The sequence below is a fragment of the Hibiscus syriacus genome, unplaced genomic scaffold, assembly GCF_006381635.1.
Source record: "Hibiscus syriacus cultivar Baekdansim isolate YM2019G1 unplaced genomic scaffold, ASM638163v2 tig00110694_pilon, whole genome shotgun sequence".
Classification (NCBI taxonomy): Eukaryota; Viridiplantae; Streptophyta; class Magnoliopsida; order Malvales; family Malvaceae; genus Hibiscus; species Hibiscus syriacus.
The window spans coordinates 568,611-640,699 of NW_024062828.1; the positions used below are offsets into that span (position 1 = coordinate 568,611).

Genomic DNA, 72,089 nt, shown 5'->3' on the forward strand with positions numbered 1-72,089 from the left:
GGAAGGTAGTATCGATACCAAGGGTACCGATACCATAAGATCAGTATCGGTATATCGGTACCAATTTGAAATAAGGATTTCGAATGTAAAATGGGTATCGATACACAGATTTGGTATCGATACCACAGCTAGGGAAGTATCGATACCCTACAGGGGTAGATACTACTCTAAGTAAAAAAGGAAATTAAGTCTTTCTTTTGGTCTAAGAAATTAAGGATCGAATTATGATAATTGGGATGTTGATATATATATATAATATGTATGATTGTGTAGATATCGATCGATAGCAAAGTCCGGACAAGTCGACAAGTATTAGGCATCGATAAAAAGATAAGAGAATAATATTGACTAGTAAGGTCAGGTGAGTGTTTATTATTAGGTATATTGATATATGGAAAGTAGACTTGTGATAAGTCTATTTTCACGATTTTGAATATAGGAATGCATGAATTAAAGTATGGTTATGACTAGGTAATTATATGAATGTGCATGATATGTATTATATGTTATGTGATATGTATATGTTATATATATGTTATATGATGATGATCTATGTGTCTATATAAATATATGATATAAGTCATGTGATATAATGAATGTGAAACTGTGACAATGAGATATGAAAATATATGAAAAGATTATATGAGCTATGTGAAAATAAGTGATGAGAATGATATGACAAGAAGTTATAAGAGCATATGTCTATGAGAAGACATAAGAACAAGTTATAAGCCATGTGATATATGAATTATATGAAAATGTTCTACGTGTATGTGATCTACGTGTCTATGTGAATATGTGAAATGATATAAAAGATAATGCACATGTTTTTGTGACATGAGAGCTAGAGGTATAGTTACCATGCCAAGAGTCGAGGGTTCTACGTGGTTCTTCGGGACATATATGTAATCTTTTGGAACATATATGCGGTACTTCGGTACACTTATTTGGTCCATTGGAATATGTATATGGTTCTTAAGGAGTGGTCCTTCGGAACATATGTGATATGTAGTCCTTCGGGACAAATCCTACGCGCCCCTAGTGGGAATTATACGAGCTGTGATGACAGCATATGTGCACAACCTCTATGTACTCACATATCTTTAGTTCTCACATGTGTACATGGGCTCATAAAAGATATAACATGGGAAACCTTGTGTAATGCTATTTATTTGGCTTGTGGAATGTATGATATGATATGAATAAGTGTTAAGGATAAGATCATAAGACTAAAAGAATGAATGCAAATGATACTAATAATAATAATAGTGTGAATAATAATAATGATAGTATAAATATATGCATGTTTGCAATGGTCATATGAATTGTTATATGCTTTTACATAATATTAGTGTGTGAATTGTTCGTGCATTGTTAGATAATTAAAGTTTTTCTTATTCATTTTATATGCCTCACTAAGTTATCGACTTAGCGTGTGAGTGTTTCACACATATGTTTCATAGAGATAGAAGAGCAAAGAGGAGCAAGACATATCATATTCTCCTACCGAAAGATCAGATCAGAAAATCATTTTGAATTATATGTATTTTGTTTTATTGAAAGTAGTTGGCATGTAATTAAAGATTTGGATCAAGTGGGATCTAATAGGTTTTGTAAAACCATATGTTTTATATAATAGAAATTATTTTGTTTTATAATAAATGTCAAAATGAAATTTTAGTCACTTTGTAAAAGTAAATGCTTTGAAAAGTCAATGTTACACATCAGAATCAGATCCGGGTCGGATGCGGGTTGGGGGTGTTACATTCATCCCTAAGGGTGTTTGTTGAAAACATTTTGATATTTCGATATAACAAATTAAGTTAAATGAATTTTAAGATTTTCCAAATGATTTTCTAAGTATATTCGATATAACTATTCAATATCAAAACATTACTCCAAATCTTTCAAAAATCATTTTTAATCCTTACTCAAGTGTAAAATTAAGTTTTAATCTTAAAACAATCTCAAAATAATTTTACAAAGTATTTCGAACCATTTAAAAGCCAAAAATTCCAGATTGCTCAGAGGGAACTGATTCCCCCTTGTATAACGGTCGAAATATTTGAATTTTACACTTAAAGAACTGATTCCCCATAGGGGGTACTGATTCCCCCCACGCTCCAAGCTGTTTTATTAATTGTTTTCACACTAAAACGGCTATATGATCTTCACTAATCATCCCCAACGTTCAGAAGTGATTCAAGGTGTATTTAAACAAGTTCTGAAGCCTTTGATCAAGAAGAAATCATAGAGAAACAAGAGAGAAAGCATCAAACACCAAGTTTGTGCAAATCAAGCCAATTTTCCTTTCAATATTCATTTTGCTTTCAAAGAACACCATTTGTGCTCATTTGTAATTATTTGTGAGTGTTCTTTTCTTGTTCTAGAATTGTGCAAACATCTTACCTTGTGAGGTTTTCCTTGTAAGTTTGCAAATTTGTGTATTTCTCTTTGAAAAAGAGTGTGCTCAAGAATTTGGGGTATAATTCTTGAGAGAGCTGTAAGGTTACTCTTTGTCCTCAAAAGAAAGAACAAATTAGTGAATTTTTTGGAAAATCCTTAGTGTGGATAGCTAAGGTAGTGGACGTAGACTTTGGTTGATAAAGTCGAACCACTCTAAATCGCTGTGCAATTACTTTCAATTTTCTGCAAAAGCTTCCACCAAAATTTTAATTGCCAATTCACCCCCCTCTTGGCCGATTCCGTCAATCGATTAACTTAACAATTGGCATCAGAGCCTAACTCATTTGAAGGTTTAATCACCTCTTGAGTCGATTCGGGAAGAGTTATATCGATTATCAAAGTCATCAATGGCCTCCGCTTCAAACTTCGACTCCGGTCTCGATTCGATGCCCGTCAACAAGCCTCCTTTCTTCAATGGGGCTAACTATGCCTATTGGAAGAATAGAATGATGTACTTCATTCAAGCAAGTGACATGGGAGCATGGAATGTCGTAGAAGAATTGATACTTCAAGCCTCTCACTCATCCAAGATTATGGAGTGAAGGAGAGACAAAAATGTTCTAGCTCAACTCTAAAGCCATCCATATAATATTTTGTGCTCTTGGACCAGATGAATACGGAAGAGTTTCATCTTGTACAACTGCCAAAGAAATATGGGACAAAATTCAAGTCACTCATGAAGGTACCGATGAGGTAAAAAATCTAAAATTAGTATTCTAACGCATAGCTATGAAAATTTCAGGATGAAACCAAATGAAGATATCAAAGCTATGACGGATAGATTTTCAACGATTTTCAATGGTCTCAAATCATATGGAGAGATCATTTCAAATGAAAATCTTTTGAGGAAGTTAGTCTACTCCCTCCCAAAATCGTGGCAATCAAAGAAGACGACAATCATCGAGTCTAAGGATCTAACATCCTTAACTCTTGAAGAGCTAATCGGTTCACTCCTCACTCATGAAATGATGCTTGAAGATGAGGTGGACCTTGATAAGATTGAAGAGACACCAAAGGAGAAGGAGAAGAAGAAAAACATTGGAGTTACTCTCAAATCCACAAAAAATGAGAGTGATTCGGATGAAGATGACGATGACGAGGAAATGACATTGTTTGCCAAACGGTTCAGAAAAATGATGAGATCTTACCGAAGAAGAAAATTCAAACGAAATGAAGGCCTAAAAAATGAACCAAAAGAAAAGGACCCGATTATTTGCTATGAATGCAAAAAGCCAGGGCATGTCAAATATGATTGCCCACAATTAAAGAGGAAGGGTCAATCAAAGAATAAGCACAAGGCTCATGTGGCTACATGGAGTGATGAAGAAGGTTTCGATGAAGAGGAACAAGAAGTAACAAACTTGTGCTTGATGGCATTCGCGGAAGATTCTAAGGTAACCTCTAACTCATCTGATTTTGATGATTTATCCTATGATGAGCTATTAGAGGAATATAATGGGTTGGCTTCGGATTATGAGAAATTGTTTTTAAAATATAAAAATGATGTTTCAAAATTGAAAAATGAAAATAAACTCATATCCAAAACCAACAACGATCTTGAAAGTAAAATTAAAGATTTGCAAATCAAACTGGAAGAGTTTGAAAAGAAAAATTTAGATTTGCAAAATTTACTTTCAAAGGTCAATGATGATGATCAAAAGAAAATTGATGATCTTAAAGCTTCTTTTGATAAAGTTGGAACAAAACGTTTTGAAAGTGGAGAAAATTCAAAATCCAATTTTGTTAGAAAAAGTTTTAAAAACTACAATCATAGAGGTCCCCAAAGAACCTATAATGGAAAAATCATTAGAAGTATATGAGTTCCTAAGGAGCTCATTACTACTAAAGATAAGGATATCCTACACAAATGGATACCTAAGGGGACTAGGATTTTGTAAACTAATGAATATGGACCCAAAAGAATTTGGGTACCAAAAATTAGAAATTAATCTATGTTTGTAGGAAAAGGAGCATTGCTACAAGGCACGGGAAACAAATTCAAACTCATGGTACCTTGATAGTGGATGCTCGAGACACATGACCAGAGACAAAAGCCGGTTCATTAAGCTTAACGCCAAAAATGGAGGAGAAGTGACTTTTGGTGATGATTCAAAAGGTCACATTGAAGGTATTGGTACTATTGATAATACCTCTTCCATACAAATTAAGAATGTTTTATATGTGAATGGATTAAAGCATAATCTATTGAGTATTGTCACTTTTGTGATAAAGGATTCAATGTCATGTTTGATATTAACGGTTGTAAAGTTATTGACATTGCATCTAATCAGATTATGCTTGTTGGTCATAGAATAGGAAACATATACATGGTGCATTTAGATTCTATTGATATGACTAATTTGTGCCTAGTGGCTAAGGATGAACATGATAGTTGGTTATGGCATAGGAGACTAGGACATGCTAGTATGAGTGTTTTGCAACGACTAATTCAAGGTGATTTAGTTCGAGGGTTACTAAGCTTAAATTTGATAATGATAAAATCTGTGATGCTTGTGCTAAAGGAAAACAAAAGCGAATTTCTTTTAAATCCGTTAATGACGTATCAACTAGTAGAGTATTACAATTGATCCATATAGATCTTTTTGGGCCAACTAGGACTACTAGCTTGGGTGGAAAACAATATGCATTTGTCTTGGTAGATGACTATTCTAGATATACTTGGGTTCTATTTTTAAGTACTAAAGATGAAGCATTAGAACAATTCATCACGTTTTCAAAAGTAATCCAAAATGAAAAAGGTTACTCTATAACTAGTGTTAGGAGTGATCATGGAACTGAATTTGAAAATCTTGGATTTACTGAATTTTGTAATTCTAACGGTATTAGCCATAATTTTTCAGCACCTAGAACCCCTCAACAAAATGGAGTTGTTGAGAGGAAAAATCGAACTTTAGAAGAAATGGCTAGAACCATGCTTTGTGAAAATAATTTGCCAAAATATTTTTGGGCGGAAGCCACAAATACCGCTTGTTATGTTATAAATCGAGTAATGATTAGGCCAATTTTAAAGAAAACTCCATATGAAATTTTCAAAAATAAAAAGCCTAACATTAGCTATTTTCATCCTTTTGGATGTAAATGTTTTGTTTTAAACAACGGTAAAGAGAACCTTGGAAAATTTGATGCTAAAAGTGATGAAGGAATTTTTCTAGTTTATTCCTTAAATTCTAAAGCTTATCGAGTATTTAATAAAAGAACTTTAGTTGTAGAAGAGTCTATACATGTTGTTTTCGATGATAATCCCCTTCCGAGGAAGGACTCTTGTATGAATGATGATGTAGGTGTTATAAATACAAATGACGTTAGACATGACGTTGGAGAACCATCATCAAAGGAAGAAACAAAAAATAAGGAAACTCATGATCCTTTTGAGAATCCAACCATTGAAGAAAGGGAAGTATCTTATCCAAGAGAGTACAACTATGTCAAGGATGGGTGAAATTATAGGTGATCCATCCAAAGGGGTAACAACTCGATCTTCTCTTAGAAATATTTGTAATTATGTTGCATTTATCTCATGCATAGAGCCTAAGAATATTAAAGAAGCATTAAATGATGAACATTGGATTATGGCTATGCAAGAAGAGTTAAATCAATTTGAGAGAAGTAAAGTATGGACATTAGTTGAAAGGCCTAGTAATAAATCTATTGTAGGTACTAGATGGGTATTTAGGAATAAGCTTGATGAGAGTGGTAATATAGTGAAAAACAAGGCTAGACTTGTTGCTCAAGGGTATACTCAAGAAGAGGGCATAGACTATGATGAAACATACGCTCACGTAGCTAGGATGGAAGCAATTAGAATGTTATTAGCATTTGAATGTTTTCATGAATTTAAATTATATCAAATGGATGTTAAAAGTGCATTTTTAAATGGTTTTATAAAGGAAGAAGTGTATGTGGAACAACCTCCAGGTTTTGATGATTCAAAATTTACGGACCATGTTCTTAAATTGACAAAAGCTCTTTATGGTTTAAAACAAGCTCCTAGAGCTTGGTATGAAAGTTTGTCAAATTTTTTAATTGAAAAAGGTTTTTCAAAAGGGAAGGTTGACACTACATTGTTTTTAAAGCATAAAGGTAAAGATTTATTAGTAGTGTTGATGATATAATATTTGGTTCTACTAATAATGTTTTTTGCCAAGAATTTTCTAAGCTAATGCAAAGTGAGTTTGAGATGAGCATGATGGGGGAGCTCTCATTTTTCTTGGGACTCCAAATCAAGAAAAAAAAAGATGGCATCTTCATCAATCAAGCTAAGTACGTCAAAGATATGCTCAAGAAGTTTGGACTGGAAAATGGCAAACCTCATGACACTCCAATGAGCTCTTCAACAAAGCTTGACTTAGATGAAGGAGGTAAATATGTATATGTTAAATTATATAGGTCAATGATTGGATCTCTACTTTATCTAACTGCAAGTAGACCAGACATTATGTTTAGTATTTTCTTATGTGCTAGATTTCAATCATGCCATAAGGAATCTCATTTACTAGTTGTTAAGAGAATCTTTAGATACCTTAAGGACACTCATAGTTTAGGACTTTGGTATCCTAGAGACTCTAGCTTTAGCTTGCATGCTTTTTCTGATGCGGATTATGGAGGATGCAAATTAGATAGGAAAAGCACCTCCGGTACTTGCCAATTCCTTGGAAATATGTTGATTTCTTGGTTTTCAAAGAAACAAAATTGTGTTGTATTATCTACCACTGAAGCCGAATACATTTCAGCTGGTAGTTGTTGTGCACAAGTTTTATGGATGAAACAACAACTTTTTGATTATGGAATTGAAGTTGGTACCATTCCTATCAAGTGTGACAATACTAGTGCTATTTGTCTCACTAAAAATCCCATCCAACACTCTAGAACTAAGCACATTGAAATAAGACATCACTTCATTAGAGACTATGTCACTAAGAAAGATGTAGTTCTAGAATTTGTTGATACTTTGCACCAATTAGCGGATATCTTCACAAAACTTTTAGACAAGGAAAGATTTTGGACACTTAGGAGAGAATTAGGTTTGACCAACCTATCTTCACTTAGTGTTTAAAATAATTTTAGCACTTTTAAGAATAAATGAAAAATGCTTATAATAGTAATTTTTGATTGCATTCATTGCTATTAGTTAGGGGAGTTTATGATTCTTGATGAAAAATTAATTTTATGTTCAAATATCGTTTAAAGATTAATTTAATTGTTTGAACATGATTAATTTTCAATATATGAGTTGCCAATACCACTAGAGGAAATTAATTTAGCATTTTGAGTGTTTAAAATCAGATTTTAGCATTTTGGTGCAGAGGGAATCAATCCCCCCATGAGGGAACCGATTCCCCCTTTGAAGGGGAACCGATTCCCCCCACAGGGGAATCGATACCCCCCTGGGGTACTGGTTATAACACGGGCAAAACCTCAAAAATCCTCAAAACCCTATTTTTTTCTCTTTGCCGCCTATCACCCTCTACACTCTCAAATCTCCATCTTTGCCTCAAATCAACGTTCTTAATTGGAATTCACTTCAAATATCATCTTCTAAACCTGTTAGAATCATCAAAAACGTGCAAACTTCATCTAATCTCACTCAAATCCGAAATCCTTCAAGGTATTTTCCAAAACTTCTATTTCATCAATTTATGAACATAGAACTAGTTTTAATTAGTTCTAGGATGAACTTTAGATCGGACATTGATTATTTAGTGATTAGAAACTAGATATCACAACTAATTTCATCAAAACACAAGAATTTTCCAAAATTTTTAAATTTTCGAAATAAAAAAAATGTTGATTTTCAAATTATTGTGTTTTGATTGAATTATGTTGTTGTTATGAAAACTATACATATATTGTTTCTCAAAACCATATTTTTCAAAAGTTTTCAAAAACTTTGCCCATTAGGATTGATTTAGAGAGCCTTGAAAATATTGAGGACTCAATTGAGTTTTGGGATTGATTGAATTGCATACATGTGTTTTCTAAATTGCAGGTTATCCATTCTATTCTGATTTCCTAAACCATGTCCAATCCTAAACGTGCTAGGTCATCATCTAGTCGCTCACATCGTCAACCAAATCCACCTCCAAATCCTCAAAATCCAATTCCTAATCCTAATCCCATTGATCCTAATTTGACTATCCAAAATTTGTGCTTCAATCATCCTGGTCCTAGAAATCATCGTTTTTGGTATTATCAACATTTCGACTCTTACAAAATCCGGAAAAACGTATTCCTTCTCGCCAAGCTATGTTAGATATTAATTTTAAATATCTTCCTCTTTTACAAGAGTGGAAATTTGACAAACTTTTTGATCTTGAACCCATTGTCTACCATCAACTTGTTCGTATTTTCTATTATAATGCCGTTTGTGTTAAAAACCAAACTGAAATCGAAACCATAGGAATTCGTTCGTACCTCCTAGGAAAATTCTTATATATTGACTCGGCTTACATAACCAATACATTCGGATTAGATAACGATGGTATTTCAAATGAAAAACAAATCTTAGGATCTCGTTATAAAAGAAGGGATAGTGCAAGTGTCTTAGACCTTCATGAACGTTTTCTTCATCTAATGATTTCTTGGTGGTTTCGACCATCCGGAGGTCGTTATTCTACTCTTAGAGCCTTAGATCTTTGGTCGTTACATTGTTTCGAAAACAATATTAAAATAAACCTACCTCAGATTATTTTTGCTGAAATTGTTGAAACCGTAAATCTTGTTCCTAACAAGAAGCTATGTTCATCTCTAGTTTACGGTTGCATTTTGAGTAATCTGTTTTCCAAAGCTGGGCTTAGAATCGGTCTAAATGTCGTTTTTCCCCTTAAGAAACAAATTAATCTTCTTTCCTTAACGAGAGCGGGATGGATAAAGGATAAGGAAACTGGTGAATGGGTTCGATCCTATGCAAATACTCCGGGAGCTAGTTCTTCACGAGCTCCACCAGAAGCTGATGACGATCTCGAGCTTGAGTAATTAATGCGAGACATCGATGAAGTTGAAGATGAGCCTGAGCAGCCCGAGGAGCAAGCACAACAAACGCATCAAATGCCTCCATATTTTCAATCTTTTATGGAGACATTTGATTTTCGATATGCTACCATGGATTCGCGCTTTACTTCTATAGAGTCTCATTTATCCACAATGGGAGCTCAACAATTAGAAATTCTTCGGGAGATACGTGCAAACAACGAAGCAACCATCGCGCGTATTAATGAACTCACTCACGAAATGGCTGCTATGCGAGCTCGTTTTCCTCCTCCTGATCCGGATATGTGATTCTATGTTTTGCTTTGAACTCCAAACTTATTTTTTTAACATTTTGAATATTTTGGAATGTTTGAATTTGTGGATTGATTGATTTTGAATTTGTTTGGATTTATGGATGATGTGAACTTATATATTTGGTGTGATTTATTCATTATTGCATCATTTACATCAATATAGCAATATGACCAATTTTGCCATGTCACATTAATTATGAATATTGATTATGAAACTAATGGCTATCGTTTCTCTTGCTTGTTATCTTAGCAGCTTATATTATATATAATCAATTGGCTAAATGATTTCAAAACCTTGTTTAAATTCTTTAAAATGTCTTTTTGATTTAACAAAAAGGGGGAGAAGTGTTAAATGTGTTTTAAATTTAAATGATAAATGGGAGAAGTGTTAAAGTAAGGGGAGTAATTTCAAAACTTGATTTCAAAATCTTAAAATTACTAAAATGTTTTGTTATATCAAAAAGGGGGAGATTGTTGAAAACATTTTGATATTTCGATATAACAAATTAAGTTAAATGAATTTTAAGATTTTCCAAATGATTTTCTAAGTATATTCGATATAACTATTCGAATATCAAAACATTACTCCAAATCTTTCAAAAATCATTTTTAATCCTTACTCAAGTGTAAAATTAAGTTTTAATCTTAAAACAATCTCAAAATAATTTTACAAAGTATTTCAAACCATTTCAAAGCCAAAAATTCCAGATTGCTCAGAGGGAACCGATTCCCCCTGAATGGTTTTGCTCTGAGAATTCCAGTATGCTCGGAGGGAACCGATTCCACCGCAGGGGGTACCGATTCCCCCTTGTATAACGGTCGAAATATTTGAATTTTACACTTAGGGAACTGATTCCCCATAGGGGGTACTGATTCCCCCCACGCTCCAAGCTGTTTTATTAATTGTTTTCACACTAAAACGACTATATGATCTTCACTAATCATCCCCGTCGTTCAGAAGTGATTCAAGGTGTATTTAAACAAGTTCTGAAGCCTTTGATCAAGAAGAAATCATAGAGAAACAAGAGAGAAAGCATCAATGTAACCCCTCAGACCCGGTCTGTAAGTTAGACCCAAACCTAAGCGGGCACATGTCCCATTCAGAGATTTCTTTATATTTAAAACAACTTATATTACATTATTTATAATACAAAACAAAATATTAATAATACAAATAAGTCCAAAACGATAGCAAATACATATCACCAAACACAACTGAAAAACATATAGAGATATATGTTCGTACAAATTAAGTAGTTGATCTTCCCTGATGCCAAATCTGCTAGACTACAGCTTGCTGTTATCTGAAAAAGGGTAAAAACTACAGAATGAGCTAAAAAGCCCAGTGTGTTCCATACAGTGTATATAAAAACATACTGATAAAAATATTCCAGTAAAGTCGGTATATACAATCATGTCGTTAAAAAAAATATGAACACTACCCCCAGCCCATCACAACAGAATGTGTAGGTTCCCCAGAACCATACACCCAGCCCACACAACAAATAAGGCCCTGAGCACAAAGCCGAGGAACCTGCGGATATACTTCCTTCAACAAAACCCCCCAATGATGGAGATGTTCATGAATGTATTTGAATGAAAACAATGATTAATTCTTTAAAACATAAAAGTGTTCATGCTTAATAATAATATACAGAAATACGGAAATCAGAAGACAAGTCAGTAGTATACAGAATTTCAGATATCGAATATTCAATATTCAGAAAATCGGTATAAAATACCGTAACCATAAATCATATCAGAAATATACGGCAAATCATATGTCATATACATAATGTTCAGATGTATATTTTAAAACAGAAATAATTAACACTGTCGGGAAACACACCTGTAACAGTCTGAGAAATCAGATAGGGAAGCCTACTACTGGGTTTGTCGATCACACTCTGCTGCAGCGCTAGATCCTACGAATTGGAAAAATCCATATTGGAATCCTAATATAAATAATCTTAATCTTTATAAAAAAAATATACGAAAACCTACGGGTAATTCTTGTAATACGTGGTTCGGACTGATCTAACAAACGGACAACACCAGACCTAACTGATCCTTGCTCAGGTGAAACACGAGTACCTTCATAAAATATTTTATTGAATCAATTCCTTAACCAAAACTCTTAAAAATAATCAAAATATTAAGATACTAAGCCTTTTGGGTTCACAGGCTCGATTCGGGAATTTCGGGTCAAAATTTGGCAAAACGGACTTCAGAATCAAATTTAGGACGTCGAAAAACATTAGGTATGACCTTCCGAAAGTTCGAATTCTTGGTTAAAATCAAAGTCAACGGGTTTGACTGACGATTTGAGACTTTCATGTTCGAATTTGGTGAAAAGGATCCCAAAAACGGATTTGGGACGTCGAAAACTGTCAGGATAGGTATTTTTGGAAAAGATTAACGATCGTTTAATAACCGGTCAAAGTCGGTCAAAGTTCTGGTCAAAGGAGGTCAACAAAATGTCAAACAATTTACACAAATAGCACCCTTTTTTTTAAAATAATTACCAAAATAACACCCTTTTCGAATTAATTCTCAAAATAGCACCAATTTCGAATTAATTCCCATAATATCACTTTTCGAAAAATTACCAAAATAGCACCATTTCGAATTAATTCCCAGAATAATACCAAAACTGAATTAATTCACAGAATAACACCAGTCAACTGTCAACGGTCGGGTCGGGTTAACGGGTCGGGTCAACGGGTCATGACCGGTCAAAACCGGTTTCCAGATTTCACTCGCCCTGCGGCGGCGCGTGTGGGCGCGTGAGGTGTCCTCCGGGGCTCTAAAAATCACGGAAAAATTTCTAAAAATTATTTTGAGCGATTTCGAGATACTTACAAGGATCGGTTCAAATTTTTGAACGGCGGAAAGCTCGATTTCATTAAATCGGAAACTTTGACCGGTTCACCTACCCACGCGCCGCTGTCAACAGAGACCGAGGATGACACCGGCGGACTCGAAACGGCACAAGGAACACGATGGTACGGGAGGTGTCGTAAACGGAGCAACGATCGGCGATGAATTTAGGATTTTCTAGGCGATTGAGCTAAAAAAATGTCGATGCTTTGACTTGAAATTCACGGCGTTTGGCAGCGTTTCGCTTCAATTAAATTGAAGGGTTTGTTCCTCGCTCGATGATGAACACGATGATGGTTTTAAAATGACGATCGAAATTCAGACGGCGTCGGGATCGTCGTCGAAAGTTGAGGTTGGGAGAGGGAATTTGGGAGGAATTGGTTTCTGATTTTAGAAACCAATTCACGTATATAACAACCCTACCTAACATTTTAGGGTAAATTCAGGGCTTGGTCCCTGAATTTTCTTTAACTCTAAAACAAGCTTCAAGTTTTAAAAACTTCCAATTTAGTCCCCAAAAATCCACCAATTTTCATAATAAAAACCTCAATTCCCAATTAAATATTATTTTGAAATTTTCGGGTTGTTACAATTCTCCCCCTCTATAAGAAATTTCATCCTCGAAATTTATCTTATGAAAACAGATGAGGAAATTGAACTTCCATTGACTCCAATGTCTCCCAAGTAGCTTCTGAGGGGCTACGATTACTCCACTGAACTTTGACCATTGGAATACGCCTATTCCGAAGAACTCGCTCATCCCTCTCTAAAACTTGAACATGCTCCTCCTCATATGACAAATCAGGTCTCAGCTCTACCTCATCAACCTGAATGATGTGATCTGGATCTGGACGGTATCGCCTCAACATAGAAACATGAAAAACATCATGAATACGACTGAGCTGGGAAGGCAACTCAAGCTGATAAGCAACAGGTCCAACTTTATTCAGAATACGATACGGCCCAATAAATCGCGGACTCAGTTTACCTTTACGTCCAAATCTCAATACCTTCTTCCATGGAGATACCTTGAGAAAAACCTGATCTCCAACCTCAAACTCGATATCCTTACGTCGCTTATCTGCGTATGACTTCTGCCTATCAAATGCCTCTCTTAAGCGATCACGGATCAGTCTGACAGTATCTTCAGTCTCTCAAACCAAGTCTGGACCCAAAGTTTTTCTATCATGCAACTCTGTCCAACATATAGGAGTACGACATCTACGTCCATACAGAGCCTCGTACGGTGCCATGCGAATACTCGCCTGATAACTATTATTGTAAGCAAACTCAGCTAACGGCAAGAAATCTTCCCAACTACCACGAAAATCAATCACACAACCCCGTAACATATCCTCTAACACCTGAATCACTCAGACTGTCCATCAGTTTGAGGATGAAAAGCTGTACTAAAATTCAAACGAGCACTGTAACATCCGTAATACGGGTTAGTGACCAAATTGTAAAGTTTCAGAATTTGGTGACTAAAGTATAAGAATGAAATAGTTCAATGATTATTGAATATATATGATGAAGGTTATTTAGTAATTATTAAAAGAAGTTAAGGGTTAAATGGTCATTTGACCAGAAAGATTTTTTATCTTTCTTTTAAAGGTGATATAAACGTGGGAAATGAGAAACATCTAGAGTTCTCTTCTCCTTTCTTCTTCTTCATACGTGGGAGAGCCAAGCTATAGGTGAGTTTTCTTGTGAATCCAATTCTTGATGAATTTAAGGTTGCTTAGTGATCCTTAGATAATAACTAAGCTTAAGGAAAGCTTAGATTATCTTAAAACCATAAGATGAGGAGTATATGAAGAATTAAAGAAAGAAGTAGAAAAGTGAAATCTTGAAGTAGAGTTCATTTCTTAAATTGGAAGTTAAATTTGACTTGTCATTGGTTAAATTAAGAGATTTGGAGTGATAGAATTGGATTTAGAACATATAGAAAATTTGGTATGATTCTTGAATCTCATAAGGAAGATAGGATTTTGAGGTTAAAGATGATTTACATGGATATAAGTTGGTTCAAGTAATGGTAGTTGAGTTTAATGTCATAAGAGGGGCTTAAAATAGAAGAATTGAATGAAGAATTGATGAATTTCGGGCTTGAAATACAATTTCTGGACAAGGTGCATCGATGTACATTCATAAGTGCATCGATGCATTCCTTTAAAAGAAGAACATCGAATGCCTTTGATGCATCGATGCATAGCTAATGCATCTATGCATCATTTTAAAATAATAACATCAAATGCAATCAATGCATCGATGCATAAGGAGTGCATCGATGCATCTCATTAATAAGGAAACATCGAATGCATTTTATGCACCGATGCACAAGTAGTGCATCGATGCATACCTTCATTGAAAGAGGAAATTGGCTTTTCTCTTAGCCTAAGAAGTGACAGTTTAGAATATATCAATTGGAATATTGATATGAATCTGTGTATTGTTATGTAGAGATAGAACGTGATCCGTTTCGGGACAATTGAGGAATTAGAATCGAATCAAAGCAAAGCTAAGGTGAGTGCAATTTAAATTGTACTTATGTATCAAATAAACATTGGCTTGCGATGAGCCAGTGATGGAGTCACTATGGTAAGAAGGGACTCCTAAAAATGTTATTTGAATTGTGATTCTTATGTTTGCATGAGTGCATGAAAATGGGTACATATGTTATATGTATTGCATATGTTACATGAATTGAATGAATATATGTTAGTGTGATAAGCTATGTGAACTAGTTTAAATAGTATATGTGATTATATAAGTTTATAATATAAATATGTGATATAAGACATAAGTTAAAGAACTATATGATATTAGATAAGATAAACATATGCTATTATAATTGACTATAGGATCACAAACTATGTAAAAATAGCAAGGACTTATGTGATAGCAAGAGAAAATGATATAAAATAGATGATATAGATATAAATGATAAGTTAAACGACATAGACATATGTGATTATATGAAAAAGAATATAAGTTATGTGATTATGAACATGTGGATATAGGTCTAGTTGAAGATATAATAACAAGATATAAATTACACGAGTTAAATATATGAGAATTAGTATAACCAACTTATGAGATAAAATGAAAAGTGAGACAAGTTAAATAACATTGACATATAGGACAATATGAAAATAATATATAAATTAGGAGACATTGACAGAAGTGATTATATGAACATGTAAGATAAGCTATATGGGAAGAGTTATGGGCTTAAATGAACATATAATATATGAGTCATATAGTAAAGATCTATGAAGCTATAGGAAGATGTTATGGGAGTTATGTGATGATAAGTTATAAGAATATATATAGGTAATAAGTTATGTGAAATTGAATTAAGTAAATATATGAAACTAGGATATAAATAGTGTGGGATAAGTTATAGGGCATTGATATACGAACTATATGAAAGTATGTACATGAATATATGTATAAGTTTATATGTTATTCTATGTGATATATGATGTATATATGAACATATGTGAATAATATATGACATGTGTGTTTACATGAAAAATGAGAAATGATATAATCCATATGAAATGATCTACGTGATTACATGCACTTGAGATAAAGGTTATATGATATGAGATGCATGTTCACACATACATATGGTATGTGACAGAAGAAAAGGAACAAGTTATATGAAACATAAGAATAATGCCCATAGTATATGATATGAGAGCTATAGGTATAGTTGGCATGCCAAGAGTCGAGGGTTCTACGTGGTCCTTTGGGACATGTATGTAATTATGTGGAACCTATATGTAGTACTTCGGTACACTTATTGGAGCCATTGTATTATGTATGTGGTTCTTAAAGAGTAGTCCTTTGGGACATAGTGGTCCTACGGGACATATACAGTGGTCCTACGGGACGAATACTGAACTAAGGTTCGGTTCCCCATGAGGGAATTGATACGAGCTGTGGTGACAGCATTAGTGCACAACCTCAATGTACTCACATACCTCTATTCTCAATAATATACATGGGCAATTGAAATACAAACTTTAAAGTGAAAGTGGTACAAGAAGGTAAGTTGCGTATGTGCATGATATGATTATATATGTTATTGTGTAATAGATACATGCATATTGAAATGTCATGATCAAATGTTTAGAATACATATTCATCGGATGAAATGGGTATTGATTGGAAAAATGTATGATATTATATGATAGATATGTTAATGATAATGATAGTATTTGTACAGGTATGTGTTTTGTTATATTAAATGTTCTATGGTTTTTATTATATGTTTATATGCCTCACTAAGTCAACGACTTAGCGTGTGATTGTTTCACACGTAGGTTTCGAGAAGAGTAAAGAGCAATATGGAGCAAGACAGGTCAGTTCTCCTTACCAAATGTCAGATCAGAAAAGAGGTGAATAATACGTATTTTAATAAATAAAGTTTTAGTTGGCATGTAATCAAAAGAATATATTGTATAAGCTCTGAATAGTTTTGTAAATGTTTTGAATAAGTTCAATGTTATAAAAGTTTTTAAATTACTCACTATTTTATATGAATAAATGTTTGAAAAGACAATGTGACACTTCGGACTCGTATCTGGGTCGGATACGGGTTGGGGGTGTTAAATTTAATGGTATCAGAGCCACGGTTTAGCCGATTCTCGGCATAACCTAAAGTCCAAAGTGTCATAAAAAATGTACATGCCAACACAGAGTGAAAATTTCTGATCTGATAGGGTAAGGAGTATGTTGTCTTGCCAATAGAACAAGATTTGTATAATATAGTAGAAATTGATTATAGAAATTGTCGAAGTGAATCGATAGCTGACAAATCTGATGGTGATAGCAATTCACTTGCCCTGGCCAGGCAGGATGAAGAGTAGAAACCTCAGAAAGTGTCTTATAAGATTAAAGGTTGATAACATTAAGTTGAAATCATATTAGAATAGTGAAAGAAGATCTTTATTATTTTGAATCGGAAAAGCGATATGGATTAGTTTTGTTAGTATGTGGATAAGATAGAATATGGTGAACAAGTGTCACCATAAGAATGTTAAAAAGATCTAATGACGTGGTGAGTACTTATAGAAGAACTCAAGGGTAGGTGCATCAGTGACAAATGTATAAGATGTATAAAGTCAGAGCTTATGAGTTTGACGAAGTGATAGTATTGAGCATAAACAAGAGTATGTTTATGATAAGGGTTTGCAGTTAAGATGGAAAGAGTTAGCGTTGGCTAACCAGAGTATGTGATAAAAATGTACTGGAATTATAAGATTATAAGATATTGTCAGGATATGATAACCAAATCTGAAATGGATCTGGATATAGTTGCATATTTGGATCATAGTAATGTGGTATAGTAAAGGAAAAGGAAGTAAGAATTTGTATATTTGAGTAAAGATGAGGATTGATAAGAAGAGTTTGAGAATGTGTATATCGATGATCAGATTATAGGACACAGGAAGTCAGAATGTTGAGTTTGAGCAAAAGAAATTTCAGGATGTATGAGAATAAAGGTGAAATTGATAAGTTGAGTAAGCGAATTTTGAGATAATTTAGATTGGAAAGGATGTATATGATTGGTATAATAGGGCTTGTGCCCTAGATTGAATAAAAGTTATTATCTAGTTGTCAGGGTAAAGGTGCTAGACTTATAAGATTGGAGGAAAGATAAAGTGGAGTTAATCAAATATGATATGAATCTGGATGTGGTTATGTATCTTGATCATACAGATATGATGTAGGCAAAGAGATAAGCATTGGTATGTTTTAAAAAGTGGCTTTAAAGAAGAAAATACAAATACAAGAGATGATAAAGAATAAAGTTCGGTATAAGAAATAGGGATATCAAAGTTATGAGGATGCAATGAAGATTGTTACACAGAGATGAATATAGGTGATAAGACAAGAGTATGTGAACATGAAAGGAAAAATATGATTTGTGTATAAGGAATAAATAAAGGAAGAATGGAATAAAGAAATGAAAAGGGATTGAGTTAAAGGATCAAATACGATAAAGGTTATATGGAATGTAGATGATAAGTTTGATATAGAAGTAAGAAAAGTGTGTAAGGTTATGCGAATAGATTCTTTAAAAGGGTATGTTGAATCATATTTAAAGAAGATTTAAGGTCGTGTTTTGGTTAAATGATGATGGAAAACGAATTTGGTTAGAGATGGATTTAGTTTGTTGATTGATGAAAATGGATTGAAGTTACTGGTTGCTATTTAAATGATAAGTGACATGATATGAATATATATATATATATATAAAGGAAAAAGGTAATTAAAAAGCTAAAGGATTGAAAAGTAAGTTTCTGATGATGACAATAAAGATTAATTAAATGAAGTAACATGAGAACTTTAGAAGATATGTTTCTATCAAGATGTCCAATGAAAATTCGAGGATGAATTTTCTTAAAAAGGAGGGGAGATTTGTAACATCCACAATACCGGGTTAGTGACCAAATTGTAAAGTTTCAGAATTTGGTGACTAAAGAAAAAGAATGAAATAGTTCAATGATTATTGAATATATATGATGAAGTTATTTAGTAATTATTAAAAGAAGTTAAGGGTTAAATGGTCATTTGACCAGAAAGATTTTTTATCTTTCTTTTAAAGGTGATATAAACGTGGGAAATGAGAAACATCCAGAGTTCTCTTCTCCTTTCTTCTTCTTCATACGTGGGAGAGCCAAGCTAAAGGTGAGTTTTCTTGTGAATCCAATTCTTGATGAATTTAAGGTTGCTTATTGATCCTTAGATAATAACTAAGCTTAAGGAAAGCTTAGATTATCTTAAAACCATAAGATGAGGAGTATATGAAGAATTAAAGAAAGGAAGTAGAAAAGTGAAATCTTGAAGTAGAGTTCATTTCTTAAATTGGAAGTTAAATTTGACTTGTCAATGGTTAAATTAAGAGATTTGGAGTGATAGAATTGGATTTAGAACATATAAAAATTTGGTATGATTCTTGAATCTTATAAGGAAGATAGGATTTTGAGGTTAAAGATGATTTACATGGATATAAGTTGGTTCAAGTAATGGTAGTTGAGTTTAATGTCATAAGGGGGCTTAAAATAGAAGAATTGAATGAAGAATTAATGAATTTCGGGCTTGAAATACAATTTCTGGACAAGGTGCATCGATGCACATTCATAAGTGCATCGATGCATTCCTTTAAAAGAAGAACATCGAATGCCTTTGATGCATCGATGCATAGCTAATGCATCGATGCATCCTTTTAAAATAATAACATCAAATGCAATCAATGCATCGATGCATAAGGAGTGCATCGATGCATCTCATTAATAAGGAAACATCGAATGCATTTTATGCACCGATGCACAAGTAGTGCATCGATGCATACCTTAATTGAAAGAGGAAATTGGCTTTTCTCTTAGCCTAAGAAGTGACAGTTTAGAATATATCAATTGGAATATTGATATGAATATGTGTATTGTTATGTAGAGATAGAACGTGATCCGTTTCGAGACAATTGAGGAATTAGAATCGAATCAAAGCAAAGCTAAGGTGAGTGCAATTTAAATTGTACTTATGTATCAAATAAACATTGGCTTGCGATGAGCCAGTGATGGAGTCACTATGGTAAGAAGGGACTCCTAAAAATGTTATTTGAATTGTGATTCTTATGTTTGCATGAGTGCATGAAAATGGGTACATATGTTATATGTATTGCATATGTTACATGAATTGAATGAATATATGTTATTGTGATAAGCTATGTGAACTGGTTTAAATAGTATATGTGATTATATAAGTTTATAATATAAATATGTGATATAAGAAATAAGTTAAAGAACTATATGATATTAGATAAGATAAACATATGCTATTATAATTGGCTATAGGATCACGAACTATGTAAAAATAGCAAGGACTTATGTGATAGCAAGAGAAAATGATATAAAATAGATGATATAGATATAAATGATAAGTTAAACGACATAGACATATGTGATTATATGAAAAATAATATAAGTTATGTGATTATGAACATGTGGATATAGGTCTAGTTAAAGATATAATAACAAGATATAAATTACACGAGTTAAATATATGAGAATTAGTATAACCAACTTATGAGATAAAATGAAAAGTGAGACAAGTTAAATAACATTGACATATAGGACAATATGAAAATAATATATAAATTAGGAGACATTGACAGAAGTGATTATATAAACATGTAAGATAAGCTATATGGGAAGAGTTATGGGCTTAAATGAACATATAATATATGAGTCATATAGTAAAGATCTATGAAGCCATAGGAAGATGTTATGGGAGTTATGTGATGATAAGTTATAAGAATATATATAGGTAACAAGTTATGTGAAATTGAATTAAGTAAATATATGAAACTAGGATATAAATAATGTGGGATAAGTTATAGGGCATTGATATACGAACTATATGAAAGTATGTACATGAATATATGTATAAGTTTATATGTTATTCTATGTGATATATGATGTATATATGAACATATGTGAATAAGATATGACATGTGTGTTTACATGAAAAATGAGAAATGATATAATCCATATGAAATGATCTACGTGATTACATGTAATACGTGATTACATGCACTTGAGATAAAGGTTATATGATATGAGATGTATGTTCACACATACATATGGTATGTGACAGAAGAAAAGGAACAAGTGATATGAAACATAAGAATAATGCCCATAGTATATGATATGAGAGCTATAGGTATAGTTGGCATGCCAAGAGTCGAGGGTTCTACGTGGTCCTTCGGGACATGTATGTAATTATGTGGAACCTATATGTAGTATTTTCGGTACACTTATTGGAGCCATTGTATTATGTATGTGGTTCTTAAAGAGTAGTCCTTCGGGACATAATGGTCATACGGGACATATACAGTGGTCCTACGGGACGAATACTGAACTAAGGTTCGGTGCCCCATGAGGGAATTGATACGAGCTGTGGTGACAGCATTAGTGCACAACCTCAATGTACTCACATACCTCTATTCTCAATAATATACATGGGCAATTGAAATACAAACTTTAAAGTGAAAGTGGTACAAGAAGGTAAGTTTCGTATGTGCATGATATGATTATATATATGTTATTGTGTAATAGATACATGCATATTGAAATGTCATGATCAAATGTTTAGAATACATATTCATCGGATGAAATGGGTATTGATTGGAAAAATGTATGATACTATATGATAGATATGTTAATGATAATGATAGTATTTGTACAGGTATGTGTTTTGTTATATGAAATGTTCTATGGTTTTTATTATATGTTTATATGCCTCACTAAGTCAACGACTTAGCGTGTGATTGTTTCACACGTAGGTTTCGAGAAGAGTAAAGAGCAATATGGAGCAAGACAGGTCAGTTCTCCTTACCAAATGTCAGATCAGAAAAGAGGTGAATAATACGTATTTTAATAAATAAAGTTTTAGTTGGCATGTAATCAAAAGAATATAGTGTATAAGCTCTGAATAGTTTTGTAAACGTTTTGAATAAGTTCAATGTTATAAAAGTTTTTAAATTACTCACTATTTTATATGAATAAATGTTTGAAAATACAATGTGACACTTCGGACTCGTATCCGGGTCGGATACGGTTGGGGGTGTTACAAGTACCCAGAGCCTCGTGCAAAGCTTTCCAGAACCTGGAAGTGAATCTCGGATCTCGATCAGATATGATAGACAACGGAACACCATGAAGTCTAACGATCTCAGAAATGTACAACTTAACCAGTTTATCCAGAGAATAATTAACCCGAATAGGGATAAAGTGCGCTGACTTGGTGAGTCGATCAACAATCACCCAGATAGAATCCTTTTTGGAAGGAGTTAGAGGAAGACCAGTAACGAAGTCCATCGTAATACGCTCCCATTTCCACTCAGGAATCTTAATTGACTGTAACAATCCAACGGATGCTGGTGCTATGCCTTAACCTGCTGACAAGTCAAACACCTCGCCACAAAATCTGAAATATTTTTCTTCATACCAGTCTAAAAGTAGCGCTCTTTGAGATTATTGTACATTTTGTCCCCACCAGGATGCATAGCATAAGGACTACTATGAGCCTCCTGAAGAATAACCTGTTTCAACTCATCATCTTTAGGAACACAGTAACGACCATGAAAACACAAAATACATCCTGATCCACAGTATACTCCGAACTCGATCCTTGTTTAACTAGTTCAATAATGGAAAGCAACGAGCTATCAAGGAGCTGTTTGGCCTTAATCTCCTCGGCCAAAGTAGGTTTAACCTGCAACTCCGCTAACAGACTGTTATCATCAAATAAGCTCAAGTTGGCAAATAAGGCTCTGAGATCTGATATCGCCTTACGGCTCAAGGCGTCTGCCACTATTAGCCTTCCCTGGATGATATTCTATCTCAAAATCATAGTCCTTTAAAAGCTCCAACCAGCGACGCTGTCTCAAATTCAATTCTTTCTGAGTAAGCAGATACTTCAGACTCTTATGATCAGTATAGATATAACACTTTTCTCCGTAGAGGTAGTGTCTCCAGATCTTTAAAGCAAAAACCACACAGCTAATTCCAGATCGTGAGTAAGATAATTACGCTCATGCGGCCTTAACTGACGTGACGCATAAGCGATAACCTTCCTATCTTGCATCAAGACACTTCCTAATCCATAATGAGAAGCATCACTGTAGACAGAAAAATCCTTCCCAGATTCAGGCTGAATCAATACTGGGGCTTGAGTTAGAACAATCTTCAGTTTCTCAAAGCTAGCTTGTTGGTCCTCAGACCAGACAAATGGAACATCTTTCCTCAATAGTTTTGTCAGAGGAGCTGCAATAAGGGAGAACCCTTCAATGAAACGACGGTAGTAACCAGCTAAGCCCAAGAAACTACGGATCTCAGAGACATTTCTGGGTTGCTTCCAGTTCAGAATAGCCTCCACTTTGCTCGGATCCACCTGAATACCATCAGCAGAGACGATATGTCCAAGAAAAGTCACTTCGCTGAGCCAGAATTCACACTTGCTCAACTTAGCATATAACTTATTCTCCTTTAGAGTCTGAAGAACAATCCTTAAATGCTCCTCATGTTCTGCTTCACTTCTAGAATACACCATTATGTCATCAATTAATACAACTACAAACTGGTCCAAATAAGGTCGAAACACCCTATGCATCAGATCCATAAAAGCAGCAGGGGCATTAGTTAACCCGAATGACATCACTAAAAACTCATAGTGCCCATATCGAGTACGGAAAGTAGTCTTCGGAATATTCGAATCTCTCACTTTGAGTTGATAATAACCAGATCGTAAGTCTATCTTTGAAAAGATAGAAGCCCCTCGAAATTGGTCAAATAGATCGTCGATTCTAGGTAGAGGATATTGGTTTTTCACCGTGAGATTGTTCAGTTTCCTATAATCGATACAGAGTCTCAACGTCTCATCTTTCTTCTTGACAAAGAGAACTGGGGCTCCCCACGGTGATACACTGGGTCGGATAAATCCCCTGTCCAACAACTCCTGGAGTTGGATTTTTAGTTCTTTAAGCTCCTTTGGGGCCATACGATAAGAAGCCATTGAAACCGGGGTGGAACCAGAATAGACTTCAATCACAAACTCGATTTCTCTATCTGGAGGTAATCCAGGCAACTCCTCGGGAAAAACATCGGGAAATTCCTTGACAATTCGGATGCCTTCAATATCGGATTACGATCTCCTAGTGTCCAAAATATAAGCAAGAAACGCCTCAGAACCCTTCCTGATCATCTTCTCCGCTACCAAAGCAGACACAACATTCGTCAGAAATCCACGTCGTTCCCCGATCATTACAATCTTTCGATTATCTGAGGTCTTTAGAACAGCAAGAATCAAATCGAACTCTTCAAAGGGTAACTCCATCAGGTCAGCCAGAAAAATCTCCCCATTGATCTCTATAGGGCACTCTCTAAAAATACGATCCAACACGATGGATTGGCCTAAGGGACTTTGAACTATCACTGAACGCTCAGTATTCTCAACAGGAATATTTAGACCCTCAGAAACGGAATGTGATACATAGGAATTTGTAGAGCCACTATCAAACAATGCAAAGTATGGAACTGAATGAATAGTAACAGTACCTGCAGTCACATTAGGCCCATCACGATCTTGTCGAAGTCTAGCAGTGTAAACCAATGCAGGTTGTCTGGCCTCAGATCTGATTGGACCCCTATTCTGAGATGCTCAGCCTCTATTAGTCGATCCAGGTGCTCTCTCCTGAGTACGACCACCTACAGGAGTCTGAACAGTACTCTGAGTACGAGCGGGAGTACGAGCTGGCGTCTGAACTGTAGTAACTGATAATGGACAATCCCTTATAAAATGGTCACTAGAACCACATTTAAAACAGGTACCAAATTTTCTTCTGCATTCCCCAGGATGAGGTTTCCCACAATAATTACATGGCTGCAAACCAGAATCAACAGGTCTAGAAGACTGAACAGCTGGAGAACCATATGCTACAGGCCTGGCACTTGCACCGCCTCTCTGAAAAGATTCACCCCTGCCCCTCTTGCTAGGATGTGCAGAAGAATTAACAGAACCAGAAGGCCTCCTGAATCGGGTTTGAGCTCGATCATTATCTCTCCGGTGCTCCATACCCAGTCGCTCTATTTCCTCAGCAGTCTTGGCTATCTCAACCAAAGCATCAAAATTCCTCTCTCGGTGGGTAGCGACTCGACTCCTGATCTCATACCTGAGTCCATTCTCGAACCTCAAGCATCGATCTGTCTCAGTGTTAACAAGTCCAGGGGCATAGCGACTCAATCGGATGAACTCAATCTCGTAGTCCATAACAGACATATTACCCTGCTCCAGATTCTGAAACTCTTGGCGTCGTTCCTGCAGATATCTCTCTCCGACGTAGCGACTCCGAAAACGTTCTTTGAAAATATCCCATGTTAACTGATTTCTCGGAATACTACCAGAAATTGATTGCCACCACCTGAAGCTCTCTTTCTTCAACATAGTTAGGGCCCCCTTTAACTTTTGCTCAGGTCTGAGGTCCATCTCATCCATAATCCTCTATGTGTCCTCCAGCCAATACTCAGCGTCTGTCGGAGGTCCACCAGTAATACCCTCGAATGGTACTACACCAGCAGCAACCAGAGAATTTGAAATCTCCACTGCAGTCATGTTACTAGGGGCTCTAGCAGCTCTCTGAAACATGTGAAAGATAGCTCTATTAATGGCGTCTTCATTCATCTCTGTATCCTCATTTTCAGTGACGAGAGGGTCTCTCACAGGAGTAAACTGATCATCATGAGAAATAGTCAGATCTACTTGTGGAACAGGAGGATCAAGTGGTGACAATGGATCGTCTATCGTAACAGAAGGTCGAGCGACTCGCCCTCTACCACGTCCACGTCCTGTCCTACGACTTCTAGCAGCATTCATCGTTGGATCTATAAGGCTCTACAGAAAAATTTGAAACATATGTCAGATTAGCATCAGGGATCTCGAGAAAACTTTAAATGATAAAATATGGTGACACGTTTTTTTTATTTCTTAAAAATTCAAATTTTAAGACCCATATACAGTCCGAGTGTTTAAAACCGAAAGCTCTGATACCACCAAATGTAACCCCCCAGACCCGGTCTGTAAGTTAGACCCAAACCTAAGCGGGCACATGTCCCATTCAGAGATTTCTTTATATTTAAAACAACTTATATTATATTATTTATAATACAAAACAAAATATTAATAATACAAATAAGTCCAAAATGATAGCAAATACATATCACCAAACACAACTGAAAAACATATAGAGATATATGTTCGTACAAATTAAGTAGTTGATCTTCCCTGATGCCAAATCTGCTAGACTACAGCTTGCTGTTATCTGAAAAAGGGTAAAAACTACAGAATGAGCTAAAAAGCCCAGTGTGTTCCATACAGTGTATATAAAAACATACTGATAAAAATATTCCAGTAAAGTCAGTTTATGCAATCATGTCGTTAAAAAAAATATGAACACTACCCCCAGCCCATCACAACAGAATGTGTAGGTTCCCCAGAACCATACACCCAGCCCACACAACAAATAAGCCCTAAGCACAAAGCCGAGGAACCTGCGGATATACTTCCTTCAACAAAACCCCCCAATGATGGAGATGTTCATGAATGTATTTGAATGAAAACAATGATTAATTCTTTAAAACATAAAAGTGTTCATGCTTAACAATAATATACAGAAATACGGAAATCAGAAGACAAGTCAGTAGTATACAGAATTTCAGATATCGAATATTCAATATTCAGAAAATCGGTATAAAATACCGTAACCAGAAATCATATCAGAAATATGCGGCAAATCAGATGTCATATACATAATGTTCAGATGTATATTTTAAAACATAAATAATTAACACTGTCGGGAAACACACCTGTAACAGTCTGAGAAATCAGATAGGGAAGCCTACTACTGGGTTTGTCGATCACGCTCTGTAGCGCTAGATCCTACGAATTGGAAAAATCATATTGGAATCCTAATATAAATAATCTTAATCTTTATAAAAAAAATATACAGAAACCTACGGGTAATTCTTGTAATACGTGGTTCGGACTGATCTGACGAACGGACAACACCGGACCTAACTGATCCTTGCTCAGGTGAAACACGAGTACCTTCATAAAATATTTTATTGAATCAATTCCTTAACCAAAACTCTTAAAAATAATCAAAATATTAAGATACTAAGCCTTTTTGGGTTCACAGGCTCGATTCGGGAATTTCGGGTCAGCATTTGGGAAAACGGACTTCGGAATCAAATTTAGTACCTTCCGAAATTTTGAATTCTTGATCAAAATCAAAGTCAACGGGTTTGACTGACGATTTAGAGACTTTCAGGTTCGAATTTGGTGAAACGGACCCTAAAAACGGATTCGGGACGTCAAAAATTGTCAGGATAGGTATTTTCGGAAAAGATTAACGATTGTTTAATAGCCGATCAAAGTTCTGGTCAAAGGAGGTCAACAAACTGTCAACCATTTTACACAAATAGCACCCTTTTTAAAATAATTACCAAAATAGCACCCTTTTCGAATTAATTCTCAAAATAGCACCAATTTCGAATTAATTCCCAGAATATCATTATTTCGAAAAATTATCAAAATAGCACCCATTTCGAATTAATTCCCAGAATAGCACCAAAACCGAATTAATTCCCAGAATAACACAGGTCAACGGTCGGGTTGGGTTAACTGGTCGGGTCAACGGGTTTTGACCGGTCAAACCGGTTTCCAGATTTCACTCGCCCTGCGGCGGCGCGTGTGGGCGCGTGAGGTGTCCCCCGGGGCTCTAAAAATCACAGAAAAATTTCTAAAATTATTTTGAGCGATTTCGAGATACTTACAAGGATCGGTTCAAATTTTTGAACGGCGGAGAGCACGATTTCATCAAATCGGAAACTTTGACCGGTTCACCTCCCCACGCGCCGCCGTCAACGGAGACCGAGGATGACACCGGCGGACTCGGAACGGTACAAGGAACACGATGGTGCGAGAGGTGTCGTAAACGGAGCAACGATCGGCGATGAATTTAGAATTTTCTAGGCGATTGAGCTAAAAAAATGTCGATGCTTTGACTTGAAATTCACGGCGTTTGGCAGCGTTTCGCTTCAATTAAATTGAAGGGTTTGTTCCTGCTCGATGATGAACACGATGGTGGTTTTAAAATGACGATCGGAATTCAGACAGCGTCGGGATCGTCGTCAGAAGTTGAGGTTGGGAGAGGGAATTTGGGAGGAATTGGTTTCTGATTCACGTATATAACAACCCATACCTAACATTTTAGGGTAAATTCAGGACTTGGTCCCTGAATTTTTTAACTCTAAAATAAGCTTCAAGTTTTAAAAACTTCCAATTTAGTCCCCAAAAATCCACCAATTTTCATAATTAAAACCTCAATTCCCAATTAAATATTATTTTAAAATTTTCGGGTTGTTACAATCAAACACCAAGTTTATGCAAATCAAGCCAATTTTCTTTCAATATTCATTTTGCTTTCAAAGAACACCATTTGTGCTCATTTGTAATTATTTGTGAGTGTTATTTCTTGTTCTAGAATTGTGCAAACATCTTACCTTGTGAGGTTTTCTTTGTAAGTTTGCAAATTTGTGTATTTCTCTTTGAAAAAGAGTGTGCTCAAGAATTTATAGTATAATTCTTGAGGGAGCTGTAAGGTTACTCTTTGTCCTTAAAAAAAAGAACAAATTAGTGAATTTGTTGGAAAATCCTTAGTGTGGATAGCTAAGGTAGTGGACGTAGACTTTGGTTGATAAAGTCGAACCACTCTAAATCGCTGTTCAATTACTTTCAATTTTCTACAAAAGCTTCCACCAAAATTTTAATTGTCAATTTACCCCCTCTTGGCCGATTCCGTCAATCGATTAACTCAACAGTGTTCATTTTTGGTTTTAACCGAATCAACCAATTGAATCGAATTAGTTCGGTTAATCCGGTCGGCCACTAAATTAGTTCGATCGGGGAACGGTTAACAATTTTTTTAGAATTCGGTTAATGATTAATTCAGTTCAAAATCGGTTAATTAATCGAATTAACCGAAATTAAATTTTAAATTTTAAATATATTATATATAACATATAAGCTAATCTCAAACCATTTAAACCCAATTAATAATTTAAAATCCAATAACTTTTAAACCCAAATCAATATTAATTAATTAAAAAAATCCATATAAAATTTTTATTTTATAATTATATATTATTTAAATTAATTGTAAACTGTTTTTTTGAATTAAAAAATATTCAATTTTTTTAACTTTTCTCTATGGAAATCGATTCTGTTTGCTTCAATGAAACTAGAAATGTTTACTTTTCTATTTGTTTTATTTATATTTTTTTGTTGAAGTAAATATGAACTGAAATATTTGTATTTATTTGTTAAAGATTTCGATTCTTTTTGTGTTTGATCGATGGAGATTTCGTTCTCCTTTTCTTTTTTGTTTGTCATGAGGTTTAAGTTTTTACGTCAATTAATAAATCTATGTATAGATTAAAGACTGCAGAGATTTTCTTACTTTTTTACACGGTGTATGAGTATTATTTGTTTATTTATATTTATTTCTTTTACGGGTAATGTCATCTCTTTTGCCTCGTTCTTTCGCCAGTGTAATTGCACTCTCTCGCCATTTTAATTATTTTCCCTTTTGCATTTAGTATCATCTCCAACAATTGTTTGATTTTTGTGAATAGGCTGACTTTTTATCGGATCTACAAGAAGAAGGCAGTGGAGGAGTTTCAGGCAATCCGGTACTTGGTCACGGTTATGAACTGCATCTCTTGGTGTTTCTATGGCCTCCCCTTTGTTAAAAAGGACAACCTTTTAGTGTTGACCATCAACGCCGTCGGTCTTGTCATTGAATTGATGTACCTAACCGTGTACGTCATTTATGCCAATGATCAGAAGAAAAGGGTACGCATATATGAACCATTCTCTCGGTAATTATATCAAACACCTTTTGATGTCCATAAATTTATATAGATTGAACGTAAGCATCGATATTGGTAGAATTTTAGGATGAGAACACATGTTAGATTGAACGTAGGCATCAATATTGGGTAGGGTTTTGGATGATGGGTTTTAAGATTTTGGGTTTTCGTTGTCATTACCATCTTTAACAGCCTATACCTGATGTTATTCTATTTAGTTTACCATTCATGTTGATTTGTTTGTACCAATTTTCAGCTTACTGTTGCCTATGTCCTCCTTGGTGAAGCGGCATTGACAGTAGCCATTGTTCTGGTGGCAATGCTGTCCTTGCACGGCAGCCACAGAACTCTTTTCGTTGGAGTTATATCTGATATTTTCAACATCTTTATGTACGCCGCACCTCTTGCCATCTGGGTAACATCTTCAACTCCATTGTTCCTCCACTCTAAGTTCACTCCTTTTTATTTTTTATATTAACAATTCTTGTTTAAATTAACAGAAAAAGTTATCACAACAAAGAGTGTGGAGTACATGCCCTTCTGGCTCTCATTGGCTGGATTCTCTAATGGTGTCTGCTGGACCATTTATGGCCTCCTTCCATTTGACATCTTCCTCCTGGTATGATATTTAAACAAAAATAATAATATCCATAGAAATGGAAGCAGTGATAATAGCAATAACAATAATGTGAATATTTGCAGATATCGAACGGCTAGGAGCAATCTTTGGGTTTATGCAGCTGGTTTTATATGGATACTATTACTTCAATGGGAAGGACAGTAAGAAAGACAAAAGGCCAGCAGCAGATGTTCAGCTCTCTAATCAGCCTGGTGGAGCACCCTAAATTTTTTTACATTTTGAGTTCCGAAGGGAACATCAACTTTACTCTCAATTTTGCTTTATTCTACAATTAGGACAGAGGTTTCTTAGTTTATGCTTTATGAATTGGTTAGTCTGCCTATTGGCGACGGGTATTGGGTTTAATTCTTTTTTCTTTTTATGCTTTTGTTTGGTATAAAATTCCATAATTTGCAAAGAACTAGGAAGGTCATGATTTTGTGGATAAAAATCATGTTTTGTTCTGTCAAATGTACAGGGCCGTTGGGATCTCTGGTGAAAATTGGACCTATAATAGACTTGACTTGATTTATAAAATATAAGTTGAAGGGTTTAGACCAAGATTTCGAGATGAATGGAATGAGGTATTAGTACCTCTAACACATAATTTAAATGTGAGAATTTTTCCTCTAAAAAAGAAATATTGAATGAATCGATTGGAAATGATGAGATTTTGCGACTTCTTCCCTTGTGAGTAAGATACTAATAGTAAGGAAAATGGAGTCTTCAATGACTGTAAATCTCGCCGATATCATTTGATAATACAAATTATTGTTGTGCCCCCCCCCCCCAAAAAAAAGAAGATTTTGGTTGGAATCATTAGCAGAAATAATTATGAACAGAACTTGAATAATTCAAAACTTTAATAATTAATTGATTAATTTTCATGTTTGAGTTGAATCTCTCGACTCTACATGATATATATATCTATATTAAAAAATATATATATATATATGTATATATCATACATGGTTACAAATATTTATAATTAAATATAAATAAAAATTTGAACAACTTGACTTGAAAAATTTTAAATAAATTTTGAGTTATTAAATAAAACTCGTTTACTTGAAATTTTTAATCCCATCAAAATAGTTCACTCTTAATAAAATCCACTTGCTCACTTACCGAGCATGATTTTCGTTGTTACTTGAAACATACTCAAACTTGGCTTAAATTGCGTAACTCGACCACGAGTGAGTTGATTCCTTTTCCAGTTGAATCTGAGTACTTGGTCAGCATAGATGTTTCGTTTATAGCATTAATATAGTCAGTGGATGAATCGGAGTTGGACCAAATCAGATTCACAGTATTCTGAATCAAAGGAGGAAACATGGCATCTGTACAAAATGCATGTTCGGATAGCACAGATACAACTTTCTACTTTCATCTCTTTTACATCGATATCTTTCCAATTCAATGAAATATGAATAAATTGGACCATTACTTGCCTCTAAAAGCCATGTTAAACTCAACGTGGTATCGATATCAAGGTCCTCGATATCTTCGGAAACACAAACAACCCTGAGGTTGATCGTGCGGGATCATGCCCCCACCTTTTGATGTGTCGATGGCCTCCAACATCGACACCACTTCATCCATCTCCGGTCGTTTGTCAGGGTTCGCATCCCAGCATCGCTTCATTACATTTGCAAGAGAACTCGGACAGCAACGAGGTATCTCCGGCCTCAGATTCTGTAGTTTAAAGTTTATGTTATGACAATATTTACAATCCATATGGAATCGTACATCATCGGAGATAATTCGTTTACCTGGCGGACTACAGCCGATGTCACCTCTGAGAAGCTGAGATCGGGATACGGCATGTCACAGCAATATATCTCCCACAAGCAGATACCGAAACTATACACATCGCACTTCCTATTGTAGGGATTGCCATTAAGGACCTGTACCAAATTTAGGGCCATTTAAACTCATCAAAAGGGAGAGACAGCAAAACTCAAAATAAAAGAATATACTGTATCATACCTCCGGTGCCATATAACCAAGAGTTCCGGTCTCTCCAGTCATGTCATTAGGATTTGAAGCCTCGAGTCGAGCAACCCCGAAATCAGCTATTTTGACCGTACGCGTCTTGTCCAAAAGCATGTTTTCGGTTTTGACGTCTCTATGGACAATCTTTTTGGAGTGAAGATAGCTCAACCTACAAAGTGTCGAAAGCAACGACATCAACACAAATGATTATCGGAACTTCGGTTTAAATTACAATTTATAATTTCACATGTTATATAATCAAAAGAAATTATATAGACAGGGCATAAGAATCCGACCCTCGTGCAAGATCTAGTGCCAGTTGAATAACTACTTTAAAAGCCAACTTTCTTCTCCGATTCTTTATCAGGTAGGATTTCAGAGCACCCCCAGGACAATATTCAACAATAACACAACAAACATTACTCGGCATACTGATGTGACCGTTTTCCGTTTGTATGCTCAGCTCCGACGACCCCATTGTTGCCCCTATAAACTGCATGGAAATATTTGGACACAGATTAAAGACAAATAAGTATAATGTTAAAAAACGCCATTATCATCTTGCATACCAATGTACATACAGACTTTTGTCAACACCCCCAATTACTGAGTTGACATATTTGAACAAGTAAAATAAGAGAAATAAACCGACTAAAAGCTTATGCATTTTCTATACATGCAAGCTTTCTTTTGTAGATGAAACAAATGCAGGTTTTGCAGTTCGGGTCAAGAAGAGTAAAGATACGGGATAAGAATGTGGAAAAGATTGTTACCTTTGTTACATTAGGATGATCAAGCTTATGCCACACTGCAACTTCTTGTGTAAAAGCTGCTCGAAGTGAAGATAGTTCGGCCTCGGATCTGTGGCCCTCTTCTCCCCAGTCAAGAAGTTTAACTAAGCATGACGGAAGAAACAAGAAAAGAAAGTAAACAGTTACTAAACAAATGTAAACCACACGATAGACCATATTTTTCATACATGTTTTAACTGATAGGCAATTGAACATCATACAAACATACCCAAAAATCACCCTTATGATCAATCAAAGCACTATCTAAAGGTCACAAATCTTGTTATGGATTAATGTGGCAGTTAAATACGTGTCGATGACCGGAAATAATCGGGGTCCAGCAAATGATCATTTGGCAGATTTATAGCTTAGCCAGAATATGCAAGTTCACTGTGTGAATGAAGCTTTTTATCTCCAAAAAGGTTGAGATAAAAAGTGCAAAACAACAATAAATTAGGACACATGAAAGCCTAACAAAAAGAAGAATAACATCATTTAGGTCACTGCAGCAGTTCAACTAACTGCCAGCTCGAAAGATCTCGTGAATCACGGATTCGATTTCCAGAAGTTTGATCCACAAGTTTGATCACAAACTGCCTAGTGAAAAATCAACAGATTCACAAGGGAAAAACAAATTTAAGCAATGGGTGGGTTGTTGTTGTTCTAAGAACTCTGGTTTCCTCTCTTTAATTGGATATTCCCAGCAGAAGCAAAACAAATGGAACAGTTGTAATCAGATTTTCAAGAGAGAAGCCCCTCATAAACACTTAGAGCAATCACTGCAAAACTGAGGCAGCAGCTTTGATATAATAATACTACTAATATAGGGAAACTATTCGATACCGGTCCCTAACACATTTTCGGACATAAATACTATGCATATGTGTATATACTCATATTTTACAATTACACAAGAAACATAGAAGAACACTAACAAAATCAAGCCATAGACAGTTCATCAACACTGCTTGAGTGCCTAATTCATAGAAAGTTAATTTACAAAGAAACTAAATGAAAAAAAGGAGAAAAAATGGGTGAAATCTATATCACAAACCAAGTGAACAAAACGGCACTTTCAGTACATGTAGAAAAAAAATGTTATTTAGAAGTGTTTCAACAACAAATGGATACTCAAAAGCAAATCATAAAGAGAGAAATGAGATTGGAAAAAGAAGAAAAGAAAAAGAAAGGTGAATAATATATGTGTATATGCATATACATATACATATACATATATATATATATATATACCAGCAATATCTTGGCCATCATAAACACCACGATGAACAGTGCCAAAAGTGCCACGGCCTATAACACTCTTGATGATAAGCTTAGAAGGATCAATCTCCCACTCTTGTCTTCTTACAGTGTTGCTTGACCTCAGCTGTGCTCCGCCGCCGCCACCAGCAGCAGCTGCTGCACCTCCTTCGTCTCCCTCGTCTTTCCTGTTCTTGTTCTTCTCCATCGTCCATGCTCTACTAAGATGTCTTTGAAGTTGCTCATCTAAGCTCTTCAGATCTATTTGATCTGCTCTTACATACCCTGCTCCACCACTCTCACTTTTCTCCTTCATTTTTTTCAACCCCAAACTGAAAATCCCAGCTTTACTCCTCGAATCCAACAAACAGTCAAAAAAAGAAAGAAAGCAACAATCTTTGAAAGCTATTAGCTTTTCTTCTTCTTCTTCTTGTGTTGAAGTGTTTCTGATTCAGGGTCTCTCTCCAAAATCTACACTAAAAAATAGAACTCAATGATAATCTTAAATAATATATATGTGAGAAAAGAGTAGCGTTGGTGTTTGTTTCAAACTCGCAAGCAGGCATGTGGGCACATGGATTTTGCCTGGAAACGTCCCTCTTATGGTTGTTTCTCCTGCTGCTGACTCTGTGTATAATTTTTGTTTTTTCGTATGGAATTCACGCTCATCTGTACACTTTTTCTTTTCTTTTTAAATGTTTAGTGAAACTTAAAACAATCACTTTCTAGCATAAATAAAAAGAATTTAATAATTAAGAGATTTATTATTATTTTTTAAAATTTTAGATTCAAATATAATATATGCAGAATTATAAATATTTATTATTAAATGATTAAAAAAATTCAAGTTACTTACTACTATGTCATTCTTCACTTCCCATTCATCGTACGAATACTTGTTGGACGAAATTGTAAGAAATTATCAAAATTTGGATTAATATGGGTAAAAGAAATTTTAATTGTAAGAAGTTGTAAAATTCAATGATTAAATATTAGTTCATAACTTTCCTTATTACACAAGACATTCAACACTTTTGTCATGTTCTCTATACTAGTCTTTAAGCACATTTGTTATACAGTTTGTAGTATATTTAATAATAGTCATTTGTTTGAAATTCATATAAATATTACATCACAAATGGTACGAATCAAGCTACCTCAATAGTCAAATGGATGATCGTTATCTATAGAAGCCTCAGGTTCGAACATAGAAACTACAAAAGGTGTTAGAACTTTCATTGTTAAATAGTTGATAATCTTTAAAACAAATACTACGTATAATCACTTAGATTAATAAAAAAAATATTACATCACAAGGTATAAATATGATAATTAAAGTTTAATAGTCATAATGCTTATAGATATAAAACACTTATTATTCAATTAAATATTATTTATTAAAACAAATTTATTTGTAGGAGTGAATAAAACTCAATTCATAATTTCATCTAAATTTTAAAAAAAATTCAAATAAAGTTTGACTTATAAAGTAGGACTCAAAAACTCAAAATTAAAAATTAGTTAAAAATTAATTAAATAATAATTAATTAATGGTTTAAAAATTAAAAATTGTCACTTCAATTGTGCCATTAAGTTTTTAATGGTAGAAAATTAAAATGAACTATACGTCACGATATGTATGATTAAAAAAAATGAAAGTTCATATACTAAATGAAATAAAAGTGATAGTTTATATTCTAATTATATAATTTACCCTCTTTAATTAAATAATAAGAGTAGCAGCTCTCAAGTTTATTTAAAAGAGCCAATCATGTACTGCTACACATTGTTTAAAGTCAATTATTAAATTATTATTGAAGTTTAGAAATGCCAATCAAACACAAGTTCTAAACCAGAGGAAATGGGCGGTGAAGAATTTTCTTTTCTTTTCTCTTGTAATAAACAATGAAAGAAGTGTGTTTGGATTGAAAGAAAAGAAAAAAAAGAGTGAGCAAAACCCTTTGAATGGGGTCAGCAATGCAACGATCTTTTTACTAAAAATAGGAAATTCAGTTATATGATTGATTGCATGCTGCTCGAAACTATTAACTAATCAAATTGTAACAATAAATTCATTAAAAAGCCAAGTGTGATGTTGATTGGTGGGGAAGGGAAGGCATTCTTCAGGGTGAAAGACAAGACTTTGGGTTTGAATATATACTCTTTTAGTTTCAATAATATCAATTTTGTTTTTAGTATATTTTTGTTATTTTAAAAAATTTCCATTCAATCACGGTAGCAAATGATTAAGCTTGAGAAAGTGATGAAACTTATGATAAAAGGGTAAATTACATGTTTAGTATTTCAACTATTATTTTTATTTTGTTTTAATCACTCACTTTTTTAAAAAAATCATATCTAATTTTACATTTTGGTTTCAATTTGTCACTCATCGTTAAAAGATTAACATAACTATTAACATTTTTTTCAATGATGACGTAACATTATCTTATGGTGATACATTAACGTCACTATTAATTTTTTAATCACGGGTGACCAAAATGAAATCAAAACTAAACATCATGTATATTTAAAAAAAGAGTTAGATGACCAAAACGAAACAAAAGTGATAATTGAGGTACTAAACGTATAATTTACCCTATAAAAGTGATGAAAGCCAAACTCATTTACTTAATTAATAAATCTATATGCATGGACTATTGAACTTAAATTAGCTGACCCTTATTCCCATATGTAATGGGTAAGGGAGAGGTAGGATAGTAGCTGCCCCCAACACCAGGTTGAGGCAACTTCCGTAGAGACCTCCGAATTATGAAATGCCTTCCGTGAGACTCAATCCCACGACTCCAAGGTTAAGAACTTTGTGCTCTACCAACTGAGTTGGATGGTCATTTCTAGACTATTGAACTTAAATGATTAAATTTTTTTCTTGAATCAAATTTATTTTTTAAAAATAAAAAATAAAACTCAATAGAACAAATGGAATTGAGATTCTACTTGAACTTGGATTTCACTTCGTATTCAATGTATAGGCATTAATTGGAGAATGGAGCCTAAAGGAGTACCTCCGTGCAATCCAAGGATTGAACCTAAACCCCATCTTTAAGCTTTTAGATGCTTCTATTTGGAACAAGTAATCATAAAAGAAAATAAAGTACGAGGCAAGAATTTATGACTCAAAATATTCCTTTTTTGTTTAGCAAAAATAAAACAGATGCCATTTCTTTAGGGTACACATTCAAGATGCCATTTATCGGGAGTAATAACAATGTGGACTACTCCACGTTCTCCAATCATTCAAGGACGAAATATAAAGTAAAAGTATTATCTATTAAACGACTCCATATAATAGTATACAATTCCAACTCAACTATCACTATTAACATTAGCTTTTTTATATAAAAATTAATAAATTCGTAAATAATATTTTTAATAATATTAAGATGATAATAAGATAATATATTTTTAGAATCTTTATTAACCATTAACAACGCGCAAGCACCCTACAGATACATCTACTTGAACACAATATGTTTAAAAATATATATATTATCTTTAACCAAGAAAACCACATAATAAATTCTTCTTAACTAATTCAACATTCAAACTTATAAATACTATATAACCAAATAACCCTAATATAATATCATAACAATTGGGGGGATTGGAAGACTTAATGTTGACTCATAACATACCATCAAAGAAGTTTAATCCCTTACTCTGAAAGTAACAGTGAAATTGTGATTATTTATTACGTTAAAAAAATTTCACTTCTTATGTTAGGTTTGCAACAACAAAATGCTTCCTCTTTGACAACCATATTAGAATACGTCTGTTGTTTCATTTTTTAAAAATCATATTTAACTTACAAATACAATATTTAATTAATGTAGAAAAAATCACGTTAGAACCAATAACATAAATGTGATAAAAATATAAGAAAATATCAAAATCTACAGTCAACAGTTTTTAATGTATTAACGTTTATATAATTTAATTATCTAAACAGAAAAGAACATTTAATCTCCATTAAATTAAATCAATAATACAATTTTTGACAAATTAAAGCATGTTAATTATATCTTAAATTTCAAGATAGTAAAAGAAACTAAAACTATATTTAATCAATATTACAAATTTCTATCAAATTAAAATATACCTAAATTTTAAGTTTAGATGTAATAGGACTAGAATTATATTTTGATATAAGCATATAGTCAAAATTAGGAAGGAGGGCATTTGGTTAAAGAGGCATTCAGATGAAAGGCTCAAATTATAGAGCTATAGGTTATTTAAATTTGGGTCATAATTCATACATATATTCAATATATATTTTATATGCTAATACTAACAAATTCAAAATATTAGGTTTGGGTTTACCAGATTCAACGTCTTATATATATAGTTTAAGCCCCCCTCCCTAGTATGTAGCACTCGGCCTCAGCGACCGGCCCTTGAATAAGAGCAGCAAGGGGCGGCAGGTCGAGGAGATAAAGCCAAAAGGAAAACAGGAAAGTGATCCCTAAACCCAATATGTTTCCCATGAATTCAAACACTATTCACTGCTTTACCAAACATCATCAACCACGTGAACTTGTGCCTTTATTGACTCGATGCACAAAGCCAAATAAGAGGTTGTTTTATAGAGAGGGGGTCACGGGACCAGGCCACACTAGACCAGTGGCCCCCAATTGTCTCACCGCTTTTTCCTCAAGGGAACTGGGATATAATTGGAGAAGCCAAAAATGCCCCGTGATATTGACCAAGGTTGGCTCAATGTCAAAGACTCTTGGGTCCTATCTCTCTCTCCCTCACTGGACCCAGTACTTGTTTTATTTTATATATATCCAGAACCCAGATGTATATATTACATAGCTATGCAAATATAACACGTCAAGGATCCTCCAAACACATTAATTTTTTTTCAAAAAGTTTAATTATGCGGGTAACATAGCTTATTTTACCAGATTTATGCAAATAAATCGCCCCAAAAGAAGAAAACATGCACACCAAATAAAGGAGAACAAGATAATAACGGTACCAATAGAAAGCCTTACTATATACTCTAGTCAAGCTCCTTGAATGGTAGCTCTCAACCAAAGTGTGTATATGTAGTAAAAGAGAGTGCTCCAATCTGCAGAAACGATACACAAAACATGTTGGAATTCAAAGTATACATTATGCAGAAATTAATGTAGAACCAGACAAGATTCACATTAACAATCGATATTTCTTTTTATCAACACGGTATGCTGTGTATGGCAGAAGAAAGAAACCAACTGACCTTAACTGTACACTGTGGCTTACCCTCTCTCTGCAGCTTGTTTCCTGTAAATTGGATAGTCCATTGATTCTCCTTGATTTGTTTATTACACTTCCTCTCCTGCTGGATGTTGCTTATATTTTATATTTGTTGAGCTCAAGTTCTCAATGGAAAATATAAGGCCACTAAAAAATATGGTGTGAGAACTTCCTTTATAAAGCACAGGTAAAATACACAGTGCGAAAAAACTCATTCCTGAACATAAAACACTCATCATATTAAGCAAACAGTAAGTTCAAATGCCTGGAAACACATTTTTCCCGACTGTAAAAGCAGTGATAAATTGGGTTCAATTGTTCACTTACACTGATAGTTCATACAAAATAGCTAATAATAACAAATGACCAACTATAAAAAATGGCCCATTCAATGTCCAAACGAGTCTTTCTTCAAGCTTGAGGGAATAACCCATGTCATTTACTTAACAACCATCTAGTGTTAACTCCTGAGCAGTATTTACCTTTTGTGGAAAATGAAAATATGCCCTATAATTTTGGGACAGAAGCGAATAACAAGGAGAACCAATCAACAAAATGTGACCTCAGAAACACCTGTCTTCTTCTTCGGTGTAGCATGCACTTGAGCTTTAAGTCCATACATTTTTAGTTGAAAATTTTCAAATGCCTCCGAGACAGCTGCTACCTGTCCATTAGAACATCAAAAGATAAGACATTCTTGAGAAGAATAATGAGAAAAGTGAAAACAAGCAATCAATAATTTCATTGCATTCACAGACCAATTCAGGCTTTTTTGCATACACCCTCACAATCATATCCTGATAAGATGTAGGCAGCAAGTGACTGACGCGATCATCTGGTATGGGGAACTTTTCCTCACTCTCAAAATCCTGGTCAGAAATTAATCCTTGAAGAATTTTCACATCTAAAGGAAATGGCTAAATGGTACAAGGATATTCAGACTGCAGAATATAGGAATATCATGTCTGTTAACCAGCCAATATATGCCACTTATGTTTGCATAGCCAATTGAATATTTGAATGGGTAGAACATTTTAATTGTATATATCCATAACATCTCCTGGGAATATACTAAAACCCCAACCATTGAGATATTATGAAGTAATATAGCTAGCACCTGGTGGTTAAATACCAAAAGTAGGTTTTCTTTTTCTATGTTACTCGGACTCCGGTACAAATGCCTATATGGGTATTATTTTGACAGAGGTAGACAATTTTGTTCTATGTTTTTCCATGTATTTACAGTCATTGGAGGGTCATATGTTCATACTCATGTCAAAAAAATGTGTTGGACATGGTATTTCAAGAAAATATGAAAGGCTCGGAGCAACACAGGTTCGTTTACAATGCAATAAATATTACCCCATGTTCTAATGGAAGATATAAGATAAAACCATGATTGACATAAATCACATAGAAATTTCAAATGTCGATAACCATCCAGCCTAGTGTTTTCTTCTTTTGTTTAGAAGATGAAAGTGAAGGTGAAAGTTTGAGCCTAGGCATTAGTGTAGAGTGCATAAAGGATAAGGCGAAGTGTATGTTACACTCTAAGCGAGAAATGAATAAAACAGGCAACTTGAAAATAGAATCAGGGTGAGCCTAGTGTTTTCTTCTTTTGTTTAGAAGATGAAAGTGAAGGTGAAAGTTTGAGCCTAGGCGTTAGTGTAGAGTGCATAAAGGATAAGGCGAGGTGTATGTTACACTCTAAGCGAGAAATGAATAAAACAGGACAACTTGAAAATAGAATTAGGGTGAGTTTCAGTACCTTGAAAAAGTTTATACTGCAAGTGTAGACATCAAACAAAATGAACAGAAAAAGAAAACAAAGTGTCAAAGACTATCAAAGATGCAACCAAGAAAAATAAGGAAAATATTTGCCTCTTAAAAATCGAGCATAAAGGCCATATGATACCTTTCAAGGGGATTTTGCCTTCCGCGAGTCAAATCAATTCTTACATTACTAACGGCAATATCTTCTTCTTTTAGTATTACTCCACCATTTTTCTATTAAAATGAGAATACCTTATATATATATAAAAAATAGGAGACTTTACTCAACTCTTTTGCTAAGAGGAGATGCATAAGACCATTTCAATAGACAATATCAAAAAAGGACCTGCGAGCAAGCGATATCCTTAGCAGTGACATTTTTGAAATGTTCTAGTTTGTCTTTTGGAACTGAATACTCATTACAGAACTGCAACAGAAGATAAATCATCTATCATAAGCCTCTGATAATGATGAAAGCCAAAGAGAGATCATGAACAGAATAGCATGCTTATTTGCATGCATTCATTGTTAATAACATAAAGGAGTGAATGCAAGCAAAGCTTTTCAACCTGATACAAATTTCTCCTGCGAATGCGCAGGATCAAATCTCTAGAATCTTGGAGGTCTTCGTCTGGAGCTGTCTCAATTGTTTTGATTATTGTGTCATCTAGCTGGATTCAAAGAAAATATCACATTCTGTTATTCATTTCTGCTCTAAATTATTCAAAAGATTGCTAAGCACGTTATACAACCTTCCAGTACTCAGAAGGATCTTGAATGGAAGAAGAAATTTCTAGATAATTGTTTGCTTTCAGCAGTGCATCTACTACCATAAGCTCAATTGCCTGAAATAAGAATGAAACGAGATGTTTTCTTCTTGATGTACAAAGCCAGCCTCCATAAAAAGATGGTAAAATCAAGGTTGTAAAAAACTTGTTTGAAGTTGATGTAGAATCTATAGGATTAATTCTCCAATACCTTAACTTTAGAATGGGTGTAGACAGTTCGATATAGATCAGCTCGAGTAGCAAATAACTTGTGGATGCTAAGATCTAGCAAAAGCAACCATATCCAATATGAAGCAGGAGATTTAACATAGATAAATAATAAAAAAAATAAAAAATCATAGATGCCTTTTGCAAGTAATAAAAAAGATTATACTAACAGTCTTTAGCCCGATAGCAGATCTCGTCACCCACAACACGCATAGTCTCCATCAACCTGCAGGTGGTGTAGTATGTGAAATTGTGATGGAAAAAATTCCTCAACTTTTTTTTAATATAATTTCTTCTTTTTAACCATCTATTGGTAACAGAAACTGTTAGCTAGATTCCTAGAATTAAGAAGAAGAAAAAAACCTGTGGAAATCAAAGCTACATCCCAAGCCACAAGCTCGGCTATCACGGACAATGTAGTCAAACCTACACAAATAGAATTTCCAGTTGCTGTAATATTGTATGTAAATTGGAATTTGAACTTGAAGGCAGATGTGATGGACAAATAATTGAAATGCACTTACTTATCCACATCAATTCCGTTCCGACCATTTGCGACAATATCATATAAGAACTGCTTCTCCTTTACACTCTTCAAAATAAGCACAAAATAATAATTGTACTGATAATAAAGGAAAGAAAGAAACAACATCCACGCTTTTTCCTAATACTAGAGCTAAAAAACTCAGGGATCAACATATGCCTATTAATTGGATCTTAGAAATGAACACTTACTTTCGTAGTGCAAACTCTGAGCTAGCAAGTATCATTTCCTGGAAAATAAAAAGAATATGGATGAGCATCGGTTCTGGAAACAGGAAATCAAAATTGTAGCTCATTTCCATATACAGAGTTCTAAACATTGTTCTGTTTAATTAGACCTCATTTCAAACTTTAATACATAAGAATCAAAGCAAAGTCAGAAACAAAGGAAAAGTTGCAAGCTGAAATTCAAAGGAAATGAGGAAGAAAAAAAACAGATAGACATCCAGAATGTGTCTGATTCCACTCACTGGCCAAAAATATACTTTATATTAGCCTTCTGTCCACAGTTTACAACATTCAACTGTAAATGTTCAAAACCACATGATTTAGCTGCATCTAATTCCCTCATATAATCCAAGCTTATTTGGGTGTATAATCAACACCGAAGCAAATGATTCTACATATAAAACTAATAATTGTATGGATAATAGAAATGCCATAGTAAAGAGAAAATCATACGGAACCAGAAGAGAAAGAAAGACTACTTTAGCAATATATTCCTGAAAAGAGCAGCTTACCTTGACTCTTTTAATCATCTCAGATTCAACATCAATATGGTGCACATCAACAATGTGATCAATCAACTTTGCTGACATTTGCTCATGAGTCCTAGAAAGTACAAATGACATAAAATGGATGAAAAACATAAATTTTACAAACTAACCCTAACATAACCCAAAAGAATATGAGAAGTGATGCACTGATTAAATTTGAAAATATCATTTAAAGCAAAATACATTGGAGTGATACACACGAGATCACTGGTTGATCATTTTTTTTAAGATTAGGACTGGAAACAGTAGAAATAGGAAATAGATGAATCCTATAATATTATTTAATGTATACCATTTGAAGCCATTAAGAACTTTGGGGAGAAACTCAGACTCAAACAAGTGACTAAACGGTCCATGGCCTACATCATGCAAAAGACCTGCAATTGAGGGAACAAAATCCATAAAGGAACCAATTGAAGTAAAAAAATAATTGATAAGGGAGGTCTCATTAAAAACCCCCTTCATATCCGTCGAAATACCAAAAAGGTATCTCAACGAAAATTTGAAGGAGGAAAAGAGTACCTCAAAATTTTATTAAATAAAGCCTTAGTACAGCCTAGATTCAAAATAAAACACCTAATAATTGAGTAAAAATGAATAGAACTTTTGGTAGCACAAATAGTTACCAGCAATTTTCACTGTTTGAACATCAAATGGATCAATATCAAGCTCCAAACCCTACACAAATGGTTAGCTTAGAATAATATATATATAGAGAGAGAGAATGGAGTAGGAACAGAACACATGAAAAAAGGTTCTATACCTGATAGGTTTTGAGCTTTTGGATAGCTTCACCAGCGAGCCAATACACCCCAAGAGAATGCTCAAACCTGGAATGCATAGCCCCTGGATAAACCAGGTGCGTCATTCCTGAAAACAAGTTAAAGGTTAGTCACATAAGCAAGTTGCAGCCTGCCATGTATGCTATGCTACCCAGACTCAAAGGTTAGTATTGGATAGGAGTAATGTGACAGAGACAAGTGTTGGACGTGAATACTTTTGTTAAAAGGAAGAATCTGGGTAACATAGCAGTGACCTAGGTGAATTATTGAAAACTAAATACATTAAAGTTTGGACGTTTCGGTAAAAATCAATACCGAAGCAGTGATTTTGTGTTAATATTGACTCTAATACAAGTAAACAAACCAAAATCCTATGCATAAAGATATAATACTGACCGCTAATCCATTCCATCAGATAAACAACAAACAAAAATGAAGAAAAAACCAACTCATAAATCAATTCTACAGAAAACCAATATTTATTCACCATGAAAAATCGGAACCATCACTTGTTGATTTATCCTTCTATGAAGCATGTGATGTATTCATCATTAAAAAAATAAAAAACCAAATGGAAATTGAAAGCGCAAATTTCATATCGAAATCATATATTCCTACTTTTCCATGTGAGAAAGATAATAATACATTGGCATCTCAAATAAATCCAAAAACATCCGTTCTAACAGAGGGGCGGGAGGGAAAAAAGAACTTTACCGAGTTGTTTCAGCTCGCGAAGCCTTTACCATAAAAACAATAAAAATAGATAAATGAGATTTGAAATGAAAATGAAGCAAAAGTAATAATGAAATAAAACTCGTCATGCCTTTGAAATTGCTCCGTATCAATGAACTTCAACGAAAGCTGCGGCCAAACATAAAATACTCAGATTGAATAAGAAAATTGATTTACCATGCCGAAACAGTGAACAGAATCACACACCAATCAGTTAAATAGTATTATACTAAACATTTCTCCTGAACTTTTTCTACTCGCATTTCATTCAATTCACCAAATCAACATATAAAATGAAAAGAAAAAAGAGGAAATGAAATACAGGATCGAGGTAAATGTTGCCGTGAACGTTGTCATGGACGTGTTTGGAAAGCCTGAGATCGTGCGAAGGAAACGAGTTACAGGCCGAGGAGAAAGAGGGATTTTCATTGCAATAAGCTCCCATTTTCTTGAGGCAGATTTTGGAGAGAGAGAGAGTGAAGAATTTGGAGGGATTTCAGGGAATAGTGGTACTATGGCGGAGAACAGTGTCGTAATGTATGGAATTTTGTGTAACTGAAGCGGGAACAATATAGAATATCCTCTATTATAAAAAAGAGTAAACTACACTTTTAGTATCTAAACTATTACTTTTGTTCAATTTTGATACCCTAACTTTATTTTTTTCAAAATCATACCTAATATTTAGTTTATATTTTATTTTAGTACCCACCAATAGAATTGTCGAAACAATTTTTTTAACCGGTGCGGGGCGAGATTTTGAAAACCGCATCTTTTTTAATTATTCGCTTACGATTAAAGTTTAAACATTGCGATTTTAGAAAACCTCTCGTTTCGAAAATTTGGAAATTCCTTAAAGATAAAAATATGTGGTTCGAGAAGTCGCCACCAATCTTTGATTAGGATGTGATTGGACACCAAAAAATGTTGTCATTTTAAATAAAAATTAATTTTAATTAAAACGACAAATTTACGGTATACATTACCAAAATCCAAGTTCGGGAGTCGATTACGTGTGGGGAAGGATTAGCACCCCCACAGCGCCCTAAATCGGTACCTAGTCGATTAATTAATGTCTTTGCAACGAATTTCACAAGTTTGTCTTTAATTTAATTTATGATCCCTCAAAACAACAAAATGCAAATTTTATAACATTCAAAAGCCACAAAATAGGTTTAATTAAAAATACCAAGCCATTATCTAGATAAAGGATATTCAATTATTTAAAAATATCGAGACCAGATCTTTAGGTGAGTTCTAACGATCTTTTCTCAAATAATTTAAATAGTCGCATATTTCTTTTTCTTTCATTCCTAAATTTTAAAATGACAAAACATTTTTAAAGTGTCAATAACGGGATACAATTTTAATTTAAAATCGTCGAAAACAATTATCTAGTGAGTTAAGAAAAGTCATTCCGATAATTTTAAATTAAAAGGGTATTACCCTTAATCAAATTATGTAATAGGAGTCGAGTTATGCACGTGGGTAAAAATGATGTCCTGCGATTTGCTACTGAAATATCTGCATATCCATACTTATGTAAACATATTACCATGCAAAGTAAATATAAACAATTAATTTAAGAAAACAAATATAACAATGGATTAAATTAAAATAAATTTAAATTTAAAGAATTACTCTAAAATTCTAAATTACGACTAAAATATTTAAAATCCAAATCTATGGGCTAAAATAAAAAACGACATAATTACATACCAAATATAAAAATACAAAAATCTTACTTGACTAAACAAAGGGGGTCAAAATAAAAATTTTAAAGTAATGGGCCAGAAGCACAATCAATGCAAAATTCGATTAAACACACCAAATGGACTAAAATAGAACCTGTGAAACATTCAAAGTCAAATGTCTAAAAAACAGAAACTAAATACATTACCGCTCAGCACTAAAATGCAACATGCAAAAATATGAAGGTCAAATGTTTAAAACAAAATAGATTTAAATACAACAATACTTAGGACTACAATTAAATACGTAAAAAACATGGAGACAAAATCAGAAATACGAAAGCAACGATTTAAGGACTAAAATATATAAACACAAAACTAGAATGGCCTATATAATGAATAACCCTCATGTGAGAGCCACCCTAAACGACGCCGTCTCACTATGCCAATATATATGACATATAGGGTAAAAACTAAACCCTAAATTCATTTGTATCATCCCCTAACCGCAATCCCATCTCTCCCTTGTTATTCTTCTGCTATTTATTTAGAAAAGAAAAAGCACACATCACGCATTTGAAAAACGAAATAAATAAATAAATAAAAACCTCAATGCATTGATATTGTCTTCGAAAAACAATCGGGTATGACACTTGTTACATTGCTTTTGTTTTGAATGTTTGGGCTGTTGATTTCCTTGCTTGAATCGGTTCCTTCCTTCGAATGGTTGTTAGAAATCTTCTCGTTTTTTTTTTAAATCGAGAGTCCCCTGTGTTAATCTTTCCTTGCTTGTATGTTCCCTCTGGTTGTTCACTGCTCTTGATAGCTAGTTTTTGCTTGGTAATCACTGACTGTTCGTGACTTTGTGTATCCCCCTACTGTTCGTTTCTGATTACTGAATCGAGAGCCCCCTGAGCTTTTTTCTCTTTCTGGTTCCTCCCCCTCTCGTTCATTTTTCTTGCTCTTTTTTTACTGTCGAAAAGCCCAGCTATATGTTCTGCTTTTGATAATCGTTGGTCCTCCCCTATCTGTACTGCTCCCAAAAATGGTTTTAATCCCCCCAATGGTTGTTGATGAACATTATTTTTGATGATATCGCTTTTGTTAATTTCTTTCTTTGGTTTTTCATGGTGCCAGTATGGGTCTTCTCTTGGAATCATACTTGCAGGGAACGATAAGCAATGGGGAACTGAGCTGATGCAGTGGGAGGCATGGGTACGGGTGATAGCCCGTGAGAGTTGTTGGTGAGTCGAGCCTTGGTTTGCTCGATGTTGTCGGGCGTGGTGCTCAAGGCTGTTGTTGGGTGCTTGGCACGTTGTGGAGCATGGTCATGAGATGCTTCTCGGTCTGCACAGCTGGTGACCGAGTGGCATGGAGTAGAACAAGGCCTTCACATGGAGCGTTCGGGTGTTGTAGCTTCACATAGGAGCTAGCTGCTAAAACCGGGCCTGGGTTTGTTGAGGTCCGGCCTAATTTTTCAAGCCTAATGTAATACAATATCTTTTGTAATCCGGGCCTGTAAACATAAAAAACTTGGTTTAGTGAATTAAATTCTCTTAACATACACACATATATATATATATACTTACATATATATACATACATGATCATAAGCATAACTACATAGATAATTAAGTAAACAATCGCTACATAATTAAACACAATATATATATATATATATAATGGAGTAAAAATTCGAATGAGAGCCCCGAACAAAACGAGAATCTACAGCTGCCCCTCTTTGTTTATTGTCGTGCAACGAGAATAGAACAAAGACCCAACGATGTCGTGTTTGTCTGGTTATGAGAACCTCAAGAGGTTAAAATGTTCCATTATAACTCCATGATAAGCGAGACTTAAAAAATCTTCGGGAAGCATGTCCTCTCCCTATTCTTTTAGAGAGTATAAGACTCGAATGATCTTCGATCATCGTGTCTGCTCTCTATTCGTTCAGAGAATATAAGACTCGAATAATCTTCAGTAATCGTGTCTGCTCCCTATTTCTTTAGAGAGTATAAGACTCGAACAATCTTCAACAATCATGTCTGCTCTTTATTCGTTCAGAGAGTACAAGACTCGAACAACCTTCTGTAAACAGGTTCGCTCTCTATTCCTTTCAGAGAGTATAGAACTTGAGAAATCTTTTGAAAAAGGGTTCGCTCCGTCTTTCTTTAGGAAGTATAGAACTCGAAAATCTTCTTCTTACAGGTTCGCTCCCTCTTTCTTCAGGAAGTATAAAACTCAAAAAATCTTCTTCTTACGGGTTCGCTCCCTCTTTCTTCAGGAAGTATAGAACTCGAGAATCTTCTTCTTACGGGTTCGCTCCCTCTTTCTTCAGGAAGTATAGAACTCGAGAATCTTCTTCTTACGGGTTCGCTCCCTTTTTCTTCAGGGAGTATAGAACTCGAAAATCTTCTTCTTACGGGTTCGCTCCCTCTTTCTTCAGGGAGTATAGAAATCGAAAATCTTTTTCTTACGGGTTCGCTCCCTCTTTCTTCAGGAAGTATAGAACTCGAAAATCTTCTTCAAACGGGTTCGCTCCCTCTTTCTTCAGGAAGTATAGAACTCGAAAATCTTCTTACGGGTTCGCTCCCTCTTTCTTCAGGGAGTATAGAACTCGAAAATCTTCTTCAAACGGGTTCGATCCCTCTTTCTTCAGGAAGTATAGAACTCGAGAATCTTCTTCTTACGGTTTGCTCCCTCTTTCTTCAAGAAGTATAGAACTCGAGAATCTTCTTCTTACGGGTTCGCTCCCTCTATCTTCAGGGAGTATAGAACTCGAAAGTCTTCTTCTTACGGGTTCGCTCCCTCTTTCTTCAGGGAGTATAGAACTCAAAAATCTTTTTCTTACGGGTTCGCTCCCTCTTTCTTCAGGAAGTATAAACTCGAAAATCTTCTTCAAACGGGTTCGCTCCCTCTTTCTTCAGAAAGTATATAACTCGAAAATCTTTTTCAAACGGGTTCGATCCCTCTTTCTTCAAGAAGTATAAACTCAAGGATCTTCTTCTTACGGGTTCGCTTCCTCTTTCTTCAGGAAGTATGGAACTCGAAAATCTTCAAACGGGTTCCTCCCTCTTTCTTCAGGGAGTATAGAACTCGAAAATCTTCTTTTGCTTCACTATTCTTTTGCGAAGGCCTTAGTTTGATTTGCTTCAAAGGTCGAACCTGAAAATCAAACATTATCAATCATTAATGTATGCTTGGAAATATCATACTCAAAAATTCAAAGTTCCAAAAATTCTCTGAAAATTCATCTCTATCGTGAAAACTTGTTTGGAAGCCATTAGATACGTGAATCTACTTTGGCCTAATTATCGTCACCCTTCTTTCTAGGATTTCAAAACTAGTCATCCTCATCTTGATGCTTCAATATCTTCAATCTTCAATTATCATTGGGAAATATTTTCTTTTTCGAAGGAACACCATCTCTTTTGACCTCGATGGAACTCAGACATCTTCTGGTGTAATTCTGCTTCACTATTTTTTCATGAAGGCTCAACATGGTTTGCTTCACTACTCTCCGGTGAAGGCTTAATATTGAGTTGCCCCAATATACTATGTGCAAGTCACTTTAATCAATTGATTCATTTCTTCATACACGAAATTCTTGTTTTGCATCTACATCTGATGGTCTTCACTTCAAAGCAATGCTTCTTCTGTAGACTAGATCTCTCTATTCTTCAGGGTATGTCTCTTTAAATGTAACTCCTTATGTTTGAGGTTTGAAATCTTCCTTTCAATCATCGGGATTCTAACATTCTGCATATTCTCTTTTCGCTGGAAGATTTGTCAAAATCATGTATTTATGCATGAAACACAAATGCAATTCAATGTATCAGTATAATGCATTTTCTTTTATGCAAATGATTTCTTCATGAATACATAAATGTTGAATCAATCTTCACTTGTCTCTAGAGTAGTGAGCTCGATCTTCTTCCATTTGATCATTCCTTTCCATGGTTTGCTCTAGATATCCGTGTAGCAACTCATAATTTCCAACTTTTTTTACGAGCCCTCTGATCTTCTTCCATCTTTTTGTCGTCTTTGTTTTCTTTCTTCATTTCAGAGAAAACATTTTCTCTCTCAACTTCTTACTATGGTAAAATTATGACCGTGTTGCCCTATTTTCGGAGACTGTGCATATGACTATGCCAAACTCCGTAAAGATCACATGGAGGTCCGCATCTATTCTGATTTTCCTCTTAAAACACATCACAAGGAGGATTTATCCCAATTTTTCATGTCACCCCATTTAATCAAATATCAAACAAGGCTTCTTTATACCATATCAGGTCGAGAGGTTTAACAAAAGCCATCATTCAACCTTAGTTGGTTCTATTAGTTTCTTGTTGTTAAAATTCCATCGCCTCCTCCGTGGAAAGAAATCTTTATCATTTATCATTTTTAACCTTGGCGTTGTAGAAGGCAAACTTCATCTTGGGTAATGGAAACAACCCATGATCGCAACACTGATTCATCACCATACTCACTGGTTCGTCAAGCATTTGACCACACATTCATCTTTTCACGCGGCTTCTACCCAAACCTTTCAACCAGGGAAGCTCTTTGCGTTGCACTCAGATTTTTCGCGTGGTATTACAAGAATACCAAAACTCAGTTGAAATTAAAGTGAGATACTGGTTCACCAACATTAATGCATTTGAAATCACCATAATAATGTAATCGATTATGGACAAGATGATCATATACAGTAAACCCTACTGTCAATCTTTCATCATTTTCACTCTTTATACATTCATGTCCCATCAGAACTATTTGTTCAATTCAATTATCTTTCCACAGGTTGTCATAGGCTTCCAAAGATGTCTCACATTAATACCTCTAGCTGAAACAGGACTTCACTAGTGCCCCAACAATCTTATACTAGTACGGGCCTTCAAAATGCCCCAACACCTCAAATTGTAAGGCTCATTCTTAATGCCTTCTTGGTTTGAATCTTGCCATCTCAATATGATGTGGGTTCAGTGCCCCAACATATCACAACTTGAATGTTCTCATTCTGGTGTCACTACACAGTAGTGTTGTGAAATAATTTAAGGGCTTTTCTTCATATTGCCACAAACACTTAAGAAGTGATCAATTTTTAACCAAATGTCTTGCATTTTATACAAGTCGTAATATGTGCCCCTTCTGAACAATGAGGTCACCTCCTTCTTGGTGGGTTACTGACAACGTCATCTGGAAATGCTAAAAACTCTTATTCTTCATTCATTATGATCTCTTTAGACCATCTGCTTCAAAAACGAAGAATGCTTCATGTTCTGACACCTCTTCTTCTCTTTCTTCCAATAGAGGCATAATGAGCTTCACCCACTGCAAGGACTTTTCTCGTTTGAAACTTGTCTTGTTTGAAAATATTTTTATCCCTTCTCTTATTTTTAGGGAATGTGAAAAATTTATGAATAAATTTAAAAAATGTTGTCATTTTCTTCAGACTCACAATCAAAACAAATTGTAAAACAAGAGTTCAATGAATATCAAATAAGTCAAATTTTCTTTTAATCCTTCAAAAATTATATACATTTGAAAAGAGTAAAGATTATTGCTGACAAAAGGCTTAGGCTAACTTGGGAAGGAAATGTGTTTGGTTAGCTTTTTGCACCCTGATTATGGCGTTTTATTGATATGATAAGGTAAACATTTTGCTTCTCTTTTGGGAATGTTCACTGGTTTTCAATCTTCGTGAGCGCCTTTGGACTGTGGGGTACTTTATCAAGAGATGTATATGATCACCCTTCTGTACAGTGGTTGACGATCTTTATGTTCAAGCAGCCTTTTCAGGTTTTCAACTCGAATTCTCCTTTGGTTTCAAGACGTCATTTAAAATTTTACGTCTTAAACCCTCCTTTTATTGTTTTTTTATCATGCATTAAAGCTTTTATTTTTAAGAAAACTATTTACAAATAAAATTAACCCTGAGGGGCGGAATGAAATCTGAACATAGCCTCTCCACTTAGAAATTCATGTATGATTAGAAGGGACTTTTCAGGAACGTAACGTAGGCTAGGGCTCACGGCTATGAAAAAAAGGATAAATAGGCCCAAAAAAAGTGTTTAAGGGTCATCGAACCAATGATCAATTCATTTTGTTGTCTTTGACCTTGCTCTGCCTGATTTGAATCTGCTCGTGCATCTTATGTTCTTCTTTTTTTCCTTCAATGTTTCACGATCTTCGGGTGAATAAAATCGAAATGTTTGAACCACTCGTCTTGAGGTGTTTGATCGATTTTCTTTCATTCTCTTTTTTTCATTTTTCTCATTTCCAATTTTTTTCTTTTCTTTCTTTCTTCTTTTCTTTTCTTTTTCTTTTTCTCTTTCTACATTTCTCTTCTTTCTCTTCACGATGTCAACTCAATTTGATCTTAGAGCGCTTTGTATTTGGTCTTCCTCATGGTATCATGACTTACTTCTGTAGAGAAATTCGGACTGATAATCTTCACTCTCGCGAGTAGATGTTATTCACCTTTGCCCCTCAGTGTGGAGGGTGATCCTTGGTTTAGGTTGAATCCGAAAGAAAATACTATAGGCTCGAAAGGGGACAACAATGGGTATATATATATATTTGATGGGATAAATGAAACAAAGCCGTTCATCGTCTCATACATGGAAGTCTTCGTAAAAGAGGTATCCCCAGAGGGGCGTATATTCAAGATTAACCTTATTTACGTGAAAACAATATAATTAATGCATGATAGAATTATTTCAATGATTTTCTTTATTTCTTCTTCTTCTTTGTGGTCCTAGCATGCCTTTGATATGTTGCGCTCTGTCTTGTCTTCCTTGCAGGAAAGGTCATCGTCATTTTGGGTAAGGAACCCAACAACGGTTCTTTCGGCTTTAGATGGGATATGAAAGGTCTAATCTTGCCTCTTGTCAAAAGCATATAATTAATGAAATAGCAAAACAACTTTTAACTCATTTGATATTCAAAGAATTACAAGATTAAAACTTGATTCATTGCTCGTGACCTTTGGAAAATGACGTAAGTTCATTTTAAAAATCCTTTCAAAAAGTTGAGAAAAACAACAAAAAGTTGATAAAAAACAACAAAAACATTTTCAAACAAGATGTTGCAAATGACAAAAAGTTTCATGATAAACAAAATGATTTTTTTGCGCAGTCAGGATGCCCCATTATGCTTCTGATGTAGTGGTGTTTGATTCGACCGGGTGCTGCACATTTGGCTCTGGTGCCCCACTCGAGCTCGTCATCCATTGTTTCACCAATTCCTGAGTCAATGTCCCCTTTTCCACGAGCATCTCTATCTCCTTTAACAGTGGCCTACAATTTCCCGTATAATACCCCAATGTCCCCAAGTGAAAATCACAAACGCTATCTTGATCGTAGCTATGAGAAGAAGGGTCTAGTTGCACTTTCACTGGCCTTGGTGTGAGATATTGACCTTTAACCAAATGGGGATACAAAACCGAGATAGAAGTTTGGAACACTTTCAATGCATTTTTAGATCTTGGGACTTTCTTTGGACGACTCGAGCAACTTGTTGCCCCTTTTCTTTTGCGGTTGTAGGAGCTTTGAACTTGACATTTAGTTACAACATCAATTTTTGCCTTTTGATCGGTTGGGCTCTTGAGAACATCTTTCAAGTTTCTTTTGATGATTGTATTTTCAAGTAATTCCCCATCTATCACGAGGTCTTCGAAGTTATTTGTTGAATTTTCCAGTATTGATTCAAAGAAAAGGGTCGGAAGAGAAACGCGGAACATGTATGATATTTCTTCTTTTAATATAGGAGGTTGAACCTGTGCTGCTACCTCTCTCCATCTCAGAGCATAATCCTTGAAGCTCTCAGTATCTTTCATCTTTATTCTTTGAAGGTCTTGACGCCTTGGGGCTAAGCCTTCAATATAACGATATTGCCCTAGAAAAGCATCAGCTAGGTTGACCCATGTCTTGATCTGCTCTCTGTTCAAGCGGTTATACCATACTACAGCTGTACCAGCAAGACTATCATGGAAGAAATAAATCAGCAAATTGTCATCATTTAAGTACCCTTCCATCTTTATGCAAAACATCTTCAGATGAATTAGGGGGCAACTGGTGCCATCGTATTTTTCAAAGTTAGGCACCCTAAATTCATGTGGGATGACCAAATCAGGGACCAAACTAAGTTCTCTGGCTTCTAACTCCTTGTGAGTTGTAGATAACCTTCATATTTTCCACGGCTTCATTCAACCACTTGAATTTGTTATCAAACTGCCCATAATTGACGAGGCTCTTTCCTTGGTTTGAGTTAGATGCTCTGAGGCAAAGTATCACTCTTGATGCATTACTCTGATGAGACTGGTGTCCTTTATCAGCGATTTCCTCTCTACCAACAGCCTTGGTTGCCAGCACCTGGATCATTTGATTTGATGCACCTTGCAGATAGCCTGATGCTTCATTCCTTGTACTTGTTGCAACCCAACCAACTGATCTTGTGATTTCTAATTAGATTGCTCCATTGCTTCCATTTGTTTGTTCACGATGATGAGGAACAATATGAATGAATGATCTTGTTATTACTGAACAAAAATCTTTCATAAGTTATTTCCATGTTTTCATAATTAATGCATGTAAAATACTTAAACAAATACCTGCAATGCAAATGCAAATGCAAGAGGTGCTAATCTCGAAAGTGACCACTTATAGAACAACCGTTCACTTAGACAACAAGAATTCAATAAGTACACCATGTAGTCAAAATACAACTATGAGTCTTCATCTCTTTATTTCCTTGAGTCGTACTCTTCATGGGATCTGGTATTGCACCTCCAAAATCATCGGCGTATTCCATCACATTTGATGACATCAGATGTCCTTAAATTGAATCTTGAAATCTTCATTCTTACCTCCAATGTGAAATGGTCTTCATGTCTTTATGAAATGGTCTTCATGTCTTTATGAACGGTCCTCTCGTCCTTATGAATGGTCTTCTCGTCCTCTGTATGACTATATATATCTTCTGAGTCAACATCTTGGCCTTTGCACCTTTAAAGGAAATCTCCAATCAGCTTCAGATTCTTCATTACGGGTGCCCTTCTTCATGGATCGTTTGAACATCTCTGGATCTCCCAATTTTGACTACATGGTGGAGAATTTCTTGCCTCAATATGGTCAGCCTTCTTGTTAGTCAATCACTTGTGAATTAACACCCCTCAATGACACGAGGATGCAAATGTAATAAAATCAAAATAAAATAGACAGAGAACAAAAATGGTTAGTGCACATAAGATAAACAACAAGATAGTGGGTACCGTAAACATCAAATAAAACCTACCCTCACATGCTAGCTACCCAATCATGCTTTAATAGATCCTACCCAGCATGATATCTACCCACATGCTTTGTCATTCACAAAAAATCCTAACCGCATGGTATTTAATTCACATGCTTGTTTGAAAAATAAACATAACCACATGCTTTTCTAGTTCTCATACATTTTGTAAAACTAAATAACTTCGAGGAAAAGGTTAGGATGAGTTTCCCCTTTGTGTCTGCAAACAAAGATTCAACATAAAATGGGTAGCGTTTTGGTATCACTAAAGGGTCTTCGAATTGTCCTTTGCTGGTGCCCCCTTGAGCTTGCCAGACCCTCGATCCTCACCCATTATAGGCTTAAAACGGATCAAGTTCAATTCGAGAGGATACATTTCCCTATGTCCATGCGAGAAAACTCAATGTTTCACTCGTAAACATAAGGCATGTACCCCAGAGGTTAATTGCTAAAGCCCATACGGAGAAAAGTAATTTTTTCTCACGTAAGCGTAGCGTTCACCCCTACCTAACGGGACAGAGCACAGTAAGAAGGCTCTAAATATCGAAAGGTTGTAGCGACAGTAAGGGTAAACCCATAATCCTTTGCCTCGATCCAAGAACACAACAAACCAAAGTGAAGGTAAAAAACTGAAACATGTAAATCACCCGTTAGTACACCTATTTATTCTTTAATCAATCCACAAATTAGAATGCAAACAGAAAATTTAAAACAAACAAGGGATCAAAAACCAAATTAAAACGAACTTATAACTTTCATTTGCAAAGACAATTAATTAATCGACTATCTGCCTGACTCTCTAAAACAAAGTCCCCAGCGGAGTCGCCAAGCTGTCGAAACAATTTTTTTAACCGGTGCGGGGCGAGATTTTGAAAACCGCGTCTTTTTTAATTATTCGCTTACGATTAAAGTTTAATTAAAAACATTGCGATTTTAGAAAACCTCTCGTTTCGAAAATTTGGAAATTCCTTAAAGATAAAAATATGTGGTTCGAGAAGTCGCCACCAATCTTTGATTAGGATGTGATTGGACACCCAAAAATGTTGTCATTTTAAATAAAAATTAATTTTAATTAAAACGACAAATTTACGGTCTACGTTACCAAAATCCAAGTTCGGGAGTCGATTACGTGTGGGGAAGGATTAGCACCCCCACAGCGCCCTAAATCGGTACATAGTCGATTAATTAATGTCTTTGCAACGAACTTCACAAGTTCGTCTTTAATTTAATTTATGATCCCTCAAAATAACAAAATGCAAATTTTATAACATTCAAAAGCCACAAAATAGGTTTAATTAAAAATACCAAGCCATTAAAAAGATAAAGGATATTCGATTATTTAAAAATATCGAGACCAGATCTTTAGGTGAGTTCTAACGATCTTTTTCTCAAATAATTTAAATAGTCGAATATTTCTTTTTCTTTCATTCCTAAATTTTAAAATGACAAAACATTTTTAAAGTGTCAATAACGGGATACAATTTTAATTTAAAATCTTCGAAAACAACTATCTAGTGAGTTAAGAAAAGTCATTCCGATAATTTTAAATTAAAAGGGTATTACCCTTAATCAAATTATGTAATAGGAGTCGAGTTATGCACGTGGGTAAAAATGATGTCCTGCGATTTGCTACTGAAATATATGCATATCCATACTTTGTAAACATATTACCATGCAAAGTAAATATAAACAATTAATTTAAGAAAACAAATATAACAATGGATTAAATTAAAATAAATTTAAATTTAAAGAATTACTCTAAAATTCTAAATTACGACTAAAATATTTAAAATCCAAATCTATGGGCTAAAATAAAAAACAACATAATTACATACCAAATATAAAAATACAAAAATCTTACTTGACTAAACAAAGGGGGTCAAAATAAAAATTTTAAAGTAATGGGCCAGAAGCACAATCAATGCAAAATTCGATTAAATACACCAAATGGACTAAAATAGAACATGTGAAACATTCAAAGTCAAATGTCTAAAAAACAGAAACTAAATACATTACCGCTCAGCACTAAAATGCAACATGCAAAAATATGAAGGTCAAATGTTTAAAACAAAATAGATTTAAATACAACAATACTTAGGACTACAATTAAATGCGGAAAAAACATGGAGACAAAATCAGAAATACGAAAGCAACGATTTAAGGACTAAAATATATAAACACAAAACTAGAATGGCCTATATAATGAATAACCCTCATGCGAGAGCCACCCTAAACGACGCCGTCTCACTATGCCAATATATATGACATATAGGGTAAAAACTAAACCCTAAATTCATTTGTATCATCCCCTAGCAACAATCCCATCTCTCCCTTGTTATTTTTCTGCTATTTATTTAGAAAAGAAAAGCACACATCACGCATTTGAAAAACGAAATAAATAAATAAATAAAAACCTAAATGCATTGATATTATCTTCGAAAAACAATCGTATGACACTTGTTACATTGCTTTTGTTTTGAATGTTTGGGCTGTTGATTTCCTTGCTTGAATCGGTTCCTTCCTTCGAATGGTTGTTGGAAATCTTCTCGTTTTTTTAAATCGAGAGTCCCATGTGTTAATCTTTCCTTGCTTGTATGTTCCCTCTGGTTGTTCACTGCTCTTGATAGCTAGTTTTTGCTTGGTAATCACTGACTGTTCGTGACTTTGTGTATCCCCCTACTGTTCGTTTCTGATTGCTGAATCGAGAGCCCCCTGAGCTTTTTTCTCTTTCTGATTCCTCCCCCTCTCGTTCATTTTTTCTTGCTCTTTTTTTACTGTCGAAAAGCCCAGCTGTATGTCTTCTTTTGATAATCGTTGGTCCTCCCCTATCTGTACTGCTCCCAAAAATGGTTTTAATCCCCCCAATGGTTGTTGATGAACATTGTTTTTGATGATAGCTCTTTTGTTAATTTCTTTCTTTGGTTTTTTCGATGGTGCCAGTATGGGTCTTCTCTTGGAATCATACTTGCAGGGAACGATAAGCAAGGGGAACTGAGCTGATGCGGTGGGAGGCATGGGTACGGGTGATTGCCCCGTGAGAGTTGTTGGTGAGTCGAGCCTTGGTTTGCTCGATGTTGTCGGGCGTGGTGCTCAAGGCTGTTGTTGGGTGCTTGGCACGTTGTGGAGCATGGTCATGAGATGCTTCTCGGTCTGCACAGCTGGTGATCGAGTGACATGGAGTAGAACAAGGCCTTCACATGGAGCGTTCGGGTGTTGTAGCTTCATAGGAGCTAGCTGCTAAAACCGGGCCTGGGTTTGTTGAGGTCCGGCCTAATTTTTCAAGCCTAATGTAATATAATATCTTTTGTAATCCGGGCCTGTAAACATAAAAAACTTGGTTTAGTGAATTAAATTCTCTTAACATATACACACACACACACATATATATATACATACTTACATATATATACATACATGATCATAAGCATAACTACATAGATAATTAAGTACACAATCGCTACATAATTAGCCCCGGACAAAACGAGAATCTACAAGAATCTTAACATTGATGTTGATACTTTAATAAAAGGTAATATCATGTCATCATTGAAAAATCATATCAACCACAGGTGGAACATCGAGGGGCCAATGAGAGGCTTGGCCTAACCAATTTTTGAAAAATGTTTATTAATATTAAATATATATATATATATATATATTTGAAAAATAAATAAAGAAAAATCTATTAGCCTCCATCAATTTAAAAGATTTGTATTTATGAAAAATAAAAAATACATTAACCCCCTCTATAAAAAATTTATAGTTCCGTCCATGATATTAACAGTTCTGTTATTTTTTTAACGGTGAGTACCAAATAGAACTTAAACTAAATGTTATGTATGATTTAAAAAAAATGTGTATTAAATTAGAATAAAAATAATAATTTACGTACTAAAAATGTAATTTACCCTCTAAAAATCATTTCACCCAATCTAAGCAAAAACAATTATATGGGACCACAATCAACATAGATTTGGAATCTAAATTAATTAAATTAAATTATTCATTTTTAAATTAATTTATATAAATAATTTATTTTTTAATTTAGATTAGGTTAAGTATCAATAATTTAAATATTTAAAATTTAAAGATTAATTATTTATATAAATCTTCTTTAGATATATATCGATTTTGAAAATAAACAAATTAATATCTCTTGAAAATATTCATATATATATATAAATTGCGATAACTTTATCAAAAATTAAAAATATGATAGTAATTTTTCATAAATTTATTAAAAACTTATAAAAACTATCATACCCGTAATTGTTTTCTTAAATTTTCTAAAACATTTTTGAAACAAATTACTTGATTTGTGATTCAATTAAAGCTTTAACAGATTTAGATATTAAACAAATAAAATATTAAATATAATTTATCATACTAAAATCTCTTTGTTTCTCTTATTTTCCTTTGAAAGAAGTTCATATATACATACATACATGCTCTCTAACCGCTTGCTTTTCCTTTATATTGCTTTAAAAGAATTTCATATATACATATTTATGTTCTTTAATTTATGCATTTTAACTTCAAATTTAATTAAATTATCAACAAAGTTTTAATTCCACGTATTTAATATTCTTAATTTAACTCAACCTAATATAGAAAACTTAAAACAACTAAAAGTATATTTCAAAAAGTAGAAAGATATAGATGTATTTTTTTTGTTAAATTATCCATTAAATTTTATCCTTACTTCTAAAATTTTAATCTATATAGATATAAAATCTATTTAGAATATGAAATTTATTAAATTCTAAACTCTAGTTATAATATTATATATTATATATAATATTTAAACTTTTTTTATATATTTTTGCAATTGTATAATTATCAATTATCACATCTTTTCATATTCAAATGACACATTCTCTTTGTTTATCCAATTTGGAATTCACTAAAGCATATATATAACACTTTACGCATTTTGGAGAAGACACACATTCATACTAACATTATTTCAAACACTTTCGTTCCATATCAAGTCACCTCAGTCGGGAGTGTAAATGAATTGAGATTGAGAAAATAAAATTATGTGTGTTTGTTTGTTTGTTTTTTTGAATGTGTTTATTTTTTTTGAAGGTGTTTATGTTTAGTTCGTGTTTATGTTTGTGTTCGTGTATTTATTTTTGAAGATGTTCATATTCATTTATTTATTGTTCACGAACATGTTCGTTTATATGTTCAATTTTTAGGTTTACCCTTTCATCTGCAAGCTAAAAAAATGCTAAAATTACACCACTAGTGCTTAAACTCTTTAAAATTCATAATTTAATTTTCAACTTTTATCATGTGTTCAATTTAGTCCATACCTTCACCAATATTTAAAATATAAAAAATAAAAGGAAAATGAGAACCGAGTAAACGAGCTTGTTCATGAACATAAATGAACGAGTTGATAAACGGGCTTATAAATGAACTCATAAATGAGCTTGTTTGTGAGCATAAACGAACCGACCATACCTCTTTGTTTGTGTCCATTCGTTTATTAAATGAACATAAAAAAATGTTCATACTCATTTATTTAGCTTAACAAACGAATGTTATACGAACGGTTCACAAACAGTTCACCGAAAGCTCTATTCATTTATATCTCTAATCTCAGTGGTAAAAAGGAACGTTATTCTCTCTTGAGATCTCAAAAAGTTAAAAATATTCTAAACAAATATTATATTAGAATCACTCCAAACTATTAAAAAATAACAATGAATACACTTTATGAAATGTGATGTTAATTTATATTATAATCGGGTCAATAACTCGAACGGTTTTCATGTTTGAATAAGAATTCAAACCATTTTGATATACAACTACCATATATCTTACAACATATAGACATAACAAAGCATTTTACTTAAACCAACCCAATTTCACCTACATTCGAGCTTACAAGGATTACCATTTCAAGTAACCTTGGAATTACTTCATTCTTTTCTTTGACTTAATAGATCACATCTTAATGTTTTCTTCAAACAAGTTAATCAATTTATTAATAACAATTCATTAGAATATGGAACCTAATCAAAGGAAAGATCTTGGAGCCCCAACATCTTCTTACTTAAATGAATCCTATAGTTTCTCCCTTTTAGTCAAATACTAAGTTTTTGGGTCAACACTCCAAACTCACTCCAAATGTTACGGTCGAATTCAAATATTAATGAATATGACTAAAACATTAAGTGTCATTTCGATTGAAGTTACTATAATATGAATATGACTAAAAAATTAAGTGTCATTTCGATTGAAGTTACTATAATACAATCATTAATTATAGAAAAACTTTTTTTTATTATTAAAAGTAATTATCTTATTAATGTTTTTAGAAAAATTAAGCTAAAAATCCAAGTGTCGATTATGTTGGATTAAAAAATCATAATTGTGGGCACATATATAATATATAATGTTATCATAAAGTATGGCACAAAATCAAGTGATCAATTGTGTTACATGTGTCATATATATTAAAGTGTCACAGAATTAAAATGTAGATACCATAAGTTGTATTTAAAATTTCATGAAGGGCATAATTATAAATACTTAAAAGATTAACCTAATATTCAATCTATACAAAGAGGAAGTGGTCCCGTTAACTTGTATTACTCTTATTCCGTCATAGAATATTTATGGCAAGAGAAAATTTATTTTCTTGGAAGATCACAGCTAAAGAAGATTCAAAGATTTTAACTTATCAGTTAATTCAGGTATGCATCCGCATTTAATTTACTATTCATGATGATTTGACCTTATTAGATTTTGATTAGTTTTTTTATTTATTATGATCATTAGAAATAAATTAATTTTAGGGTTTATAATTTAGGAATTAAAATTTTGATTATAATTGTGCGACAAACCCCACCTTCACTTTGCGATAATGTTGCTTTGATTTTGCGTTGATTCAGTGTCGTGCCTTATGGATTTCTAATCCTTAACAAGAATTTTCTTTAATTTACATGAATAATGCTAGCCCACCATTAAGTATTAGGTTTTTTTATTATCGAAAGTCGTGTGCAATATATCCATATTTTGTTGTTGTTATATACTTTTATTATTTATGTGAATTTCACTATTTCAGTACTTCATGCTTTTAAAATTCGGTCATTTTGTAAACAGTGTAATGATATTGTTATGAAATATATATGTTATATTAATTTAAAATAAATTAAGTTAATATGTTTTGTATTGCTATGGATTTAAATTATGTTATTTGTTTCGCATGGTTATATTCAGTTTTGTCCAATAATATTATGATATGTAATATATTACATTTCTTTGTTTTCATCATGATTTGTTTGGGGATTTAAAATTGCTCATTGTGGACATTAGAGGTAAGGAAGGTGTCTCGGTCGTCTTTCGGTTGGACCCGAAATTGAGTTTCGACGTGAATTGATTGGGTTAGAGTCGCCACCGACCATTTTAAAACGAATTTAGGTGGGTCGGACACCATCTTACCTGATCTGAGTTATACCATAAACGTGTCGGGTTCGAGAGTCGGTTACGGTCAAGGAAGGATTAGCACCCTTGAACCGCCCTTTCGGTACCAATTAATTTGTCGGTTGTCTTAGTTACAAAAATTTAAAATTAATATTTTAAAACTCGATTCAAATTACTTACCTTTGATCGATTAAAATTTCTCTGAAGAAGATCAAAAAATGTTAGAGAGGAGAAAAATTATAATAATAATAAACAAATATTAAAAAAACTAATCAAATAAAGATAAAGAAAATAATAATAATAATAAAAAATAAGTTGAAAAATAAATAAAAGAAAGAGAATAAGTCAAAAAAATGATAAATAAAAATTGAAAAAAAGAATAAAAAATTATAATTTAAAAAGAAAATAGTAAAGGAATCAAAAAAGAGTTAAAGTTTGAAATCAATAAAAATAATAATGATGATAAAATAAAACTTAGAGGATCAAATGGAAACAAATTGGACTTAAGGGATAAAAAAATATACTGCAACAGAAAGAATAAAATGTTAGGGGTCAATTCACAAAGTATAAAAAAAACATGGGTTAAATTAATTAAATTGGAAGTTAAAAGGCAAATTTACAAATGGTGACTGAATTGCAAAGCGATTCAAAATACTAGGGACGGCGGAAAGGATTTAAGAATCCTCTATTCGCACATTAGTCATCGGTATATAAATACCCAAAAAATCTTTTTTTCCCTTCATTCTCACAATTTCTCAGAAAATCATCTCCCCTAAACGAGAGTTATACTCTCAAATGGGCGATATTCGGCCACCGCTCCGGTGGCCCAATACTGCGCTGGCCGTCGCTCTGGCCGCCATCGCCGACGACCGGGGAAAATGAAAACCACCCCACACGCTCCTCTCTACATCGCGAACTCAAATCTTGCCACCAAACCCCCAAAATCGACTCCAAAAACCGTAGATCTACAAAAGCCTTCTCGATTATCTTACCCTTTTCCGGCGACCTTTCCACTTCTGATGGTTCTTCGTGGTCTTCGTCGGCTATTTTGGGTGTTGTTTCTCTTATGTTTGGTTTTTGCGCCTTGTGGTTTCTGTGTATTGTCGTTGATGTTGGTTTGGGTCTTGGTTGTTGGCTTATTGTGTTCCGTGTTCTGTTGTGATGGTATTCCACTGTTGATGTGGGTTTTTTTTTCTCGTGAGGTTATTGTCGTTGATTTGTGTTGGTATTTTTTGTGGCCCCTCTCATCGTGATTTTGCAGGGTATTTATAGGGGGCCCATCGGGGCTATTTTGATTATTTTGGGGTTTCTCCTGATTATCTCGGGTTTGTTCTCGATCTCGCCGAGATTTGCGTTCTGTTATGGAACGTGTTTGTTGCCTGTTTGACCAGTTTCGTTTCCGGTGATGTGTGATGCTTCTAGCCGTCGAAATTGCTTCTGGATGTTGGATTAGGTCAGATCCAACAGTCCAGATCTGGCTACGCATTTGATGAACTATTTAGGGCTTCAGAACCCTAGTTATCACGCGATTTAAGCCGTTGATCACTGCTTGATCTAACGACCGTAAGCTGCACGGTGCTGGGACTAAGTTTAGAAACCCTAGCTTGGAATCTGAGCTGGGTCAGGCCCGTTCTATGGACTGGATTTGGACCCCTTTTGGACCCAAAAAAAACAAAAATAAATAATAATAATAAAATAATAATAATAATAATAATAATAAAGAATAAAGAATAAAAATGAAAATAAATAAAAATGAAAATAAAATAAAATAAAAAAATGTTTTCAAAACCTTATTTCAAAAAATGTTTTTCAAAATAATATATTTTCAAATTTTTTTTAAAAAAACTATATATTATATATGTTTTCAAAAATGTTTTAAAAACTATATAATGTTTTTTAAAAATGTTTTCAAAAACTATATAATATATGTTTTTTAAAAATGTTTTCAAAAACTATATTATATATATATTTTAAAAATATTTTCAAAAACTATATATTATAGATTTTTTTCAAAAGCATTTTCAAAAACTATATATTATATATGTTTTCAAAAAATTTCAAAACTATATAATATATATATATTTTTGAAATATTTTCAAAACTGCATATATATATATCCGAAAACCATTTTCTAAAAATTATATATTTTCAAAATCATTTGCAAAAAATAAACTATTACTATATATATAAAAAAACAAATCCGAAGAAAATGAGTGTATACAGAAGGTAACAGCTCGGATTGGGTTGAGTTCTTGGTCAATTCAATCTCACCTGAAAATCATATTTCTTCTACCCAAAAATATATACCCTTGACCCGACTCGAATGATATATTTTCTCCACCTGAAATTGACGCGACCTAAATTTTTAGAGCATAAATCCGACCTGATCTGATATTAATTAAGGACCTAAGTTTAAAAACTATAGAGAGGTTGGTATTCTAGTAATTATCCATAAATTTATATAAAGAAAAATACAATATTACCCTCGGGTCAGAGGTTTTTCACCCTCCACCCGAGCCAGACCTGACCTAGCATCATCCTTATATAAAATTCGACTCGACTCAATCTGAACTCAAAATTTTGTTTTAAAAAATTGACCTTACCAGATTGGATCGGATCGGAATTCGTCGGTTTTGAGTTAAATTGCCATCCCTAATAAAAGAAATCAACAATTGAATGCCGAAAAAGAAAAAAATATAGGCTAAAAATTAAGATAAATCATGTCTAAGATTTTATTATTATTATTTTTCTTATCGATATATATACTATGTTGAAGAAAAAATTATACAAAAGTCTTAAGTTGTTGTATATATATTTGGCTTTCATAACCTATTTGGCCTATATATTCAAATGAATTCGTATATTGTTTTATTGTATTATGTTTAGCTTAAATCACATGAATCAATGTTTAAGAAAATTTTGAGAGATAGCTAAAGATATATGTTTTCGGTTTTTGATGGCGTTAGTTGCATAACATTATTTTAGGTTATTTCAGAAATTATAATTAATAAAAAAATTTAGTTTTAATCTTTGATTGTTATTAAAATATTAAATTCTTTAGTTATTGTTATTAACTATTTCAGTTTCAAATATATAGATATACATGTTATAAATGTCATGGATTATGGAATATATATTTGGAATGAAGTTAATATTTGATTCAGTTTGATCATTTTTTTTGGTTATGATGAAAATATTAAATTTGAGTATTGATATTTATTATGAGATGACTTAATTGAAGCAATACGTCGTTAAAGTGACATCAATTATGAAAAATATTTTATTTAAAAATATAGAAGGTTATGTACATATAACTTAGAATATATTAGTATTGGTCAGCACAAAGGAAGATTAATAGTTGACATAGTTACATGTTCAACTTTGGTAATAAACATGTGATAATTTTTTAGTTTGATATGAGAGTGATAAATCGACCCAAAGAAAGATTTTTGCTCGACGTGTTCTTATTATTAGTGTTTGATTACCACACTAGATATCACTTAAAGTGAATATTTTGTCAAAAGATGAAATATTAATGGAATGTTGATATCTTGAGATGGGATTTATGTTTATTCAAATTTACTCTTATTTTGGTAATCTTTTAATTTAATTGATATGATTTTATTTATATTGTTAATGTAATATATGAAATATGTATATATTCAATTCAGTTTGATCAAAATTTCAGTTTTTATAATTGGTTATTGTAATATATATTTTTGAAATAAATTAATTCATATTTTGGCTATGTCTAATAATTTAGTAAATTAGTTGGAATAAATGTCGTCAAAGTGACCTCTTTTGTGTATATTGATTTATTTAAAATATCAAAATGATTATGTGTTTCATATAATTCATGCATATATTAATTGGCCCAAAGGAAAGTTACTACTATTTGATAGAATATCAAGTGACATATGTTGTAATAAATGTGTGACAATTATAAGGTATTTTATGTGAGCTTTACGTTAGTCCAAAGATTAATCTTTTGCTCGATATAGTTTTATTGTCAATGATTGATTACTACAACAATATTACCGTTTAATGTTAATATTATTAACCAAAGACTTGATATTTATGTAGTGTTTGGTATCTTGAGATGAGATTAGCCATTATTTTTGAATTTATTTGTTTATTTGTGAATATCAATGTGAGCTTGATTTTTATTAATGTTTTGTTCTATGTTCATCTTATTTTTTTAGTTATTTAATTTTGCGATACAATATTTGCTAATATACATTCTATACTCATACTTTAAAAAATAAATCTCAAGAAATTGAAAATGCACTTACATAAGGTTTGCATGTGTCATATGTATTAAAGTGTCATGGAATTAAAGTGTAGATGCTATAAGTTGTATTTATAATTTGATGAGGGTAGAATTATAAATACTTAAAAGATTGACCTAATATTCAATAGGTAGTGGTCCCCAAGAAATAGATTAACTTTTATTACTCTTATCCCGTCAGAGAATTTTTACGGTAAGAGAAAATTTATTTTCTTAAAAGATTACAACCAAAGAAGATTCAAAGATTTCAATCTATCAATTAATTCAGGTACTCTTCTGTTTTTAATTTATTATTCTTGATGATCTAACATTATTAGATTCTAGTTAGTTTTATATTTATTATTAATTTGGTTCTAACATATTAATCAAAGTAAATATCACAAAAATTTGATTCAAAGATTTCTAACATATTAATCTGATGAAGGGTTGATCAAAGGTGTGGTGGTTGGCTCTAGTGATATGTGTATCGCTCACATTCAATTTCCTGATGACTTGATCATGTTTTCAAAGGCATGCAATGAGAGGGTTCAGAATATGAAAAGATTCCTTGTAATATCCCAAAAACAAGATTGGTGACTAACATGAAAGTTTTTGAAATTTGGTTATCAATTTAGGAAAAAATGAAAAGTTCAAGGACTCAAATATGAATATCTTAGTATTGGATTAAATGGTAATTATGGAAGGATTGAAAGGGTATTATGGTCTTTTTCTTTTAAAAGATATTTTTACCCCTTATTAAGAGATAACACGTGAGTTTTGGGGAGAATTATCTGGAAATTCTTTTCTTCTTGCTTTCTTCTTCATGTTTGCTCCAGCTCCATATTGATCGGAAGTGAGTATTAGATACATCAACGAGAAAAGATCGAGAAAGGAAGAAGTAAGAGATTGATATTGACTAGTGAGGCCAGGTGAATGCTTATTATTAGGTATATTGATATATGGAAAGTAGACTTGTGACAAGTCTACTTTCATGATTTTGAATATAGGAATGCATGAATTAAAGTATAGTTATGACTAGGTAATTATGTGAATGTGCATGATATGTACTATATGTTATGTGATATGTATATGTTATATATATATGTTATATGATGATGATCTATATGTCTATATGAATATATGATATAAGTCATGTGATATAATGAATGTGAAAATGTGACAATGAGATATGAAACTATATAAAAATATTATATAAGCTATGTGAAAATATATGATGAGAATGATATGACAAGAAGTTATAAGATCATATGTCTATGAGAAGACATAAGAACAAGTTATAAGCCAGGTGACATGTGAGTTATATGAAACTGTTCTACGTGTCTATGTGATATGACTATGTGAAATGAGATAAATGATCATGCCCATGTTATGTGTCATGAGAGCTAGAGGTATAGTTGATATGCCAAGAGTCTAGGGTTCTACGTGGTCCTTCGGGACATATATGTAATCCTTTGGAACATATATGCGGTACTTCGGTACACTTATTTGGTCCATTGGAATATGTATATGGTTCTTAAGGAGTGGTCCTTCGGGACATATGTGATATGTGGTCCTTCGGGACAAATTCTACGCGCCCCTAGTGGGAATTATACGAGCTGTGGTGACAACATATGTGCACAACCTCTATGTACTCGCATATCTTTAGTTCTCACATGTGTACATGGGCTAACAAAGAGATAACAATATTACATGTGACGGATATGCTTGTGTGATACGAATTGTATTAAATGATTTATATGATGATGTGTGTATTGTTTGGTTAAATGAGTCATATGTTGGTTAAAAATGTTAGGTACAAGAGGATATGATTAAAAGATATAAATGATAATAATATTGATAGTGAAATAAAATTAATGATGGAAATGATTAGTGATGTGTATATATATTTGATTATATGAAAGGTTATATATATATGTATGGGTGATTCTATGGGATGTCATAGTATGATATTTTCATGCATTGTTAAGTATTTAGAGTTTCAATTATATGTTTTTATGCCTCACTAAGTCATCGACTTAGCGTGTGAGTGTTTCACACGTAGGTTCTGAAAAGCGAGAAGAGACGCTAAGAGGAACAAGATATGTCAGATTCTCCTTTCCACCGATCAGATCATAAATATATTGAAGTATATGTATTTTGTTATAGAGAATATAGTTGGCATGTAGTCTAAATATTTGAATTATATAAGCTTTGATATGTTTTGTAAACTAATTGATTTTTAATTAATGTAAAATATTTATTTTCTCGAATGATGAGTTTGAGTTTTAACTATTTTGTAAGGAAAACATTTTAAAAAGTCAATGTGACATATCGGACTCGAATCCGGGTCGAATACGAATTGGGGGTGTTACATTCCTTGAGTTTTTGATGTTGCTTCGGGGCTCAGCGTTAATTCGATGAAGTCCAAGCTATATGGGGTTAATGTTGGGGAACAACGTGTCATGGAGCTGGCAGGTGATATTGCATGTTCGTGGGACAAATTTCTGACACAGTATCTTGGTCATTCCAAAAACTCCTCTAGCCTGTGGAAACTCGTAGAAGAGAAACTTAGTGCAAGATTAGATGTGTGGAAAAGTAAGCTCATATAATTTGGAGGGCGAATATCGTTGGTTAACTCTGCTTTGATTAATCTGCCAGTCTATTATCTATCTTTGTTTCAGATGCTACTGGTGTGGCGACTAGGTTTAACAAAATTATTTCAAACTTTATATGGGGTTCTGGGCTGGGTAGATCTATCCATTGGGTGAAGTGGAAGAATGTGTGTAAGCCGCGAGTTTTGGGTTTTTTGATCAGATACTGAAGAGTCGTTTGCTGTTGAACAAACGTCTTTGGAGATTCGGGGGTGAACCAGGCTGTCTGTGAAAGAAAGTTCTAGCTGCAAAGTATGACTTTGATCAATAATCTACTGCCAAAACTGATCCAAGATAAGTTTTCTCGTCGTGGAAAAATTTCTCTAGTCCTCTCGCAAATTCTGAGGATACTTTTATTAAAAATATTAGGTGTGTGGTGGGTGATGGAAAGTGTATTGATTTCTGGAGGGATTGGTAGACTGATTTTTTTTTCTCTTTAAGAGTGGCTTTTCCTAGGATTTTTAATGTTTCTTCAAAGAAGTCTGAGAAGCTTAGTGAGTTTGGTTTCAAGGTGAGTGGGGTCTCGAAGTGGAACATATCATTAAGAAGTGCCTTATTTTTTTGGGAACTCAGGATATGAGATGATTTTCTGGCTACTATTAACAAGGCGATTCAGAATTCTGGTAGCACAGATTACCTGAAGTGGATTGCTTCATCCGATGGGAACATACCCCGATATATAAGCGTTTGGTTCAGGATATTGCTTCTATAGTACAATCCAAGAATATAATAGTTTGTCATATTGCTAGAGAAGCTAATATTGATGCAGATTTGCTGGCCAAAAGGGGAATTAGATGATCGGTGACCTGCTTTTTGTTTGGATTAAAAGGTTAATTGTTGAATAGGTAGTGTTAGGGTGGTAGTACAGGGGTTGTATTCTTGCTATAAAGACTATTGTTTATTTGGTGTTATTATTATTTTAATATACAAGTATTGGGCACTATTTTCCCCTTCCGCTACTTGATGAGGAACTTTATTTCGCATCTGGTATGAGAGGGGGGGGGGGGGTTTATGAGACCCCGATTCCTATAAAAAAAAAGTTATTGTGCTTTTATAACTAAAGTTGGGGGAGT

General features: G+C 33.7%; 2 protein-coding genes and 1 pseudogene across 3 annotated transcripts; 1 reads left to right on the forward strand and 2 right to left on the reverse strand.

Annotated features, from left to right (window-relative positions):
• The first annotated feature begins 25,887 nt into the window (after positions 1-25,887).
• On the forward strand, positions 25,888-30,949 carry LOC120138564 (bidirectional sugar transporter SWEET8-like). Its single transcript, XM_039154021.1, has 5 exons — positions 25,888-25,934; positions 29,915-30,134; positions 30,408-30,566; positions 30,652-30,770; positions 30,854-30,949. Coding segments are annotated over exons 1-5 (546 nt in total). The 3' UTR covers positions 30,855-30,949.
• A 1,109-nt stretch (positions 30,950-32,058) lies between these two features.
• Positions 32,059-35,330, reverse strand: LOC120138553 (serine/threonine-protein kinase STY13-like). 2 transcript variants are annotated; one of them, XM_039154012.1, is made up of 6 exons: positions 34,808-35,330; positions 33,539-33,660; positions 33,062-33,258; positions 32,760-32,934; positions 32,543-32,677; positions 32,059-32,465 (listed from the first exon to the last, which is right to left on the reverse strand). In XM_039154012.1, exons 1-6 carry the CDS (start codon positions 35,127-35,129, stop codon positions 32,259-32,261), a joined length of 1,158 nt encoding a protein of 385 aa, XP_039009943.1. In that variant the 5' UTR covers positions 35,130-35,330; the 3' UTR covers positions 32,059-32,258. The 2 variants fall into 2 exon arrangements, with proteins under 2 accessions (XP_039009943.1, XP_039009944.1); XM_039154013.1 differs by having other exon boundaries at positions 32,444-32,465; positions 32,520-32,677; positions 34,808-35,328.
• A 5,044-nt stretch (positions 35,331-40,374) lies between these two features.
• Positions 40,375-46,142, reverse strand: LOC120138552 (annotated as a pseudogene).
• Positions 46,143-72,089: the final 25,947 nt, after the last annotated feature.

Excerpts from the sequence above, each read along its gene's own strand:
- LOC120138564 (XM_039154021.1), top strand. The coding sequence starts at position 25,888 with ATGGCGTCTTCATTCATCTCTGTATCCTCATTTTCAGTGACGAGAGG. Across the intron at positions 30,135-30,407 it reads CCAATGATCAGAAGAAAAGG|CTTACTGTTGCCTATGTCCT; the intron begins GTACGCATATAT and ends ACCAATTTTCAG. Across the intron at positions 30,567-30,651 it reads CCGCACCTCTTGCCATCTGG|AAAAAGTTATCACAACAAAG; the intron begins GTAACATCTTCA and ends TTAAATTAACAG.
- LOC120138553 (XM_039154012.1), bottom strand. The coding sequence starts at position 35,129 with ATGAAGGAGAAAAGTGAGAGTGGTGGAGCAGGGTATGTAAGAGCAGAT. Across the intron at positions 33,661-34,807 it reads TGATGGCCAAGATATTGCTG|TTAAACTTCTTGACTGGGGA; the intron begins GTATATATATAT and ends CGTCATGCTTAG. Across the intron at positions 32,678-32,759 it reads TTGGTTATATGGCACCGGAG|GTCCTTAATGGCAATCCCTA; the intron begins GTATGATACAGT and ends AATTTGGTACAG.